The following is a 72,089-nucleotide window of genomic DNA, read 5'->3' as shown; positions in this document are numbered from 1 at the left end:
CTGCCACTCATTAGCTATAACATGTATTGCTTTTGTTTGTGGTGATGGGTCAATTGGGTACAGAGACTGCTACAGCCCATAGAGCCAGAAGTGGTTGTGCTCAGGTTTCATACCCCACCATCAGACAGGAATGGAATCCTGCATGGTCAGCCTTTCCATAGCTCCTGTGCATCCATCCCTTTATTTGGACTTTGCTGGGGACCAGGAATTAGCACTAAGGCATTGATTTATTAGCAGACTATATATAATATATTTATAATTTGTCCTTCTTTTTCATGATTTAAAGTGCATCTTAAATATATGCTTAACTTTACAAACACATGAACAACAAGATCCCTAACCAGGAGTGTGAAGTCCAATTTGGACAAGTATAACAACAATGCCAGTGGAAGAGAGCAAATGGATATAGTTGGCTAGGAGATCAAAGTTGGAAGGTTGTATTTCCTTCTCATACATACGTTGCTTAGACTTTACAGTTCAGTTCAACTAGATACATTTCCCTGTAATACTAATCACTGTTAGTATGAAGGTTATGCTAGAAGTATATATTAGAAACAGCGAAGAAATGGCAAGAAGCTAATTCCAAACTGGCTAACCAAAGTAAGACACAGGATAAACATAACATGCCAAAAGTAGAAATCTATACAAGTTCCGAGGTATGGATTTAACAAGGATTACATCTAGCAGTAACATAAGCAGGAAAACTACATTCATAGCTAAATCAGTGTCTGCATATCTTCCAAAACAAAGGAGTTTATACAAGTTATGATGTCTTTATAGAACATAAAGTTAAGTGATTCACCTTTTACATCCAGAGATCAGCAGTTAGCTCTAGCAGGACAGCTGTTCAGCTTTCATCCCTGGCTACAGAAACTTCCCACACCAATGTTTAATTGAGAACATGACTAAAAGACTATGAAAGCATGTTCAGACAAGTTGGAGGGTTAAACTGCAGTCTGTAAATGCTTCTAACATGCAATAGAATATCTATATTCATTCTACTATTTCACTTGAATAACCTCACAGTCCTTTCATTCTTTTTTTTTTAACTGAAAAATTTAAGATAATAGGGTGTCTTTCAGATTAATTATTATATGATTTCATATATTTAACATTGCTGGGGTGTGATCTTCTGCTGAAATTTTATACTGCTTTGGTTTTGAAACTCTCTATCTCTGCATTACTGTGCTAAAAATCTGCTTAGCACACAGTTGTCCTCTAAAGAAGCTTATTCCTAGTAAATTCCTTTATCAGAACAAGATTAAGGAAAAAAGGAATACACTCAGTATTGAAGAAGAAAAAGACATCTTTTTAGTTTCAATCAGAAATTACTTCTACATATTTTGGGGTTGTTGGTTGTAGCTGTGTTGGTCTAAGAACATAGGCAGGCAAGGTTCTTTGGATAGATGTGATATCTTTTATTAGACCTACTAAATAGTTGGAAAAATTGCTCTTTGGAAGCTTTCAGACACAAATGCCCTTCTGAAGATGTTTGTGCCTGAAAGCAATAGGTGTTATTTGTTTGAAGAAGGGTGTTTGTGCTTGAAAGCTTGCAAAGAACAATTTTACCAAACTATTTAGTTGGTTTAATAAAAGATATCACACTACCCAACTAACCTTGTCTACTATATATTTTAGTCTTTATTACCTGTATCATTGTCTCACTTTTGATTTTCAGCATAACCATAAACAGTTGACATCTGTTGCATAGGCAGTAATCTTGGCATACACAGTAATCCTTCAGGTTTTTTCTGCACCTACTCACGGACCAGAAGCATTTATGAGATCATCAAATTCCATTTGGAGCAGCTCATAGTGTTTCGGTCATTATAAACAGATAACTTTAGCAGTCCCATTTAGTGGAGGCACTTAATCTTAGTGAAAGGCACACTTAATCTTCATATAGGAAAAGAGCACTTACTAGGCCATTTATAGAAATAAAGAACACATGGTTTTAGAGCAAGGAAAAAGCAGTGAAAATACCTTTTGCTTAAGTTTTTTCTTCCTTTCATTTTCTTAAATGAAAGTTTGAGAAGTCACTTCCAGTAAGAATTTCCACAAACTACAGAAAAATCCTTAAGGTTGTAGCTTTCCAGGGAATTCTATTTGATTCCATTGCAAGGTGATTAACAAGATTTACAAGATTGCCTAATGTGACCTGAAGACATACAAAAAACTAGAGTTTTTGGTTCCAAAATGATACCTTTTATTAGACCAACTGGGAAATCACAAGAAAATTGTCCTTTGCTTTTGAAAATCCCATTCTTAGTGAATTTTCTCAGAGATACGTAGGGAGGCTGCTGGAAAGCATAGAATCAAGTCTAGATCTTCAGTGTAGAGCTCTAGTGTATGGTCTTAACTAAAAGACAGTATTTTTCTCCAAAGAATATATCCACATACAGAGACACTGAAATGGAGTAGGAGATGGAGCCTGGTGGGTCACACATTTAAATTGTGTTGACAAGATAAAACGTAAAATTTACTATGATTAAGTGAGATAGAAAGTGGAAGCTGGAAAGTAATAAAACACACAAGTAATCAAATAGGGTCCTGACAGATGTTGCATTTATGGTATGATTAACTTACTAATTACACCACAAATTGCAACATGATCAACCATAAAATGGCAAACCAGCCACAAATATGTTCCACGTATAATACAGAACATCTTTGTGGCTGGTTTCAATTCCTTAAATTGAACATGTGGCATATGTCCCAGACCTAGGATTGCCCCAGCAGATATGGACTATCAGCTGATAGTTGCCATCAGCTCCAGACAGCCCAGGTCCCAGGGCTACTACCTCTGGTCCAATCTGCAGGGATTGGGCTAAGAGTAGCTTCAGGACTTGGGACTTCTTCTGCCTGATCAGGCATACATCGGGATCAGGTACACAACAACTGTTTCCCAAAGTCTGGGAAACAGCTTTCCCCTGCCTGCTTCATTGGATCAGGCTGGGGGCAGCCTCAGGTACTAGTTTAGTGCCAGCAGTCATGCAATTGGTATCTGAAGAATTTTATGCCCCATCCCAAATATTGCATGTCCTGCCAGGAACACCTGGCATGTTTGCCAGCGTGCACAATGTTTGGGATGGGGCATAAAATTCCACAGACCCCAACTGCACCATTACTTTAATGTCTGTTAGGTTGCATAGAGCAAAGAAGAAAAAGTATTTCAGCAGCATAGCTAGTGACCAGGTCTAAAGAACTGTGGCACAGTTGCATCTGTAAACTTATTTGCAGAGAGGAAAAAATGTCCAAATGCTCCTTTTATCCAAATTCCAGTAAAAAAATAAAATACAACCCCTTCCCACAAAATGTAAGCAGCAGTCAGGCAAATTGTATCTAAACACATTCTAAATATTAAGCTTCTAATACCTATATTTGAATAGTGGATGCTAAGAGAAGCAACCATGTTGGTGAGAAAATGTAAACAGGAGTTAACAAGTAAAACTAAAAATAGTTTACAGATTTAATTCAGATACTTAATTCAGTAAAGTATTTGAAATATAACTGACATGACATGGGAACTTTTTTTTAATAAAATGGATATTGATGATGTCAAAAGATTACTGACCTCTCTTTTTGTTCTCATATCAGCACATGTAAGGCCTTTAAAAGGAGGAGGAATACTGGTATATTAGACAGCAACACCATCACTTAAAACCAGAATGAGATTTTAATACCAGAAACCACTTTTCTGTTATAGTTTCATAGTTAGTAGGATCAGAAGAGACCTGAGCAGATCATCAAGTCCGACTTCCTGCCATAGCAGGAAAGGGTACTGGAGTACTGCAGTCATCCATAAAATGTAATGCTGTGGGTTAGACAAATATGGGTCTGACATAGGGATACGTAATTTGGGAGATTTAAGAAAAATAAGATGAGGTGCAAAACTTACCTAGAGGTTTTTGCTTCCTGACCATTAAATACATACTAGAACATAAAGAACCCATTTCAGGACTGCAGTATATTTCAGGGTCTTGTTGAAATGAATATCACACATGGACACTTATACTCAACTTGATGATATTCAGTGATGTAGCTGTTTGGATGCAATGCAACACTTTTGAAAGCTAAATCTAATCAATTCCAGAATTTCAGGGAATGTGTTAGGTGACCATGGGCAGAACCCAGTTGATTTGGGGGTAGGGGAAAAGGGGGGAGAACTGGAAACCTGTAAAGGGAAATGATAGGGAATGCACAAATCCGATCTTCTGCTTAGCAGTGTCACAGCTTTTAGCAGCTGTGCAATTGTCTAGCGATCAAGTAACTGGTTGATGACACCAATTAACACCTTGCAAAATAGCAACAGCCATATGTCATCTCTACCCATCTTCCTGATAGAATTTAACATGCTGACACCCTGAATGATTTATGTCCTAGACAAAATAAAAGAAAATGATGGAAGGTGAGGCCAGTGTGGGGTGGGGGAAATGCAGCACAGAGAGCCTTTGTCATGAGGGGCCCAGAAAAGTGGGATGGAGCACACAAGCCCCAGGCATAGAGAAGGAGAGATCCTGATGCAGAATAAAATGGGGAATGCTGCTATGGATGAGAGGCAGGTATAGAGTTGAACAGAGGAATGGGTCTCTGGCAAGCAAGGGGGCTCTGGGATAGAGGTGAAAGGAAAAGAGGAAAGAATATAAATGGAAGGAGTATGGTAGGGAAAAGGGGCATGGGGAATAGGAGTGTATCTGAGCCCTGTTGGGTCTGATGGATAATGGTCTGGAGGAAAAGTGATTTAAAGTGAGTAACCAAGCCATAGTAGAGGAGATAATGACGGGTACACTGAGCCCTAGAACAAGGCAGAGAGGGGAAATGGGGGCAGCATGCAGGGAAAGAGGGGGAATAGTCAGTACACAGTTGACTTGGGAAGGCAGGCAGTTGCAGTGGCTCCTTGAAATAGATGAGGTGGGAAGGTGGCATGCACACTGCTTAGGCACCAAGTGGATGGCCCTCTAGTTCATATCTAAAATGGAATTATGCCCATCTGTCATCTAAATGAAAGATACAAAGAGAAGAGCCAATGCTAACTAATGTGGCATGAGATGAGATGCTTTCTGATCAATTGCGAACCCATATACACTATTCTCCTTTGACAGAGATGCAATAGGCAAAAATGCTCAGTTGACTCACACAAACAGCTACTCAATCGAGTAAAAAGTGAGCAGGATTTAGCACATTATAAACATGGCTGAGACACCAGCTTGAAATATCCCTTATCTTATTTAACAGCAAGGCAATGGATGTTATAAGCTGGCTGCATGGTCTTTGCTTGCTTTAATGCTATTTTGTATAAACAGTATGGGGCAAAATGGCACAACATATGGTCGGTAAAGCTTAAAAGAATTCAGCTGAGATTATTTATTTATAAGGCAATTGCAAATATAAAATATCCTACATTTTATTTAATTTTTTTAAGCAGAAAATACAAGAGAATGAAACTGATTAAACAAAATATAGAAAGGACTGCCACATTTTGTGGCATAGTATATATAGCATACCTGGCAGTACAAGAAAGGCATGTCACACTGATTTTGATTGAGAAATGTCATAGCTTACATGTCATGTCACAACCAAAGAGCCAGACAGAGGATCATGTGCTTTTCACTTCACAGAGATGCATGCCAGGATATGGAGGGCATGGTAGGCATGGATGGAAACCTAATCAACAGCCAGACCTGTGTAGGAAGATCTGCCAAAGCAAACCCCTCCCTCCCCCCCCAAAAACCCCCCCAACAAAAAACAACATACCGTATGGAGGGTAAATTCTGCTGCCTGTATAACATGTGGCAATTTGACAGTTTATCCACATTTTATCTCTCTTTTTTTGGTCAAAGACAATTATCTACCATGTAGAAAAATAAAAGCTATACCATTTTTGTACCCTTTTATTTCATTAGGTCTGCAATATTTCAGTGTACTTCCAACACCAAAAACAATAGGGGGGGCTGCAAAAATCTCATCATAGCTTTACTATAATAAGTTCAATTTTCATTACACTTGCATTGCTTACTATTGCATATAAATGAAAGCTACAGGGAAAAAAATAACTTGTTTGGGGTTTTTAACTTTAGTCACTTTGTCCACACTACAGGCTTGCTGCATATCGTGATGTACATTTTAACCTAAAACCTTCTGCCTTTCACATATGAAGACTTTATGCATGTATCCCTGTGTATACTGAAAACATGCTGGTATGCTGGTCTGAAGGCATAAGGTACAATGTACATGCTGAACTTCAGTGTAGTTAGAACCTACCCACTTAGCAGTAAGAATGTAGCTAAAGAACACATTGCTGTCACTGGGTGTGTTTGGATAGCCTGCCAACACTATCCTCGAGACCTTTATGTTTCACTGCACCTACATAAACACCTCCCATTACCTTCCTGTGCATCAGAAGACACCTGCTAGGCTACATACAGATGTTTTATGTTTCACTGTATGCAACCTGGCAGGGGGAGGAAGGTAGAATCCTGCCTAGTGCAGGAAAAGGCACCCAGAACCTCAAAATACAAAGGATAAGAATAAGTCCAGGAGCCTCCTGACTACTGCTCCTTCTGTGAAGAGTTCAAAAGGATGCTCACCACTTCCCCCACTACAGAACCCAGGACTGTCTTCTGTGCAGAACCAGAGGCAGAAGAGGCAGGGACAGGACCAGAAGAGTCTGGCAGCTGAGGGGCTAGAGCAGACTCACAAAGAAAGCTGGTGCTAGAACCAGCCCTGAAGCACCACATATGACAGGATGGACTAATGGATATTCTCAGGCCATCTTCCAAAAATTTGCTCAAACAATTGAGAAAGGAAATAGTACTACACCAGGAGCTAGAGCTGTGGCCTAGTTAGTGGCATCCATCACTGTCTTGGAAATCACAGCAAAAGCAGGCAAGATCTCTGGGCTATAACCATTATAAAACTGGCAATATAGGATTTTACATGCAGGAAGCTAGAACTGGCATCTGTGGAAGGTGGAAGCTATCCTATGTTCATAAACACCTGTTGGGGGAGGGGGTCAGCATGGGTATAAAAATGGTAAACCAGGAACTAGCTATTAAGTTTTACTAACTGTACACTCACTACCCCCCGCCCCCACACAGAAAGGATATGAAGAAATTGGAGTGAGTCCAGTGGAAGGCAACAGAAATGGTGAGGGGGCTGGGACACATGATTTCTAAGGAGAAGATGAGGGAACTGAGCTTATTTAGTTTGGAGAAGAGAAGACAGAGGAAATTCAATAGCAACCTTCAACTACCTGAAAGGAGGTTCAAAAGAAGATGGAGCTAGTCTGTGCTCAGTGGTGGCAGATGACAGAACAAGGTCTCAAGTTCCAGCAATGGTCTCAAGTTCCAGCAAGAGAAGTTTAGGTTAGATATTCAGAAAACCTTTATCACTAGGAGGGTAGTCAAATACTGGAATAGGTTGCCCATAGAGGTTGTGGCATCTCCATCCTTGGAGGTTTTTAAGACCTGCCTAGACAAGGCTTTGGCTGGGATGATCTAATTAGGAATGATCTTGCTTTGAGCAGGGCATTGGACTAGATGTCCCCTCCTAAAGTCTCTTCCAACCCTAATTTTCTATGATTCTATGATAGTGAAAAAGGAATCAGGATTTAAGTTTAGCACACAAGAGTGTGTATTTCAATATATGATTAATTCTGTTACACACATTTCTATAGAGTAAGATCCCTGTTATCACTGCTGCAGTCTCCCTGAGATCCAGTGATGCAGAGTAGGTGGAGAATTTTTTGGAGATAGCAGTAAGGACTCCTTCTCCATTCACAATGCATGGGCCTGAGAATTTAGTAAGAAGATGAGGGGCATTACTATTACTAGTCATCCTCCACATTCTTGTTCAGGATTTTGTTAAATATTCACTCAAATTTCCACCCCTGGGTGGTGATATTTGACCCTCTATGGTTTCTCTTATGTCAAATATATTCAGTCAGATTCCCGGGCCAGACAAAAGTTAAATGGTTGTCTCTGGAACTCACTAGTCTTGTCCACTATATGATATGCTGTTCAGCCACCAACTGAAAAATCTGCCTTGCATAGAATTCCTCCACTGGTCCCCTCTCCCATGGCAGAATATCTGGCCTTCATACCTTTCAATACTGCTAGACTGATATTGATAACAGATCTCTCCAGATATAAAATACAAAGAATATAAAATACAAAGAATAAAAATAGGAAGAATTGTATCTTTCTCTGTATTCATAAAAATATCTCCTTACATTTGCTTGAAAGTACCTTACATTTCTATTAGACCACACAATCTACAAAGGAGTCTTGGGATTAGGACTCTCAGCCATCACCAGATATGGAAAAGATCTGGAGATGAGCTGTGGCATAACATTGTGAAAGAAGGTAGGGTAGATATGCACCTTTATAGACCAACTGAAATAAGAACATTGTGGGCAAGTCAGATGAAAAGTTGGTTTCTCAATGGAGTTGGAGATGGACCGTGAAGCTGAGAAGAGAATGATTGTACAGTTTCTTAAATAAGACTGTCAATGGAAAAAAGTAGGACAAAATGCAGCAAGCCTGCAAACCAGCAGTATCCTATGAGAAATTGTCTATCTTCAGCCTCAGAGATACGTGCAGGGAATAACATGGTACCGTAACACAGCTGGCATTGGTAACATTAGCATCCAAGTGGTGCCTTCTCATCTTGTGCTTGCCAAATGCACAAGTCACCACCATCCTGAAACTATTACATTTTTAATTAAAAAACCTTTTCCCAGGCTCCCTGAGGTCAGAATCTGGTTTAATAAGTTATTGTGGAAAGAGATAAGCAGTTTCAGCAAAACTAATGGTGGCATGACACCCCACTGATAACCAGGTATTCAAAAAAATGGAGGTCCTGTTTGTCCCAACAAGTAAGCACCAGATCGTTGCAATATGATCATGTTTATTTCTATACCATACACCATGATCCGGAGGATTGACAGTTACCTACCACTATATTTCTATATGTCTGACATTAGTGTTAATGAATCTAATTCACAGGAGTAGGGGATGATATCATTTACTTACAGTATCCCACCCAATACTAGTAACAAGTTAAGAGGCTGTGACTTGGATGATTATGCAGTCTAGTGGGTGGCAAATTGGCCAGAGGGTTGTACCCAGAGAGTGGTAGTGGATGGGTCGGTATCGACCTGGAAGGGAGTGGGTAGTGGGGTCCCGCAGGGCTCGGTCCTTGGTCTGATAGTCTTCAATGTCTTCATCAGTGACTTGGATGAGGGAGTGAAGTGTACTATGTCCAGGTTTGCGGATGATACAAAACTGTGAGGAGAAGTGGACACACCGGAGGGCAGGGAACAACTACAGGCAGACCTGGACAGGTTGAACAAATGGGCAGAAAACAATAGAATGCAATTTAACAAGGAGAAATGCAAAGTGCTGCACCTAAGTGCTGCTTTCCTAAGGAGGAAAAATGTCCAGCACACCTACTGCCTAGGAAATGACCTGCTTGGTAGCGTGGAAGAGGAAAGGGATTTCGGAGTCCTAGTGGACTCAAAGATGAACATGAGTCATCAGTGCAACAAAGTCATCAGAAAAGCTAACTGCACTTCATCATGCATCAGCAGATGCATGACAAACACAACCAAGGATGCTGGTCAGACTGCAGTTGGAATACTGCATCCAGTTTTGGGTGCCACACTTCAAGAGGGATGTGGATAACCTGGAGAGGGTCCAGAGAAGAGCCACTCGTATGGTTAAGGGCTTGCAAGCCAAGCCCTACGAGGAGAGACTAGGGCACTTGGACCTCTTCAGCCTCTGCAAGAGAAGGTTGAGAGGTGACCTTGTGGCTGCCTATAAATTCATCATGGGGGCACAGAAGGGAATTGATGAGGCTCAACTCACCAAGGTGCCCCTGGGGGTCACAAGAAATAATGGCCATAAGCTAGCAGAGAGCAGATTTAGACTGGACATTAGGAGGAACTTCTTCACAGTTAGAGTGGCCAAGGTCTGGAATGTGCTCCCAAGGGAGGTGGTGCTCTTCCCTACTCTGGGGGTCTTCAAGAGGAGGCTGGATGGGCATCTGGCTAGGATCATCTGAACCCAGCACTTTCCTGTTTATGCATGGGGTTGGACTCGATGATCTATTGAGGTCCCTTCCAACCCTAACATCTGTAAATCTATGAATCTATCTCTATGCTGACACAAGGCTTGTAAAATGATTAGAATAACTATCTTTCTTGTTTCTCCTTGTAGCAGGCCTGAGTGACTCTGGTGGCCTTGACACAGTTTGGGAAGCCCATTCTCTCAAAGCCAGTGATGTCCACAGCCATGGATAAATTATAACAGCAACCCTCACAAACTTCCAGCACAACAGCTGATTTGCAAACACCAATCTGGTTAATTACAAAGGTGTTACAGTCTGGGTAGCCCCAATCTAGGTTACAATAACAACTCACTTCTGGACTAGCATAGCTTCCTTCACTTGTATATTGTGATACTGGGCATCCAGGACAGTCTACTTACACAGATCAGGGAAGATGGCTTTCCTCATGAGGGCATTCTGGAGGCACTGCTGGCCAGTCCAAGTTGTCATGAGAAGATGGCCCCACCATAACGTTCTGGACAGTCTGCCTTAGAAATGCATGCGGAGAATCTGCAGCTATAGCAGCAAGTGTTGGATGTTTTAACTGTGCCACTAGCTGATCTAACTGAACTCACCATCACCTTTCAAAAGACAGATTCTGCCATCAAAATGTCCACAATTATAGAGGAGAGCCACAGTTTGTATCTCGTAACAACAGTGGATCTGTAAACAGGAGAATCTCTCTCACTGGGACTAGCACCATGGCTTCGAAGGAAAAAAAAAATGGTGTGCACAAGAGCTGAACCACTTTAGATACGTTTGTTGACTGGGTTAGAGTACTTTACACAGAAGCTCAGGAATGATAAGATTTCCCCACAATGCACAGCAGGGCCAGCCCACAATTTTTTGGGGCCCTGTGCAAGATATAGTTTTGGGGCCCCGATGCAAAGAAGATGGCAGCGGCAGCACTGGTGGGGGAGTGGCAGGTGGCAAGCAGCCGGATGTGAAGCTAGTGGCAATGGCAATGCGGTGTGGTGGCAACTGCCCGGCCCCCTTCCTGCCTTGCTATGGCACTGATTTGGAGCATTCACAGCCGCAGGGGGCCTCTTAGCATCTGCGGATTCTGCAGGATAGGGTGGGACGGCCCTGATGCATGGCAATATGCCCTGAGATATGCCCCAGAAATGCTAACTCCAAACGTTTGTAATACAGTGTAGTATGACTGCAGCTACATCGGTGTCAGGGGAACAGGTGAACTAGCTAAGTGCACATGCACATGAGGTTCACATGCAGACAAACCTTGATATACGGGTGTGAACACACATGTATTTGGATGTACATTTGGACCCATTTCAAAAGGACAGCAGCTGTTGCATTCTAATAGTTACCCATGAACCAGCCAAGAATACTACAAATGTAACAAAATGATCCAATTTTAACATTGCTTCGTTGGATTGTTTCTGGCTGTTTCACACTTAATGATTACAATGTAACAGATGCTGTTTCTGACACCTTCTCCTTCTGAAACACTTCCAAACCTACATGTCTCTGGACCTTGCAGACATACCTCAAAAGGCAAAATAAAATGGTTTTCCTTGTGAAATCTGATAAAATGAGCATTCCTGTCAATGCTTATATCTAATAAACTGCTTAATCCATATAGGACTTCTTCAGCACACATTTTCTCTCCATTTAAGATTTACCTTCCAAATTTACTACATTGAACTATGTAATTTCTAAGTGAGTGACTATTATGGTTTTGTCATTGCAATTCACTTCGTGGCATGCACACTGAATCCAAATCTCCTTTCAAGAATGAAAATCTGAGCTATCTACTTTTACACAGCTTGGCACAGTATGACTCCAAATAATCCAGGAATGAAAAGCTGACCTAAGCTGTTTGCTTTTATAAGCTCTGGATGTGTATACTCTGAAATTCCAGCAGATTGCTGACTCTCCTCAACCAAGGTAGAGCTTTATCTTTGACCTTGACTTTAAATACTCAAGGCTGACCAGAAAACACAAATGCATGAAAGCCATTGTAACCAAACAGTTAGGTAAGACCAGAAAAAAAAAAAACTAATAAGGTATAAAACCAAAACTTCTGTCCCAGCACACCAATGACATTGTCCAAACTATGAGACAGTCCAGCTTTGCAGAATATCTACTGATACAGCAGTCTGGAAAAGGTAAATATTGCTAAATAAGTGAACTCAAAGCTGGTCAAACAGGGAGATCACCGTGATAAAAATAAAACAAGGTAAAATGAAGTGATACATACTTTCAGGTTCTGCTGTATGTAGTTAAGATTTTGTGGGCCAGATCAAAAATCTGATGCCACCTACTTACCCCACACAGAAACATGTGCCCTAGCTGGAGTAGAGTTTGTTGATCCTGGATAAGCCTCATCAGCCAGCTTCAGGTTCACAGATAAGACAGTCATGGAAGACAGTCATCCTTGACTGAGGGATTGCCAAAGAAAAAGAAGAAGAAGAAGAAGAGAGTTAAGATCTTAGAGAGAAACTGTGATTGATAACTTCTACTTGTTCTCTTCAGACACACCAAGTGTTATGAGGGACAGTCCCATTTCTTTAAGAAAGTCCCAGTATTCCTGTGAGATAAATGGCTCTCAAGAAGCATCCCAGAAGACAGGAGTGTCTCATGTTCCTAATCCATGACAGCACTCCCCCATGAGATACCTCGTGTATGATATTCAGGAGTATTGGTTATTTTCCCTGATCTCCATAAATCATCTTCCTTTGAGCTATCTGAGTAGCACTGACAACCCCTGCTCCAAGACATCCTTATGAAACCAGAAGCGCCGTCATACCCTCATGTCACAATAAACACCTTTCCAAGATCCCATTTTTAGGACATCCCACCCATCTATGTACTCCTACCACAAATCCCCTGTCTTTATCTCTTTCCATACTCTATGGATCTTTTCTAAAGGAAGCAGTGAGATTTAATTGTCTTTTCTTCTGTACATGGGCATTTGTCCCCTGTAAGAAAACAAAAGCTACTACTGAACTGATTTAAGTAAATAAAAGGGGAAAATCAGAATTAGGTCAAATGACTAGCATTTTAATTCTGGTTCCAGTCTTTACATTCAGGGCATGAAGTTTGAGCAGACTTTTACCTGTATTTTTTTTTTAAGTCTACTTCAGAACAGCTTGAAAGAAGATTCAGTACTGTGTGTCAGAGGATCACTTCTAGCCCTGCTTCTCCCCTCCTCTCCCCCCGTCCCCCCGTCCCCCAGCATCAATAGTGTTGGCTAGCTCAAGATTGTTTGACAGTCTGAACCATCCTAGGAATGAAATAAGGATGTGGCAAATTTCCTAGAAGGTGTCAAAGTGTTAAGTGGGTCTCCTTAATCAAGGCATAGTTTCCTGAATAACTTGGAGGTTGAAAGAAATGCAAAACTCAAACTCTTGGTTCAGAGGTGATACCTTTTATTAGACCAACTAAGAAATCACAGACAAAAATAGAAAAATAAAAAAATCTTTAGTCTAATAAAAGGTATCATCTCTGAACCAAGAGTTTTAAAGTTTTGCATTTCTGTTTGTCTCAGACCAACATAGCTACCAAATACATCCCTGAAACTTGGAGGTTGAAAAGCAGTCAAGGAATGTGAAAAGTGGATTGAAATGGTAATGTACTGATAGAAGGCAGGGAAGATATGCACCTTTATAAACTAACCAAGTAGGATATATAAAGAGAGCACAAGCTTTCATGAACCCAAGTTCACTTCATCAGATGCTATGAAAGGAGTGGGGAAAGAAGAGTATAACCATACCTGTCACAAGACAGATTGTTAGAGGGACCAGTCGATTGATCTATCTATGATCCATCTATCACAATACCCCTAACATCCTGTCTCTATATCTAGATATCTATATCTATATAGATAAATATTTTTGCAAAAAAAAATGAAATTAAAAACAGAGTATAAGGAGAGAGAAATTACAATATCTCGCTTTTTATAATCTAATTTCTTTCTCCTTATACTCTACTTTCTGCACATTCTTTCACAGTAGCTGATGAAATGAACTTGGGTTCACAAGAGTTTGCACTCTAGATCATTGGTTTTCAATTTTTTTTCATTTGTGGACCTCTAAAAAATTCTAAGGGTCTGCAAAAATCTCCTTCCACCACTCCTCTTCAAGAGCATCAGCAAAGGGAAGTAGCTTGTATCTCATTTCCGGCTGCAAGCGTCTCAATGCAAATTTCTCTTAGATGCCTACCAGCCGACCGATGGTAAATTTTAGGTATATTTGCATTACTTGCACAAAGAATAAGATTAAAAAATCAAGTAGAATTCCCTCATTTTGTTTATTCTCCAGTGCCTCATTTTATTCTTGTTTATATAATCATTTACTATGTTTTGCTTTACTTCACTGTAAAATGGTAAAATGGATAATCTTATTGTGTTTTTAGCAAAATATATACGTAATAAAAAAGCAACACATTTTTCTTTTGCTAAAACAATACAATAAAATGTAAAAGCTGGAAATAAACTACTACTGTTGCTACGACTACAGTGGTAAAACTTGAAGAACGATAGGCAGAAGGTGTTGTTGATATGCAACACATTACTAGAAGAAATTTGCAACAGACCAAAATTTGGCAACAATGATCATTTGAGAGCCAGGGAAAAGAAGAAAGTTCATTCTCTTTGAACTTATTCTCAAAATACAACTTTGACGTATCAGGCACTCTATACAGACACCTATTTTCAATTATTTTCACTTATTTCTAGGGAAACTCTCTAGCCAGCTATCTAGCTTCAGCTCTCTAGGACAGCTGTGATATGGGAATTGAAATGGGAATACTCACTATCTCAAAATAATGCCTTGTGTTGATGTGCTTTGTGAATCAGACCAAAGTACTAGTATGCTTGCAAAATTAGACTTTTAAATCATAAAATAAAGGTATTATGCACTGTACATGAAATCAGTGAACTAAATCTATAAACTGACTATTTTCTAGTTATTGGTGTGATTTTAAATTTAGTAGGGTCTAAATACCATTGTGGGTCTATTTCAGATTAGAATTTAAAATATTCTCTTCTTTACCACACTTCTTCATAACAATCTGTTATTAAAGCAGACCAACAAGGAAATATGGATAGCCTTGATAAGATTAATTTAAGAAAGCTGAGAGATTTGGGTTTGATGCTGTACTTTGAAGACACAGTGAGTGTCTAGATGAGACGTTTCCTGCAGTTGCCTTATTATCTTTGCAGTAAACATCTTATGTCTACACATGCAGTGCTATCAGGCTGCAGAAAACTAAAAAACTCTGTAGCAGGGTAGTACTCGTAAATACAAGTGCTATCCTACTGCAGAGTTATTTACTGCACAGAAACACATGTGCAGACATTGACTTGGGAGTAAATTGCTCCTGGTCAGCCCAGACAGCAGTGGGCCACACTCCTGCCTGATGCCTAGCCACATGGCTTGGCAGCTGTAGGAGCTTTGTGGCTTAGCCATCTCCTTCCCTACCCAGGCCTGACCCCCACCCTGCCAGCCTGGGGCTGCCCCTTGAACCCTGGGCCACACTGCCCCCAACAGCCAGAGTCTGAGGCTTATCCCCATGCCACCTGCCAGCCTGTGGCTAGTGCACTGACAGCTGTGGCAAGACCCTGGAGCTCCCCCTGGCTGCTGAATGGAGGCAGGGCAGAGCAGGAGCAGCCCTGGCCAGGCAGCCCTGGCCTAAATTGCTCCTCCCCAGCTCAAGGTCAGTTTGCTGCTGTCTCTGGTGCACATGTAGATGCTGCACCTGGGAGTAGTTTACTACAGGGTACATTAATTGAATGTGTAGATGCACCCACAGTGCTGTCCTTTGTTCTGCCTTTGCTGAGTTCTAGATCAAGTAACAGCCTGTCAGGAAAGAGAATCTGAATAAAATGTTATAATCTCAGAATAGATTTCTCATTGGGCATATCTTTGTATTTTTATAGATGTTTTCATTACTATTACTTCAATTGGGCAACTCTCTGTGGGTATGCTATGGGTTACACTATACCCTAAATTTCAGATATACAACCAAAGTCTATTTAATTTTCATAGCCAGGGCAGATCCAGGGGGAAGGCTGTGGGGTGGTACAGTTGCACACACCTTCCTCTTTGAAGTATACAGTGAAGTCTCTCTACCGGCTGACTGGCAAGGGATACCATGAGATATGGGTGGGGGGGAGGGAGGAAGCAGGGGGTTGGCTTGTAGGAGGATCTGACTACTAGCTTAGTTTCTTACCCCATACATCCCTGCCTGTGGGATGGCAGGGGAAACCCAGTGAGGCCAGACTTGGAGCTGGCACAGGAAGGTGGGGAGATACCCACCCACCTCCATTGCTGTCCCTGGCTAACTTGAATATGAGTTGAACCTTAGGACCACTGGTGCCATGCCACAGCTGGGGGATGCAGGGAGCAGTTGAGTGAAGTGTGGGCTTCCCCAGGGACAGCAGCAGCATGCAAGTCCCCCCTCCCTGCACATGTCCCCTGCCCAGTTCCCTCCCAGAATCCCACACTAGCCTGGAGGCTTCAGCAGTGCCTCACTCCCATCTCCCCAGGATCTTAGCTGCAGTGCCAGTCACATCTCCCTCAGCCCCCTTTTCCAAATCCCAGGCTCCTATGTTCATAACTACATAATTAAATCAAATTATAGCAAAGTACTCTCAGACAATAGGGATAGAAAGCATTCTTTCTGTATTTACGCTGGCGTACCTTCCTCTACAGCTGCAATGAAATCAGTGTTTCAGTTGTAGACTTTGCATGCACTGCTGCGCAACAAGACCCATTATTCCAGGGCCAGTAGCATTTGTTTAGCTATAAACCCAGAGATGTGGCTTACCACCTATAGCACTATTGAGACTGAGGGACTCTTATTCCCATGAGCTAACTAGCATACTTAGCTATTAGCTAACCATTTTTCTGGTTAGGAACATCCAGCAATGCAGAAACTAGTGAACAGAAAAACATGCTGAATTTTCCTGTGACAAACCCTTATTTACCTAGCTTTAATTGCTTAATTAATGCAATCGAACAACTCATGAAGTCAATAGGATTTATCGACTTTAAGACTAACTGGGTGCATCTACATGAGATGCTTCAAGTGTAGTAGGCTAATTCTACTGTGTATTAGTGCGGTGGGCAAAACCCATGCTAATGCACTAATGTGCAAAACCCATGCTAATGCACTCATTAGACTGTTTGTTTGTGCTAATGCACCATAGCAATGATTACAGCCCATTCAATACCTGTCATTACAAACTTCTGTGCCATAGTTACGGCACATTAATGAACATGTAGACATGCCCACTTAAAAGCTGACAGTGTGATCCTGCAAGTTCTTCCTCCAGGAGCCTCCGACTGAAGTCAACAGGGATAGAGGTTAATCAGCACTCTGCAGAGTCAGCTAGTGAATAAAGAATTCAGGTCCTAGCTCATTCAAATGCTACTGAGTGCATCTACCTGAGACATGTAGATACACCCACTGAGTATTCAGACACTGGAATTCAGGCTTGAACTCTAGAAGTTCCCACTTCCTTTTCTTATGGTGTGCAATGTGTTGAGAGAAATGACAGCAGGGACCCGCCCTGGCCACTCTTTCCTATCTCAAAAATATATATATTTTTTTATATATATATTGTTCTTGCTAATAGCTTATGTGCACTTTCATGTTAATAGCTTATGTGCACTTTCATTTGGAACTCACTTTGCTTATGTACCTGGTGAACTGGTCTTTGTCTGGAGCTGGAGCTGGCAATGGAAACAATTTGAATCACACCAGGGAGGGAGACTATAGTATTTGTAATCCTAATTCTAACATAAGCTCTTGGGAGGATTTATGGCATCAACATATTGGCTAATAGGTTCTTGCACTTAAATTGTAACTAATGTAACCTGCTGAGCTGCTTGGTCATATTTCAGATAATCTGTATTCTCTGGTGGGGTCTACATTTATTAATTAAAACACAATTAGGTTTTAGACAGTCAGCTGTGTCTGTAGACACAGCCACACAATGAAGAAGGTGCTGAACAGTTGTCTCCCTGGATCCTGTGGCTATATAGTGTTTTCAGACAAAAATGGATGGATTTTTCTAGCAACAGACTGACACTGACTGACAAAAAAAAAAAGACTAGACTAACCACAATGATTTAATGAGGTAACTAACTTTGTTCCTTCTGATACTTTTACCTATCTAATTAGGTATCATATTTAATATAGCAGTGATAATGGACAAATATCCTTTTACTAGTATAACTGTATAGTTGGGAGAACTGTTTGACAAGCTTTCAGGCATCAAGCGGCCCACCTCAGGTCTTAGAGATGCAGATGCATGCTGAACTAAAAATCAGAGGAAACACTCCATGCAAATACAAAAAGTCTGCATGGAGGGAGGATGAATGGGCATATGAGCATGCACCAGATGAGAGAAACTGAAAATATGTTGCTAAAACCTGGGTTTCATGTATTCACTTTTAGAAGAGCCAACCTTGCAGGCTATTGAACAGATATTCTTAAACGTTTTGTTTTAGATCAGTATTTAATAAAAAACTAAATAAAACATAGAAAAATCCACCCCATCTTTGCAGTTCAAGCCTTGCTCTGTCATTTAGAAATGACAGAGAAAATTTCGATATCAAGCAGTTGGCTCCCCCCAGTGGAGTATAGCCACTGAACAGAAGATATAGCAAGCAATTTTACAAAAAGATCTAACAACATACATCATTTAGTAAAGATGTAGCGTTATTATTAAAAAGGAATAGTCAACCCACTATTGTGGATATTAAAATGCATTACAAAGCACATTATGCTCAATGAAGAAAATATTCTGAGAAAATTGAACATTAAATTATCTGAGAGTGGCTATTTATCCAAGCAAAATTAAAGTTGGGACTAAAGTAAGTTATGTAAATAATTCAGTTGTACCATACTGCTATGGTACATTTGCTAATATTCAAAGCAAACTATTTAAATTTTCATGGAGTGAACAAGGTGGCTGTGATTGGAAATGTAACACTTCCAGAAAATTTGGAAGGTAAAGAAAGTTTCCTTCTATAGTTTTTTTTAAATAAATATTAATAAAACTTGAAATATCTGAAGTAGTTACTGGTTTATCATAATTACATGTTATCTACTTCTTTAAGAATGAGCATTATATTATGTATAAGTTAAGTTGCTACATGTAAAGTCCTGGTTAGTATATTTATTAAATAAATGAGTTCTGTACTTTTGAATACAGAAAAACATATATAGTATTAATAATGTGACACACCATTACATTTCCAGAGGGGAAATAAAGCTCAGGAAATGAACATTCCTATATGTATTCATTTCAAGTTAGTTAGCTGAGCACAATTTTAAAAGGGCAACACTAAATATGGGTATATGTCCAAATTTCATTGTAAACTTTATTTTACAGTTGCCAGAACAATAGGCAAAACCAGTTATTCAGTAAAAAAAAAAAAAGGTAGCTTACTTGAGTTAAGTTACTAATGCAATCTGGGAATCAATAAGCATAACAAGTTTTTTCCATGTAACTTCCTTAATCAGAAGATGTGAAACAGATTTACAACTTTTGATTCTGAACTTTTATTGCGATCTTCATATCCTTCATGAAATTATTTACTTGACTTGAAACAAAATTTCCACACTTTCACGTTAGGCTGTATTTTTTTGTTGCATATATGTTTCCAAACACTGACAAGTTTCTTTCTCATACTGCAGAAGATGTAGAAATCTGAAGCAAATAAAGAGCAAGCGAAATAAAGAGCAGAGGCCCCATTATTTTAAGGTTTTGCCTGCACTGTGGGAACAACATACTTAACAGATTCCAGATTGCATCCCAAGATCAACCATTTAAAGAAATTCTCTAGTCTGCAGTGTTTTCCAGCATCGCTGTGTTGCTTGTTCAGTATTTCAGTCAATAGTCAGCTACAACTATCATGATCATTAAGATTAGTAGGATAATAGGAAACCAGGACTGGAATGGATTTCATGTGTCCAGTCCCCTGCTGGCAGTATGATCATCCCTGACTAGACCATTCCATCCAAGTACCTGTTTAACTTACTCTTGAAAACTTCCAAGGATGGAGATTCCATAATTATCGAGGTAGACTGGCCCAAGGCTTGGCTACCCTCATAGCAGAACATTCCTCCTAATCCCCAACCTAAGTTTCCCTCTGGAAGCTTGAGGTCATTGTTCTTAGTCCTGTCCCTTACAGCTAGAATGGAGATTGGCTTTTTTTGTTTCTCCGATCACCCTTTAGGTATTTGAAGACTGTTATCAAATTCCCTCTTGGTCTTCTCTTCTCGCAACTAAATAACCCTAGTTCCGTCAACCTTCCCTCAAAGTCTTGCTTCCCAGGCCTATACATTTTTCCTGCTCTACTCTGGAGCCTTTCCAATCTGTCTACATTCTTCTTGAAGTGTGGGGCCCAAGACTTAGTACTTAGTACTCGAGAGGAGCTCTCACCAGTGCTGAATAGGGCAAAAGAATCACTTCCCTTGCCTTGCAAGTGATATTCCAGTTTATTCAGCCCAGCACGCTGTTGGTTTTTTTGTTTTGTTTTTTGTAACAAAAGGACATTTTTTGGCTCATATTCATCTCATGGTCCACAGAAACCCCTTCTCTTCAGTACTGGAGCCTAGCTAGTCATTTCCTAATCTTTTTCCTTTTTTTTTTGCATACAATTATTTTGTCTCAAGTGCTGGACTTTGCACTTGTCCTTGTTGAATTTTGTACCATTTTTTCCAGTCTATCTAGGTCATTCTGGATCCTAGCACTACCCTCCAGAGTGTCTGCAACTCCACTCAACTTGGTGCCATCTGCAAATTTGCTAAGCGTGGACTCGATCCCATTGTCAAAATCGTTAATGAAGGTAATAAATAAGGTCAGATCTAGGACAGACCCCTGGGAAACCTCATTTGATACCTCCTCCCAACTAGACATTGAACTATTGATGACAACTTGTTGAGCACAATGATTCAACCAATTATGTATCCACCTTATAGTACTTTCATCTAGTCTGTATTTCCTTAGCTGGTTAATGAGAATGTCATGGAAGAGAATGGCAAAAGTCTTGCTAAATTCAAGGATGTAGGTTGTAGCCATGTTGGTCTAAGGACACAGGTAGACAAGATTATTTGGGTGAATCTGATATCTATTATTAGACTAACTTAAATAGATGGAAAAAAATTTTTTAGCAAAGTTTCAGGTTTAAAAACCCTTTGTCAGGCTGAGGACATCTCTGCAGTTGGCGTGTGTTCTTCCTGGATGGAATGAATAGTAAAGAAGCCAGAGGCTGAGCTGGTATGCATACAAGACAGACAATCAGTGAAGATGTAAATTGAAGAGTCAATGGGTGAGAGACAGGCTGGGTGTGGGGTGAGAAGGGGGGTGAATGTAGCAGTTAAATAGGTACCTGGAGAGTCAGCTGTCAGGCAGGTTATAATGTGTCATAATCTAATGTCTATATTTAGTCCATGATTTTAGTATCCAGGAGGTTGATGAAGTGAAGTTCATAGGCTCATCTCTGAGAAGTGTTTTGTAAGTTACCTTTGAGGGTTAGAACTGAGAGATTGGAAAGAGAGTGATTTTCTTGTGAGAAATGTGCCCCCACAGGTAACCAGGTATTCCTGTCTTTGATAGATTTCCGGTGTGCATTCATTCTGGTGCACAGTTGTTGTTTGGTCGCTCCTACGTATTTTCCATCAGGGCATTTGGTGCACTGCATGAGATATATTACATTTCTGGAGGTGCAGCTGTAAGATGTAGGGATGCTGATCATGGGGTAGTAATCATGGGGTGGTGGAGATGTGTTGGCAGGTTTTGCCTTTCTTGTCATGGCATGGTTTGGATCCATTTGGTGTGTTCTGGGCCTGAGGAAGTTTGCTTCTGGTGATGAGGTTAGCAAGGTTCAATGCTCTTTTGAAGGCTAGGATGGGTGGTTCCGGGAAGATCTCTTTAACAATAGGGTCTCTTTCTAGTACAGATTGCAATTGTTTAAGGATTTTCCATTAGGCTCAAGGGAGTTGAATTGCTAAATTCAAGGTATATCAATCTACTGCTCTGCTTCCATCCACAGTGATTGTTACGTTATCATAGAAGGAAATCAGGCTGGTCAGGCACGACTTGCTCTTGGTGAATCCATGCTGGTGTCTCCTGATCACCTTGTTCTTCTCTATGTGCTTTACAATAAATGCCTTAAGGGCCTTCTCCAGGGTCTTTCCTGGTGTCAAGGTGAGGCTCACCAGTATGTAGTTCCTCTGACCCTCCTGCTTTCTTTTCTTAAAGATGGGCATTATATTTGCCCTTCATCAGTCACTCAGGACCTCATCTGACCTCCATGAGTTCTCAAAGAGGATAGATAATGGCTCTGAAATTACTTCAGCCAATTCCTTCAGTACCCTAAGGTGCATCCCATCTGGTTCTGCTTGCTTGAAAGAATCTAGCTTCTCTAGTGAACTCTCACCTCTTCTTCTACTACTCTAAGCTGCTTGTCTCCTTCCATATCTTTGCTGCCAACTGCACTCATCATTCTAATGCTTGCTGCTCTCCCCCACTAACTCATCCTTGTGTCTGCCCCTCTAACAGCCTTGGGCCTCCACTACCCCAACTCCCCTGCTTCCCTGTCTCTCCCCTACAGCCTTGGGCCCCCACTTCCCTTCTCCTGTCTTTCACTCACAACCTCTTTCTCCCCTCCATGCCAATAACCCTCCTGACTCCATTTTTCCTTGCTCCATGCTGGCAGACTCCACTCCCACTGCTGCCTGGGGCACAAAGCACTGCCTCAACTTGGCTTGTGCTAGCTCCTGAGGGTGCAGACCAGAACCAGAGCTGCAGCAGCCATCTGATCCCCTTTCACTTTGTATTTGGAGCTCCAAGATGAAGGTCTCCACCCCATGGTAAATGTGGAAAAATCCTCATCTTGGAGCTGAGTAAATATTGTAGATTGCTTATGGTTTCTCTGGTCTTCCTCTTTCATTTGATATATTTGTAGAAACCCTTTTTATTATCTTATATATTCCTTGCCAACTTCATCTCAAATTGTGCCTTGCCCTTCCTAATTTTCTCCCTGCATGCCTGTGTAATGCTTATAAATTTACCTAGTCCTATGACCAAGTTAGCCCTGTTTATAAGATTCCTTTGTGAGTTGCAACTCACTGAAGAGACTGTTCTCTAGCCATGCTGGTTTCCTGATTCACTTCCCATTCTTCCATTGCATCAGGATAGCTTTCGCCTGCACCCTTAAAAAGGTCTCCTTTAAAATACTACCAGCTCTCCTTGACTCCTTTTCCTTGCTAGACCTGCCTCCCTATGGATCCTTATCACCAGTCCCCCATTTTTGCTGAAATCTACTTTTCTGAAGTCCAATGTCCTTATTCTGCTTCTCACCTTCTTTTACATCTTTAGGATCTTGAACTCATTTCACAGTCATCGGGCACATCTACACGTTGCCGTATCACAAAGTTATTACTACACCATGCTTTAGTACTTCTTTCTGGAAATACTAAAGCACTGCACAACAACCACCTGTATTGTGTTGTACAGGCAGTGCATACTTAAATTTCCCTGCTACATCACCATAGTGATCATGTGTAGACCCATGTGACCACTACATTGCCATACCACGCCATACAGTGACATAGTGTGTTGCTACATCACAGTAGGGCAATGTGTGGATGTGCCCACTGTCACAAAATTACCTTCTACCTTCATTTTCTCAACTACTTCTTCCTAGTTTGTGAGCACCAAATAAGAACTTCCCATCTATCTGGCCTCTTTATTGTCTGTGTCAAAAAGTTTTATTATATTACCTTTGAACCTTCCCGGATGTTTGCAGCAGCATGGCAAAATTATTTCTGTGAACCAAGTGCTTCATTTTTACTTCTTTCTCATTTTTTAATGAAGATACATTTATATTTTCAACAAGAGATGACTTTAGCCAACTTACCTTCACCGTAAGTTAAGGGTATCTTACTCTTCTGACAGCTTCACTGAATTATTAACCAGATATCCTGACTTGTGGGAAGTCAGAATATCTAGGGCACCCAGAAGGTAATGGAAATTTACACTTCTAATCACCAGGAAATACCAAATGAAGACACGTCACCCCTTCATATAGAGGGGGAAGCTGCCCATCTTGGCAAGGGCAAATAATGTATGAACTAGGAGCATTGCCAAAGAGGGGTGAAAAGAGGCCAGGAACTCAGCTAGCTGAGGGAAGGAGATGGGTTATGTATGACTCATGGTACATAATCAGGGTGGGTGAGAGATGTACAATTCAAACTACATAACTAAGGAAACATACACAGTACATGTACACAACTGTAAATGCTGTCACACAGTAATTGTGGCACACCTGGGCCCCAAATGCAGTCAGGGTATGATTTTGAAACATCCCCAGGATGCTTCCACACCTTTGGGGTGATGCCCTTCTGCCCCAAACCCCTCTCTGCTGCTTGACCACTGGGAACCAGCTGAAATGTGCCTGAGGTCAACTCCTTGGTCTCAGCCCTAGCCAACCTTGCTAGCAGAGGTGATTTTGTCAGTAAAATGTGTATCGTTGTCCAGGTCACATGCGCAGAAGTGACAGATCCATGTTTCTGTAGAATGGGCAGGCCTGTATGCTCAAATACTCCGGAATCATAAATAGTCAGTGACAAGTGGCTGGTAAAAAGAGAACAGAAAGGTTTATTATGAAAACAAGAAAAAGCACAAGAAATCAGTAACCATCTGTTGTGAGATACAGAGATATCAGAATAAATTAACACACAAAAGATAATATCAGAACAAGAACTTGTTCTTACCCTACACCTGGAATCCAAGTCCCTAGCCATTATCAACAGGTTGAAAAGCAGACCCTGCCTCTGATCTTTCTGTCAAGGGCTTGTAAAAGTTCTTCTGGGAGGGTTTCTCCATGAGAAACACACTCATGTCAGATGTCAGTATGGTCTGGAAATTGTCACAATAAAAAACTCAACACGTACTTAACAATGTGCTGAGACTTATAACAGGCTGTACAACTTACATACAGATGTACTCCCTGAACTCTTAGGCATTAGACCAAGTGATACAAGACACACCCTAAATTACTACTAGCAATAGAAGAAAGAGACAATATAAATCATTTGCTTCATCAACTGTTACCTGAAGATCTGAATAGTGCTAGTACTGTGGAGTAAATTAATTTGTCTGCCAGTCAGTCAGTTTGCAGATTCTGTTTGAAGCTGAGTAGGGTAAGAACAGAAACCTTGAAGCTTCAAGTATGAAGACTGCTCTCTGCCTTTGCTTGCGGCTGAGGGGATGGAGCATTAAGACCAGAGTCTAAAAGAGGGGGCAGTGTTAACAGACTGCTAGCAGCAGAGCTAATTTAGGCAGTGCAGATTTTGCCACAGACAAGGAGAGGAAATATCAGTAATAGTGGTAGGTAGCACAGTATGAGAAAAAGGATGTAAATAGGTGGAGCAGGGCTACAAAACTGTCCAAATAAAAGCTGAAACTAGCGACTGAACATTTTTCCATTAGCTGTACAAAGGTAACTCAAAGACAACTGAATATCCTGGATATCAATGAAGAGATTCCCACTGAGCAATGCAGAATGAATGTGTAGCACACCTCATTACCTGGACCTTCTATGGTTTAAACCAATCAATATAGCTCATACAAACTGTATAGTGATTCACTTCTATTCCTAATAGAAAATAATGTGCACAAGACACAAAACTGCAGTTTTTGTGTACCCTCCACCCCACTTTTTTTTACGCCAGCTATCAGACTCTAAACTATTCTTTTTTGTATTGTGTTTTGCATATCCCACTGATCTGCATAAAAGCACACCTCTGGAATAGGATGTTCTCTTAAAACTTGTTCTAAACAAAACATTTTTTTAGCTCTAACACAATTGGCTGTACAATTATTTTGAGTAGAACAATATATACATTTTAATAATTAACATACTCTTGTTTTGTGGGGGAAAAGATCATTTAAAGTTTCAAAAGCTCTTCACTAACAAATCAATACATAAACAAGTAAAAAAAAAGCTTAGAATTCATCTGGGGAAAAACAAATCTGCTTGAGGGAATATTTTTGGTAGTTCTGCAACTCATATTTTGCTTCCAGGGGCAAACTGCCAGTTTCAACTAAAGACAGGATGCATTATTTTGCCAAAAAATCACAGTCCATTCTATCAAATCCTTTTTAATATATACTTATAATTCAGAATATGACATTCACCACCTCTAAAGGACTCTCTTGTTAGGTCTTTCTTTTGCACTTTGCAAGACAGAAGCACAGCATAATCAGGCCTGTGTTTTTACGGCTGTATTGAGACTTTGTCTGAACTGTGGCCTGTAAGACATCAGCTGGGGGAATAATGCTTTTTTATCTGATTAAACATAGCATTAGTTTGCAAATGAGTCTAATGCTTTGGTTTTTTACTCTGAGTAACCTTTAAGTCAAGGAGCATATAGAAAATATGTGTTTCAAGGCTTGCCATGCCAAGTAAAAGTTCACTTGAATCACTGCTAGAAATTAAAATAGTACACTCACTATCTGAAGTAATACTGTCAAATTAGCATACAATATTGTTTCCCTGCTTGGGTAATTTATAAATGATTGACAGTATTCCTGGCTTGGTGGGGAATGCCAGTCATGGGAGAAGGCAGAGAAGGAGAATATGCTTTCCTGCCGCTGCCGCAGTCCTGGGCTTAGCCTAGCCCCGATGCAGCCCAACTAGAGAGGACAGGAGCTCCCCTCACCCCCAGGACAGTATGGACAGCAGCAGGAGCAGGCTGGGAAGTGGGAGGGGAAGAAACATGGTTCCAAGCACAGAACCATGAAGGTAGCTCTTACCTTCTTCAGGACTTTCCCCAGCTGCTATTACTGCAACCATGCTGCTGCACCTACTCTGGCCCTGCTCTGTGGTAGCACCACATGACTAGGGACCTATTCATAGCAAGGGCAGGACAGGTGAGCACAGCAACTGCTTTAAGTTTCCAGAGCCAAGGGTACTTACCAAGGAGAGTTTTGCTTTTCCAAGTCAGTATTAACTCCTCTGGCACCACATTAGCTTGTAGAGAGAATCATAGGTTTGGAAGGTACCAGGGCTGGACCCAGGGGGGATGTAGTATCATAGTATACACCCTTTGATTCCTGCTGCCTATTCCTTGGCTTCTCACTGGCATGGTGAGAGCAGAGGTGTCTGTGAGGGAACTACTGTAGTTCCCCCAGCTCTCTCCAACTCAATACTAGCCCTAGATAACTATTTCCACTCCTTGGGCAGAGAAGCCTCCTGGGGAGTAGAGGACAGGGGGAAAAGTACTCTGAAATCAAGGTATGGGGAACCTGCTTCCCAGCCAGACCTCACATCCACTCCAAAGCAGTAGCCACAAGGGGAGCTCAAGCCATGTCAGGTAATACCTCTGCCTCTGTAGTTAGAGCATCAACACACTGTTGGAAGCCCTATGCTAGCAAGGGATGCCCAGGACAGCCAGGCAGGGAGAGGGTACATAAAGAATAAACCCACCTGATTCTGAGAATGTCCCCAGCTGATTTACGGTGGTAGAGGGGGTTGGGGGGAGCACAACTCCAGCTCTGCTCCAGCTGGAGGCTGTGGAGAGTAGATGGGCAGGGTGTCAGACTCATCTGCCACACTCCCCTTCTCCAAATCCTGGCTCTGCTCATGGAGTGGACTAAGGGTTATCTGTTCCAACCCCTGGTATAACTACATTTCCTTAAAGAGAGAGCCAGTGCAAGATGGTGTGGGAGTCAGACATATAATAGAATAACACAAATTACAGGTAGGGTTTTCACCTGCTGCATTAAGTTTTCCATGTGTTTGCAACCAGAGCTCTGATGCAACAGCATGATAGGATTCTTCTCTCCCTATTCTGTCTCCCTCAGGCAGTGGAGGAGAGAATGCAATGTGTGGTAATGCAAAGCGAAGATGTTGTCTTTTATTGATTTGTATAAGGGGTTCTGATTTTAGGACACTGAACTCTGAAGAGTACACGCTCTGCTGGTACATGCTTTATAACTTTATAAAAATTTTCCTGGAGGAAGAGAATACAAAAATGTAATTTCATTTTCAGAAGATATTAAGATTATAATACCAATTGGTAGGAAATTCAGAGGCTTTTCTTCTCCACAATATCATTAATCAGATTATTCTTAAAAGATTATCTTTGCTTGTATTGACTTGTGTCCCACCCTCACACAGTTACAAGTTTTCTTTTACACTTACTCAGATATATTTTGGAATTCACATTGTGGAAAAAATGACTGTGCACTAACCTAATATACCTCCAGGTCAGGGTGTTAGGATAGGAGAATGCATTTTACATTAGCACTAATAATGGAAGTTCCAGGGATCCAGAGGGCTTAATTTGGACCTCTCTGACCAACCTGGCTTTTCTACAGGCTCACAGGACTCTGTTACCTGACTTTATAGCAGCCTCTTGGGAATCTATTACTTGATTTTACTTCCACTTCACAGGACTCTTGTTGCCTGATCAAATATTGTTCTGTGTCCTAAGGGAAATGAAGCTATTAACTCCATTAAGAAGCTAGCCTTGTTTGGTATAAAACAAAAAGGTGAAGCTATGGTTAAAAAAAAATCTGAGTAATCCAGTAACTCCACTGGTTGTAGCATGCATTTCCTTGCTGGAAACTAGACTTCATGAGCAAGTTAAAGTTGAGCCAAAGCAGCTCAGGAAACATCAAGTAAAATACATATGATCATACAAGGTAAGCTGAACCAAGGATAGTTCATTTCCAAGCTAGACACTGTAAGTATTGTTAAGATTGTGCTTTTTTATCCTACTCCCTTGCCAAAAAAGTGACAATGTCTTGTATAAACAAACTAAAGGCATGGGTACTGGACTTGTCATCTATCCTTAAGATATACAGTGGATGCATTATGGTGACAGGTATTACCAGTGACAGGTATTTTGGTTAAATTCTGGTCTTATGTGTTTTTATGTCAGCCATCATTAGAAATGAAAGCAAAAACACCATTTCTTCTGTAAATGTATTTATTAGTGTTGGTTCTCTTAAGGAAGAGAAGGAAGGAAATACTATTACTATACACCCATACAATCCTGAGACAACTTTAGTCAGACAAGAGACAAGAACATCACAGCCAATTGATGATAATAAGAGTCAAAATTTTGTCTTAGATTCTTGCTCACAAATCTTTTTAACATTAGGATCAATTGCAAACATAAGCAAGAGTAGAATTTGGCTTTGAGAAATGTAAGAGAAATGGTAGAGTAAGAAAATGGAGGTGAAAATTCTTATGATTCTAAAAAGCCTTCCACAGAAACTAACCATTTTCTGCTAGTGACAAATCCTGAAGATTTGGGAAATCAAAGAAAATGCTGGAGCTTCTCAAAACTGATGTAATTGCAAATGCTGTGACATAAAAATGAAAGTTGATCAGAGTAAGTCAATTGTTAAAATAATTACAAGTGTTTCCCAAATTCAATACTCATAGTTTGAGCTAAATTGATTTCAGTTCTCCAAAACAAAACTGTCCACCGCTAATCTTCCCTTATGTTGAAATCAAAACTTGCTCATCAGTGACTTTCTTTGTACCTTCTCTGTGCCAGAGAAACATAAAGAACAAAACTCTGCCTTGAATGCCTCCCAAGAATTATATCAATTTAAAAAAATAGGAGATTTTTGACTCATCTTGCCCAATTTAAATACAACTGCTAAATATATCTTTTAGCTGGAAATATCATTTGTCTGGAAGAGGCAACCATTGAAGAACCTACAAAGAATGGATTAAAGTCTTCTCTTGCCAGATGTAATGGTACCTTGATGAAACAAGCAGATCTCATTTGCACGGGCAACACACAAGGTACAGAGATAATTTTGGGCTGTTTTGGGTCAAAATTGTCTTGTCTTGGATGAAAAATTAACAAAGTATTGGAACTTTAGGACAGAACAGTATGCTGAATACAAGTGAAGGGCAAATTGTCACTTCAGTTTCCTACTGCTGCAAGATGCGTCTTTATAGAAGCCAGACACAAAGATTTTTTAGGGTAATATCTTTTATTGGACCAACTCATAGTTGGCCCCGTAAAAAATATCACTCTAAGAAATCCTTGCTGCTTGCTTATTTTCTGGATCATCATAGCTACAGCTTACTCTCTGAATACTAGGAAACTCTTCGAACGCTGGGAAAGACAGCACTCTTTCCCACCTACAAAAGTGGGAGGTGCATTTTCTAAAGGCAGCTCTTGATTCTTTGTTTGAATCTCTGACAACAAACTGCAAGTGAGAGGCAGCAGAGGAAGGGGAAAGCAGTGTGTTAAAAGAACATTTATTCATTAGATACTATTTGGAGTCACAATTTATATTGCACTCCTCCCCTAATTAAATTCCCATTGTTCTGTACAGACACTGAAAGCTAGCAAGGAGGGAAATATTGTCTATTAGGATATCTAGCAGAGGTGTTCTGTTTTCTCAATTTTCTGTGTAAAGACTTAAAATGATTATGCTTTTTAATATGAAGACACCTCTAGATATCTAGGTATTGAACCTAGCTCATTTTACTCCCAACAGCTCTTGGCAGAAAGGGCCCGTTTAAAGCTAAAGCTGTTGTTATGAGCCCAACAGAGACTCCACATTTCCATATTAACCTTTAAAAATTACCCAAGCCAAATTTTCTCTGCTAAAAATCAGAGTCAGTGATCCACCATATTTCATTACTCAGACTTTCAGCCTTTGGCCAGTCCAGGGGGAGAGCAGCAGAGAGTACATTGCTACCTAGGCTTTGGCAGCTGGGAATTCTCACTCCAAAGGCACCCAATTTCAATAGAAATTTATTTGAAGGAGGTTCTCACAATCCTGCCCTTCAGAGGCTGTAGAGGACGCCAGTTATCCACCAGGGGGCGAAAAGGTTCATTCTCACTGTTCATGGAAAGGCTCCGCAGCTTTGCCATCTACAAAGACCCATAATAAAAAGGTCAGCAAGCTGAGGAATTGGTATGTACACCATAATCAATTCAAAATTGACAAAAAGCCATGCCTGTGGATAGATGAATCTCTAGGTTCAGTTTACCTGGTCTGGGCTGACAACAATAGGCTCCCTTAGAAGAATCCAGGTGACGCACTCTTCACAAGGAGGTGTAGTGAAGGAGCCCTCATAGGTCCAGTAGTCCCGAGACTTGGGGAAAAGGATTGATGGATCAAAGTGTAGAAAAGGACTCTCTTTCCCCTTAACCAGACAAAACAAAATGCTATTCAGTAAGCAATTTTAATACACATCTTGTTTAAAGGGAGACTCAAGTTGCAACAGAAAACTTAATGAAAGGTGTTCATGTAAGAGTAAAATCCTCCTTTCAAACATTTGTTCAGTAAATTTCCTTTCTAAAATAATAACAACCAGCATATATTTTATTTACATCGCCTGTATAAATACATTAAAAGTGTACTATATCAAACTGTCCATCACTTTTAGTATGGTTGTAACTTCCTTCACCACAATGTACTTTACCAAACTATTTCAAGTAGTCACAGTTTTATCTATAATTTAACTATACCATTCTGCAAGAGCAAAAACAAGTAGCCTTGTTTAGATTTATATCTTGCAAAGTAAAAAACATAAGTATGCAAAAATAAAAGACAATGATTTTGGGGGTTGATGTCTAGCTCATTTTCTTATTTTTCCTTCTTTCTTGAGCTGTTTCTTTTTCAAAATGGTTGTAGATTAATTTTGTATTTCTGAGAGTAGTAATAAGTTTCTGCTACATAAAAGTGAACATTTATCCCTCCACTCCCCCATGCATCCCTTTTCTTTTTAAATCAAGACCAAGTTGAAAAATCTGATAGTTAAACAAAGTCTCAGATGTCAGGCAGTGGGGTTGATATCACTGCTTTTCAACATATCTACAAATGTTTTGTTTGTTAACTTTCTCAAGAAATCTTGGTTATAGTGACAGGTATTCAGGTTGCAGGTGGCATGCAAAAAGCAAGGCAATGTCTAAGTAGGGCAAGTGATGACTGGGGTGTTGAAATGAATGTCATGAGAAGACCAGAGGGGGGAAGAGAAGCAAATGAGGTCAGCTTGTCTACCATAGGAAGAAGTGGAATAATGTCAATATAGGAATACAAGTCAAAGACAGTTCTATATGTGGTGGAAGTGAATAAAGACTCGGAAGAGAGATTTGAGGACTTAACCATACAACTTAACAGCACTACTAGTGCCGTTAAGGACAACCCAAGTATTAAAGGTTTGCTGGATTGAGGCAAGTCTTCAAATAGTTGAGCGGCATGATGAATTACCAACGTAGAATGTGGAGACAGCTAGAAAGGATCCTGATGTTGGTAATAGAATAATATTTTTAGGAAATCCTAAATTGTTAAAATTTACTTTTCTGTTCAATAAGACTAGGTCTGATAACAATTCTGTAGAAGTTCTGCCTATGTGAAAAAATACAGAACTACATTCTTATACTGCATTCATTTGAAAAAACATTTTAGGGCATGGAGTTCAGTGCTATTTGTGCCCATATCTGTAAAGACTATTTAGCAACTTATGTCCAAATCCTATTAAAGCCAACCTAACAGAATTGAGAAGGAGAATTACATTTCTTCTTATAGAAAAGAAAATATTCTGAGTCATGTTCATCAGTACACACAGGATGTTGATGTATGGCCAAGAGTACAGCCAGAATAGATTGTCATACCTGGCCTCTAATGTTCATTTCTGCTGATGCTCTGTTAACCTAATAAAATGCAAACTCTTTTATTACCTTGGTCTTGATAGATTCTATTTCTTCAAGAATTCTTTTCATCTCTCGTTTAAGAGTTTTCCCAACCTGTAATGCAGAAAGCATGAGCTGTACAAGTAGTTTTGTCAGATGATATATTTGTTCACCATATCTTACAACTGCATTAAAAATGAACGCAAACCATATCTCTTGTAAGTTTAATTAGCAACGTTCTCAGAACATCTTGTACGAAGAAACAAAAGTATATCTGATACTGTGGAAAACATCCTGAATAATATTAAAAGTGAATTAATTTAATTCTAATAGTATTTGCTAAATCTTCATATAAGACTCACATATGCTACAACATGACACCCATGGGCTTCAGTGGGAGAAAGGGATTCTACATTGTATTATAAATAGGATATAGAAGAAAAAATGTGATTATTTACAAAAAATGTACTTTATTTCTCTCAATTTTTTCTTAGGAAAGATAGAAAATGTATGGTTTGTTTAGCATGCATCTGTGCCATTAAATGGTAGCATTCCTTCAAATACTTTGGCCCTTATACAGTGGCCTCATTTTATGACTGGTGTCCAGAGCGGATATAAGCAGACAGTCGATAGCTTAGCAAAGGATATCTTCTCAGGAAAGCAAAAAAGGAGAAGAGCAAAGGAGGATGTTATCACAACTGTATACAGTACAAAAGAAGGTCCTTAGCAACAGCATCTAAAAATAAGATAGCTGCTCACTAAGGTTGTGCAAAGGTCCCTGATTCGGTGGCCAAATCTCCAAATCCAAATCAAATCAGAGGACCCTTTAATCTCTCCAAATTGAAATCGAAACCCTCTGAACCGATTCAGAAAGATTTGGAAAGAGTCGACGATTCTGACATAAACGCAGTTTTAAAAGTTTTTTCTGCATACCTCAAGGTAGCAGGTGGCTCATGAATGCTGCAATGCTGGGGCAGGTGGAATGTCCCACAGAAGTGTAGGGGGCTCCCCAGTACACTTGGCAGTGTGACGGGCTAGCTAGTAGTGACTTAGTCCAGGGATTTTGAAGGGTAAAAGATGATTGGAGGACTTGGGATTCCCTTTCCTCACTCACCAATCAGGCCCCAGAGACTCACCCTCCATGTCTCCTGATTGTCCTCTTGAGTCACCTGGAAGGGGATAAAAGGCGCAGTGCAGCTGACTCAGGGGAGACCAGTGAGGGACCACAAGGAAGGAGCTTCAAAGAGTTGGCAAGAGCGGGGTCAGCGGGATGGGAGCAGTGCCCCAGAAGCACCTGAAGGACCGGGACCTGCAGGCAGCAGTTGGACCCTCAGCAGCACGGCATGAAGCCAGCAGGAGAGGCTTCCTGCTGGTCTCCAGGATCCCCTACGAGAGGCTGTGGCCAGCAGGAGAGGCTCCCCAGCTCCAGCAAGGATCTGAGCAGTGACCCGAGAGGTTCCCAGCTCTGCTTCCAGTTCCTCCCGTAAGAGGCCAGGCAGCTTGGGACTCCTGGAAGACCAAGACACCTAGCAGCTTGGCTTAGCATCAACACTGGTGGCTGTGTGGTTGTGTTTTTACTTTCCATGTAGGAGATCTGAGTTCAAGTCCCAGCTTGGGTGAGTGAAGAAACAGGGGTCATTGTGTTCTCCCCCTCCGGGTACCTAGGCCCTATATTCCTTGTTATTTGACCTTTTTGTATTTTTGGGCCTTTTATATTTCACCAACGAGTATTGCTTATTCTGCTGTTTGTGTTTTATATTTTGTTAACCCTGTCTTTTGTCAACTGGATGAATATGTCTATGATTGATAACCTTTGTTGAATCCTGCCCCCTCGGGGCATTGTAGTGTCCCCTATACCCCCTGGTTTATACTGGTTATGTTCCCAGTACTGTTCTCTCATTAAAAGGTATATGGTTAAGTCCCCATTGGTGGTCTGGCTCTGCTCTATAGGAGGAGGAGAGTCCCAACACCTCCTACAGCGGTTGTGCACCTGCTTTGATCCCTTCAGTTGGAGAGGGGGTACCTCTTGAAGTACCGCCCAGGTTATACCAGCAAACCCGGAAGTGGACCAGAAGCACTTCCAATCCATTTCTGGGTCTGCTGGAGAGTGCACTGAGGTCCCCCCTTCCCCACCCCGTGACCTCCCAACTCAGCGACTGGTGCCTCCTGGGTCTGGGGGGGCACCCGAGGCCCCCCGCAGCCAATCACATCTCCAAATCAGCATCGAATCTTCAGATTCAGATTTGGCCAAATAGTATCGGGGACAGTGATCCAAATCAACGGACTGAACTGCTGTCCCCAATTCTGGCCAAACCCAAATCCGAATCGAATAGGGCCCCCGTTTTGCACACCTACCACTCACCTCTGGGAGAATGGGTTGAAATTTGATTCAAGTTATCAATAATGCAAATTTTGCCTCATCAAGCTACCTCATTCTTGACATCATCCTACACTCCATAAACCAACCATCCACTGAAGTTTGGCTTAGGAGAAAACTACAATCCTAGGGTGTGTATAGATGAAACAGGGGCCCTAAATTGAAGTGGTGAGTTGAAAAACCCACTGCTTCAATTTAGACACCTTAAAACTCCTGTGTCATGCACTTACCTCCCTCTCTGATGGGGGAGGGGAGGGCAAGCTGCCAGTGGGCAGAGAGGTCCCTGGGCGGAGTGGTATCAGTGGCAGCCCCCATCTAGGCAGCACCCACCCACAGGAACCTGGTTTAGGAAGTCCCAGAGGGCACCGTAGCCTCGGAGGGAAGCACCAGGTCCCTATACTCATGCAGGTAGGCAGGCAGGCTCTGGGGTGGGGGAGGGGTTGAAAATCAGGCTCACTGCTTTTCTTGGGCAAAGCCTGCCTTCCCAGGCTGTTCCCAGGCTGCCTGCAGGGCTTCCTGAAGGGCTTCCTGCAGGCCCCCTGAGCTGCACAGAGCCCAGTGCTTCACTCCATGGCTGTAGAAGCAGCAAACTAAAACTCCTTGGAGTTTATTTTGCTGCACCCCAAGTCATTTAAGGCACATTATGCCGCTGAATATCCTACAGCGGCTGGAATTAATGCACAATATGGTGCCAAGGTGTGCAAACACTGACACGATTACAGTGGTGTAAAAGCATTTAGCCTACTTTAAAGTGTCGTGCACACACGCCCCTCATTTCATCTACACATAGCCCTAGGTTTCTTCTCACAAGCCCAGGACAAGATCTGGCTGGTTAATGTTCAGAAGCGTCTCAGCACTCTCATATGGTTGTTGGTTGCACTCAAAATGTATTTTCAAAGACATGCAGAGAGAAAGGTTAACATTGTCTGCTTCTGTTATATCTGCTAGTAGGCTATGCTCTCAATGTTATGTTCTCACTTGAATTTTAGTGCCCCCAAATGAGAGAGAAAAAAAATGACAGAAGGTAATACTACAGGGATTTTCACTGTACAATTACTATAGGAACCACTGAATTTTGCCTTAATAAAGTTGAACAACTCAGTAAGGATTTTGTGTTTATGTTCATTATCATGGGCCTAGATCAAAACCTGGGATCCAATTCCCGAATCTGGAGGAAGCTACAAAGCTCATGCTTTGAATCCATTTCTATCACAGTCTTGGATCTAAACCCTGAGCAAGTTTTTATTACTATCCATATATAAACTTCTGAGCTCAGCTCCATTTAATAACCACTGCCTGTTTTGCTAGGGTTGGATGAAAAGCTAAAAAGCTCTCCAAAGAGTGGTAACTGTAAGGCACAAATAGTGGAAGTTGTGACCTCTCTAGTCTTCTTTTTTATATATCACCACCATGCCAGGCAGCCTGATCACAGCCTGTTCTGCCCACTGAGCCACCCTGCTGCCGCGAGCATCCAGCCCAGACTTACAGCTCCCCCCTGCCACTTTGTTCTGCCACAGTCTCTGTGCTTTCCCGGGATCAGCGTTTCTCAACCTACAGCTCGTGAGCCTCTGAAATCTTCTTGAGACCCACTTTTGGGTTGTGATCCACGGGTTGAGAAATGCTGCTCTAAAGTGACGTTTGTTAACATGTTACTAAATACTGGAGATGAGGCACACAGGGATGAGTGCGTTTTAAGGGTCTCTCTACATACAATAAATTATAAGGGAACCAGGCCTCATAAAAATCTTCAGCCTATGCTATGTTTTCCTATAATGCAAAGCAATGCAAGGCCATACAACAGAAACAGCTTTCCCCCAAACGGGCTACAGTATATGTACAGTACTACCAAAAATAAACTTACTTGCAGAAAAGCACCCACTACAGCCACTCCATCACGTTGTTTCAAAGCTGGAGCAAAATTACCATGTTTTGGATTCCAGTGCACCATGTGAAGCTGAGAACAAAAAGAAGCTGGATTTTATCAATGCTGTTATGCAATATAAAGCAGGGTAGAGCCACAATGACGCATGCATTTCTCATGCACCCCATTGAAACCTGAGTGCACAGAGAATGCAGAAAATATGAATAAAGTATGCCCAATCCCTGCTACAGTTTTTTCTTATGCTTCCTGTAAGTCGTATGTTACAAAATTTACTTTTTAAATGTAACAAAAAATTGACCATGGAGCAATGCAGAGAATAATAGAAAATTTGCTTAAAATTAGACATATAATGCAACAGAGAAAATATTACAGATGCATGTAATATTCATACATGTAACATTGGAGTTTCCTATTGACATGTTTTTTCTCAGCCAGATTTTCAGGTTAGAGAAATTCCAACCAAAGACTCTTGATTAAGCAGTGCCTTATAAAATACTGTGCTATAGCTCCTGATTCTACTCCATCCCAAATGGCAGGGAATGAACAAGATACCAATTCCCTCTCATCTCTGCTCAGGACATTTTTGAGCACATTTGTATTTTTTCTTCTAGAGCAGAGGTTCTCAACCTTTTTTTGTACCAGGACCCACTTGTAAACACTGATGGCCAGTCCTGACCCAGTAAATAGTTTAAGTAGAAAACAGCTCCCTGGCCCTGCCAGTGCCCCTCACTCCCAACCTGCTGCCCCCCATCCCAAGCAGCGAGACTCACTGCTGCTGCCACCACTGCCTAGACCCGTGTCAGCTGCACCATCAGCAGCTTGAGGGGTAACAGATGCAGGAACGGGGACCATGCTGCCCTCACTTCCTCCTGCCACCAGCTGCTTGGGCACAGGGCCATAACTCTACCCTGCTCCCATCACCACTCCTCAGGCCACCTGTGCTGCCTGCCATGCCAGCTCCTCTCTGGGATAAAGCTGTGTCCTGAGGGGTGTGGCAGCAGCGGCTGGGCCATGGAGACAGGGTAGAGCCACAGCCCAGCATATGAGCAGCTGGCATTGGGAGGAGGTGAGGGCAGCATGGGCCCTCTCTCCTACCCAATCCATTTCTCCTCATGCTGCTAGTGGTGCAGTTGGTGCAGGGTCCTGCCGATGGCAGGATTGAGTCTTGCTACCCTGCTCTGCCCTCCCACACTGGGTCCTGCCCGCTGGGCAGCAGAGGCAGATCCTACCCGTGTCAGTCTGGCCAGGCTGCAGACCCATGCACGCACATGTCTTCCCCCCATACCCCTGCAACACCTTGCCTGTGAGCCCCCCATCCTGATGATGCTTTGTCTATGCCCCGCACCTCTCTCCACTCCACAGACTTACCTGGAGCTGCTCTCCAAGCTGCCTGGCTGCCACATGCACGTGGCATCTCTTGCCTGATCACCCTCCTCTCACTCCCCCAGCCCCAAGCAGTTCCTTGGAGGCTAGAACTCTGCCAGCCTGCAAGGGGAAACCCATTGTTTCCCACATGTTCCTCCTTTAAAGGACAAGCTGTTTTTTAAGTTTGTTCGTGACCCTTTCATTATATTCTTGCGACCCACTTTTGGGTCGCAACCTACAGGTTAAGAAATGCTGTTCTAGAGGACCTGTCTAATGATTAATACAACAACAAGTGTCCCTGGGAAATACCTGAACATATGTGGAATTTGTACATATTTACATGGACTATTAGCATGGTATTATTGTATTTAGACTGCAATCTTGCAGGAGACTCTCCAATAGTTTAATTCAATTTAGTTAGTGTAACCATTATCATAAAGTAATGAAAAAAGGCCCAACTTTCTCCCTAAATACGCAACATAGAATACTGCTTTTTGTCTATTTTTGTCAGTGCCAAGCTACATGACACTGTTAAGGATAAAAGCAGCCTAGCCTCAGATCTCCAACTGCATTTAAAAAAAGTCATACATTCCATGCGTTCTCTCTTCTGTACAGAAGACAAGGGCCAAGTCTTATTTCTGCAAGTAAAGGTCAAAGAAAAAGACTCTCACTGATGGCAACACGGAGATATTTGGGGAAACTGAATTAATTGGTTCAAGCAGAAAATAGGAAGTAGGTTGATACTTTCAGAATGACTATGGTTGATACTTTCACACAGGGGAGCAGAGAGGAAATCATTCACAGCCCTTTCCACAACATTTTATAAACCAACCTGAAACTTGGGCAGTTTGCCCAGCTGCACCACACTTAAATTTGCATTATATCTTGAGAGAAGAATAAAAAGGGCCCTACCTCTGCTGCATATTTCACTCCATCCACAATGTGCTCTGAGCCATAATCATCAGAAGAACCCCAGTGAAAATGAAGTTGTCGCAGCCTGTAGGCTCCTTGAATCGGTCCACCTCTCAAAACTGCAAATGATAACATACCTGAATGGTAGGCCTTTTTCAAGAAGCTTTGCATGCATTTCCTGCATCTTCAGGCCTCCCAAACCTGAAAAGGTATTGAAAACCTTCTACAAATTCAAATGAATTCAGTGAGAGTTGAGGGCACTTTGCAAATCTAGTAGGATTTGGCCTGTATGGTCCTACACATAAGGATGATGCAGTAAATAAGGATTAGATTCTATAGGTCACAAATACAGTCAAACCACAGAATTAGTTACTGGCTGAAGAACAGGTCAGATTTCTCTAACAGTAGCACATAAAGCTTGTGGAGGACAGGTGCTCATTATTCTTCAACAATCATCATGTCATGAAATTCTAATGAAGACATAAAAGGAGTATGTCTAAAATCAGCCTAAAAGGTTTGTAAAGTACTAAAAGCTATGGGCCTCATCCAACTTATTTATTAGGTAAGAACCTGCATTCTGAATAGATAGGGAATAAGTCTACTTTCATCTTTTTTGCTGAAATAGTTAAAACAAAGTATTGGAAAGATGCCTATTTTAATGCATTTTTAGGGACATATAATACAGGGTATTTCTAAACTATAATAACAATAGCTGTTAAGGCCATTAATTTGCCATTAAAATAAATAGACAGACCAAGTAATACTTTTCTAACACTTCATTTTCACTTATGGGCTACTACAACTTATTTAAAATCTGTCATGAGGTGAGGCTAGAAGGTCTCAAGTACAAACAATCATGTTTCTCTCATCTATAAATATGGCTTGACTTGTTCAACATAAAAAACTAAAAGTATCTGTAAAATGTAGAAAGATCTTCCAACTGGATTCCTCCCATCATCTTGGTTTTGTTTAGAAAGCATGGTCCAAGACATACACATGTATACTGTGAGCGTACAGAAACTCTGAAGGCAAGTGATACAACTTTCTATGCTCTCATTGGGAAAATATTAAAGTCTACTTATTTCGCAGCCCAAATTCCAAGGATAAAACAAAGGGTCCAGAACAATCTACAAAGTAGACCTGGCTGAAAAGTAGCGAAGACGGACCCTTATTTTGTTTCTGCTTGTGACTGAATCCAAGGTCTTTGAAGCAGTTTTCTATTATTTGAGGTAAAAATGAAAGGAAGGAAGCTCAGTTTTATTATGAGTAAAGACTAGTGATCAATGGTTGCAAAAGAACCATATGTAACATGTCCCTTGATATTGGATGTAAGGAAGAGAATGATCAGTTTTTAAAATCCAGTGTAGCCTGTTTTTATACATTTTATAGATTTCATAGATTTCATAAACATTAGGGCTGGAAGGGACCTCGGGAGATCATCGAGTCCAGCCCCCTGCCCAAGGGGCAGGAAGTCAGCTGGGGTTATAGGATCCCAGCAAGATAAGCATCCAATTTACTCTTGAACGTGTTCAATGCAGGTGCTTGAACCACCTCCGATGGCAGACTGTTCCAGACCTTGGGGGCTTGGACAGTAAAGAAATTCTTCCTTATGTCCAGCCTGAAACGGTCTTGCAGGAGTTTGTGACCGTTCGACCTCGTCATCCCTTGGAGCACTCTGCTGAACAGACGTTCCCCCAGATCCTGGTGGTCACCCCTGATAAACTTATAGGTGGCCATCAGATCACCCCTGAGCCTATGCTTTTCCAGGCTAAAGAGTCCCATAGTTCTCAGCCTGTCATCGTAAGATCTGTTTTCCTGACCTCTGATCATGCGCGTGGCTCTCCTCTGGACTCTCTCAAGCTTCTCCACATCCTTTTTGAATTGTGGAGCCCAAAACTGGACGCAGTACTCCAGCTGCGGCTTCACCAAGGCCGAGTACAAGGGGAGAATGACATCCCGGGATTTGCTCGAGAAGCATCTATGGATGCAAGCCAGCGTTTTGGTCGCTTTACTAGCCGCAGCATTGCATTGCAGGCTCATGTTCATCTTGTGGTCAATGATGACCCCCAAGTCTCTTTCTTCTGTAGTGCTATCCAACGTAGCACTGCCGAGCCTATAAGGAAGCTGCAGGTTTTTCCTCCCAAGGTGGAGAACCTTGCATTTTTTGGTGTTAAACACCATGAGGTTCTCGTCTGCCCATTTGCTGAGCTTGTCCAGGTCAGCCTGGATCATCCGCCTATCTTCTGGCGTGGATGCTTTGTCCCAAAATTTGGTGTCATCGGCAAACTTGGCCAGTCCACTCCTGACTCCAATGTCCACATCATTAATGAAGATGTTGAACAGGATGGGTCCAAGGACAGAGCCTTGAGGGACCCCACTGGTCACAGGGCACCACGATGAGTGACTGCCATCAATTACAACCCTCTGGGTCCAACCACGGAGCCAGTTTCCCAGCCAGCGGATCGTGGTGGAGCCAAGGCCACAACTGACCAGTTTGGCCAAGAGGTGATCATGGGATACCAGATCAAAAGCTTTTTTGAAGTCAAGATATATGACATCAATCTCTTCCCCCTCGTCTAGGTGATAGGTCACCTGGTTGTAGAAGGAAATGAGATTGGTCAAACAAGACCTACCCGCAACAAACCCATGCTGGCTGTCCCTTAGAATGTTAGCCTGGGCCAGTCCATCAAGGATGGCCTCCTTAATAAACTTTTCTAAGATCTTCCCCAGGATAGAAGTCAGGCTAATGGGCCTGTAGTTAGCCGGATCCACTCTCCTCCCTTTCTTGAAGATCGGCACCACATTGGCCTTCTTCCAGTCTTCGGGCACTACACCAGAGCGCCAGGAGTTTTCAAAGATCCGTGCCAGGGGCTGGGCTATGCTGCTCGCCAGCTCCTTGAGTACCCTGGGGTGCAGATTGTCAGGGCTGGCTGACCTGAAGGTATCCAGCTTCTCAAGGTGTTCCTTCACGAGGTCAGCATTTATGGATGGTAGGGGATCCCCATCACCCGGATCTCCCTGTCCCATAGCAGGCATGGGCGTCCCATGGGACTGATGAAAGACTGACGCAAAGTACCTATTTAATAGGTTGGCTTTTTCCTGGGCGTCAGTTGTCAGTTGCCCTATCTGGTTTAGCAGGGGTCCAACATTGCCCTTGCTTTTTCTCCGGCTCCCCACATATCTGAAAAAGGACTTTTTGTTGTCCTTGATGCTTGAAGCTAGTTGGAGTTCAGTTGCAGCCTTGGCTTTCCTGGTTTGCTCCCTGTAGGACCGGACCAGCGCAGAATAATCCTCCTTGGAGGTGAATCCCGTCCTCCAACCTTTGTAGGCTTTCCTTTTTAGCCGGAGGAGGTCCGCTAGGTCCCTGGAGAGCCAGGGGGGCTGCTGTGCCTTCTTGCTGCCTTTCCTTCGTGTTGGAATAGATTTAGCTTGTGCACTGAGGATTGCTTCCTTGAGAAGCAACCACTCTTCTTGAACTCCCATCTCCCTGGGGTCATGGTCCCTGAGGGCCTGACCGACAAGCATATTTATACTCAAGGCCTCCAAGCTATATTTGTCTACACGCAGCAGTCCTGTCAAATATGTGGGTTATAACATCTCCACTATGTCAAAGGCTGTGTTTAAGTCTACATAAATTAGATCATTGCCCTTGTGTAGGAAGTAAGTTATACTTCATAGGAGGATATTAGATTGGTCTGATATAATCTTTCTTGGATTAATTTATCTTGTGTTTTCTCCCATTATCTTGTTATTCTGGGATGCATATTATCCAATTCTGCAGCAACAGCAAACTAAGATTTACTTTTACTTCAGATATAGCAGACTCTTTTCCACCCTACCCACATGCCACTTAATTACACTCAACTAGAAGCCATGGCAGGAAAGCTCCTGAGTAGCAAATGCTTCTAGCAGACTCTCAAAAAAAATAAAATAAAAACCAGTGATTTCTATACCATCAGAGGCCACAAAATACATATTACCACCATGCAGACACAACGCCAAACACACAAATTCACTGATCCTGTGTGAACAGGAGCTGCTCCTCTACCACCAAAACACTCCAAATCAAATTTCTCTGTTAACTGTCTTGTTTGCTAGCTCACACTAGTTCTTGGCTTCCAGTGGTTCCTAGCTTTCTTTTAAGCTGGAGGGGATACAGGGCATGTCTACATGTGCACTTTACTGTGCAGTAGCCTATTCTACTGTGCATTAAAGCAGTGCATAAAAAACAATGCTAATATGCTAATGTGCAGTAGAATAGTCAACTGCGCATTAAGCATTACCTAAAAAGCATGCACTTGCGCTACTACACATTAGCACAACCTAATGCGTATTTATTTAGTACCTCATAGTATCTCATATTGGAGGTACTAAATGTAATGCACATTAATAAAAGTGCATCAATGCATGTGTAGACACACCCAGTGACTTCTTTGTTCTGTCATCTATAAACCAAAGAATAGAACAAGACTGAAATCTATTTGTGAAACTCCAAAACAGAAGCATTTCACCCACTTTGGCCTTCTCTTTCTCCACAGTTCCTTCCTTTTAAATACTTAGGTCTAATATTCTGGTGGCTCAACAAAGGGCTAAGGAAGATGCTAGTGTTTCTGGTATTAGAGGGAAACTAGATTTCAGCTGTATGGATTTGGTTGGAGAGGTCAGCCTATGCCAAGTTCCCTGGTCTTAGTTGTCCCAGGAAAACAGAGACAGAAAAGTATATTTTGGATAGGGGTGATCCTGCCTGAGGCAGGATATTTGGCTAGATGACCTATGGAAGTCCCTTCCAGCCTTACTTCTCTATGATTCTATGATTATGGCCTTCGTGTTTCCCCCTGACATTTTCCACCTAGAGAGACACCCCTTTCTGCAAATAATTTTTCCTGATGCTAGCTACTGAGGAAGCCCTCTTTTGTCCCTCTCAAGTACACTCTTAAAATGACAAACCTGGCACCTTCTTCTCTTTCTGGTTGAAAACACTTGCCCAGCTACTCCAATAATAAAAAGGGCTGCAGCCCAGATTTCCAAATCTATAAACCAGGGATGTCAAACTCATCTGGCTCCAAAAGCCGAATGAGTGGTACACAGGTGGTCCACAGGCTGAACTGGACCCATGGATCCCATCCCCACCTCAGGATACCTGATCCAACAGCTGTTCCAGCTTGTCTGGGACCTGTGGTGTTTGCAATGTGGATACCGGAGTGGCTGGAATGGGCACCAAGCACAGCGCAGTCTGGCCAGTGGTAGGCACTGCACACAGTGGCCACCCAGCAGCTCTGGGACAACACCACACAGGACCCCTGCTCCAGCCAGTGCTTTGGCCTTCCTGATTTAATCCCTGCTGTGAGCAATACTCTTATACTCCTCCCTAGTTGCTTGTTCAAGTTTCCACTTCTTGTAAGCTTCCTTTTTGTGTTTTAGCTCATTGAAGAGTTCCCTGCTAAGCCAAGCCAAGATAGTCTTTTGCCATACTTGCTAGTCATTCTGTGCACTGGGATAGTTTGTTCCTGCACAGGACCAAGCTGAGTTTGTTCTATGAAAGTGATTTCTTCCAGGAGTCTGTGACACTGGCTGCGACAGGCTTCTTTACACACAAAATATTTTTTTTATTTTGCCCAAAAGGAACAAATACACAGAGCAGAGGGGGAAAGCCACAAATAATCCTCTAGGTCTACTTCCCCATCCCGGGTCCTTCATCTTTTCTAACGAACAATTATAAACTCCTTTCCACTGAGAAAAACCCCTATTCCTGGCTCAGAGAAACTGACTACTGTTTGCAGCAGAATCTCTCTGCATCTCTCTTGCATGCCTGTCAAAACTAACTTATCCCCTCTGATTCTAGACTTAGCCTTGGAAAGAGTAATTCATTCTTAGGCTGGAAAGCTAAGTCACAGGTATTCCCAATCTTCCCTATTGTTTCCTGAAGGATTCCTGTTTGTGTCAGTGTGGCTTTTCCCACTTGACTCTTAACAATCTCTTTGGTCCCTGGCAGATGTTGCACTTCAGACTCAATCGACCTATTGTCTTAAATAGTAACATAGCTACACATTCAGGCAAGTAATGGCACAACAAAATGGAAAGCCAGCCACAATATTATTCCACAAAATGTGTAATATTTTTGTGGTTGATTTTCATTGTGCCTTAAACTGAATATGTGGAAGGGTCCTCACCATGCCTGGTCCTCACATCCACTGCATGGTGAGGCTTGGGTGACAGCTCCTCATGCTGGCAGGCTGACAGCCATGGCATGCAGCCCTGCATGGGGCTGTACCCTGCTGTTTTCAGCCATGGCTCCCTGCAATCAGGGAAGTTGACTGCCTTGCTCCACAGCTCCCAGGGGCATACATCCTAGCCACAGGAATCCTGGGATCATGGAGGGTTCTCATCCACTGAGATCTTAAAAAACTGCATATGCAGCAGGGCTGCAGATGAGGTTTTCTGACATCCAGGCAAACGGGCTCTGAGATGAGCCCCAGTGCAGTCACAGGGCTTGGACCCACAATCACCTGATTGTGGGTCCCAGCCCCAAAACTGCACTGGAGTATCCCGCCAGCTCCAGTGTAGCTAAAACTATTAAGCAAATGATTCTTAGTCCCAGCCCTGGGACAGCAATAGTTCACACCAGGCTGTGGACACCCAGCTTTCATCTTACCAGTACAGGGGGAGGCATAATTATGTCCCCAGGCTCTCCCTGCACTGGCAAATGCAGGGTACTGTTGTGACCTGTCTCCATTCCTGAAGTCATGCTTCCTGCAATGTATGCGACAATGGCAGGAGGTACAAGTTGTTGAGACTGGCAATCAGATCACAGTGCCATTAACAGAACATGTGCCAAGGGTCTTTAATGTTTTAGCTCTTCGCATTCACACAACAGAATATCATACAAGATAACTTGAGGAGCATTAAAGGTAAAAAAATTCTACACCCAACTCTATAATTCTCCCCATTTTCTGTGTCTGATTTTTCCCACAAAACAAAATTCCTGTTGAAAACAACTAAACCAGCCTTTAATCAACTTGAAACCAAGAGTTTGACAGCATGTAGCTGGAGTCCTATAGAGACATTGTGTGGCCAAAATATTTAGCTGGAAGGACAGTAGACTTGCCATAAATCAGTATAGCATGTAAGGACCAGACTATGAATATACCTCGACAGGAATGAAAGAAACTATGTGCATATATTTGTTTTCTTTGGCAAATCCCTCCCCCCAATTCTGGGCCTTTGGACTACAGGCTACTATCAGCCAAGCTCTCAAATTCACTTTCATTTGTGACCCAAGGCAGAAATGAAACCTATGTCTCTAGGCAGAAAGTTAACAATCCACTCCAAAAGTACAGCCCCAGAGGCTTGCTCTGAATACCATGCAAGTTTTAAACATCAACAACAGCATGGAAGTTCAAAGTTAACATTAATACAGTTCTTAAATCCTCCTGTGCCTAAGGATTGCTGGTCCTAAATTAATGCTTGAGATCATGCATACTGGATTATCCAGGGATAAAAGACGCACTAAACCCAGAGTGGAAGGCTTAACTTTGTTGTTTCTATCTTTAGTTGACATGTGTCATTGCCATAGGGAACATTAGCAAAAATGTACTGGGTTTTAATTGTGGAATTGTTGAAACTGTAAGTGACTTTATTAATAAATTAATCAGCATAAATAATGTAGTTATATAATTTTCTAACAAAAGCCTCTTAAAAAGTGACACACAAAGGTAGATAAATATTTTCATAAGTTCCATTTAATTTTTCTTATAGGGAAACTCAGGAAGAAAAACTAAAATATCTCAATGCCTTTGATGACCTGGGTGTAAGGAACTTACTGAAAATATAACAAACCAAATAAATGGGAGAGTTGGAAAATCTACTGGCACTGTTTCCTAACTAATACAGCTGGACCATGCCACTAATGTGAGTTGTGAGAGCAGGTTAAATAGCAGGAGTTTAAAGGATACTTTTTTAATGATTTGGGATTTATCCAATATAAAAATTAATTTATTTTAACACTCAAAACCTAATGGAGGAGTAGACCAAAATGAAAGCTTTTGGTTAAGTTTGGTTTCTCTTCCCAAAGAAGAGTTGTTACTATTATTTTTTCCCTTGGACAACAGAAACATGTACAATTAAACATTTGCTTAAGCTTTTAGGTACATGCTACTTCCAAAAAAGAACACTGCTGCAAAAAGTTTTGGTGAGGCAGTCTAAGATCCTACAGGAAGAAAGAGGGAGACTTACAGGAAATGTATCTGCACTGTGGAGATCCAAACTCCTATCCTATGTAGCCGTCAAAGCCAATGACAGGGGGGTGGGACGTACAACTGGCAAGAGAATTTCCACCTGGGATATCAGGGGAGAAACCAGAGGTGACTGCTGGAGCGACGGCATTACAAAGGGGTGCCTACACAGGGCAATGCCAAGCTTGGCAAAATCAGGATCTCTGATCATGTGAATTCCAGTGGGCATCTTTATAAGCTGCTTTTATTCAACAGTTTGGTGGTTTAGTTCAGAAGGGCGCACCTCAGATCAGGAATGTAAGGGAAGGGTGGGAAAAAAAATCTAAATCTTCTACCCATTTCCAGAGCTCTCTTATTGGCTGAGCCACAGTGGGTGCATCTACATGTGTGTTTTACTGCACAGTTGACTCACAGCAAAATATCACAGTCTACATGTGTACTTTGTTAGGGCACAGTAAATTAAGTCCTCCGTAGGATAGTACTGTCTGGGACAATACTATCTTACAGCAGAGTAAGTTACTCCACCAAAACGCACATGGTGACTGGGGCTGGCTGGGGCACAAGGGTACTACAGTGCTAGGGCTGCCTGCCACCTAGCCCCACACTGTAGCTCCCTCATGCCCCAGCCAGCCCCTCTGCCCCTTGATGCCACCACGCGGAGCCCGGGGATGATCCCCCAAGCTCCCTTGCTAGCCTGGGGCCGCTCCACCCTGGCTCCAAGTGCTGCGGTACTGGGCACATGTGCAGACATTACACCCAGGAGCAGCTGAGTCCAGGGCGAATGGCACGCGTTGCCTTAATAGCACATGTACATGCACCCAGACAGATTCCTTCATCCCAACCCTTCCCTCACCATCCTTGCCACCAAAGCCTGTTGATTGGTAATTGAAACATTACAGAAAATCAATAGCTTATTTAACTTACTAATGCTACAATGACATCTCATCTCACGTAAAAACTATATGGACCTATAGATTCAAGCCTTTCTTGTAAATCCAGTAGGGCTGTGTGAAACAGCACCATTTTGTTCAGCTTCCATTTTGCCATTTTGAAGGGACAGTGTTTTGTTTCACTGTTTTGAAGCACTGTTCTGCTTTGTTGCGTCAAAACTGTTTTGCTGTTTCAACGTTTCATCCACAGGCTATAATGGGGAATCATGAAAATGCCTATAACTTTGTCATTTCTTTCTTGATTAGAATGAAAACAACAGGGTGGTAGCCTCTGCTGAGGCTACAAAGCCTGTCAAGTTTCAAGGGGCAGGTGTGGGGGTTTTGGTGAAACTGCTCCTCAGGCTACTGACAAGCAAAACTCATGTCACGTGTGTGTATTAAGGCAGAGCAGGATGAAAACAGCAGGCATAGTAGCACCTGCTGAGGCCATGAAACCTGCCAGGTTTCAAGGAGATAGGCGCAGTGGTTTCAAAAAGATAGGTGAATAGGTTGCTGATGCTGCTGAGCTGCCGGAAGACACAGCTCAATAAGCTGACTCCAAGGCACAAAGAACCTCAGTTCAAACAATGCTTTTTATGCTGTTTTTCTCTCTCTCCCCCAGAGCACTGGGATTGGAAGGGACCTCAAGGAAGGATGACAGTCACTGGCCAGCCACACAGTCTATGTCAGAGCAGTCCTACCCCGCTGCTTCCCCTCTCCCTCTCCCTCTCCTTAGTTTCTGTTTAGCTGCAGTCAAGCCCAGCTTTAAGTGCCCTCATTTAGTTTTGAAGCTGTTTCAAAGTCTTTCGTTTCATTTCTTTTTCACTGTTTCAAGCTCGAAACATGTGGAAACAGCTTCAAAATGAAACACCCATTGAAGTTTCACCTAGGTTTAATATCCAGTAGCACAGTGGTTACAATTGGCTATCAAAACGGACAAATTTCATACAGTTCATAAAATGACTTATCTAAGTTCAGCCCCTACTTCAGATACGTAGAGAGAATATAGTGAAATTATATAAAATAGGAACAGGTACTTTTTTTGTCAGCTCTGGATTTTGTAATTGAAAGAATGCAATTGTCAAGGCAACGTTTTCATCAACATGAAAACTGCTTTTCCTCTTGAATGCAATGCTCGACTGGACTGCAGCAGAGACAGCACAACTGACCTTTAGTTTCTCTTATTTCTACATTTCACACTTGTCATCCATGTCATTATGCTGTCACCTTATAATTGTTCAGAAAATCGTACATATCCTAAACCCTATTGTTTATCACCTATAAACCAGGGGTGGGCAAAATGAGGCCCGCAGGCTGGATGTGGCCCACCAGGCCATTCTATCCGGCCTATGGAGCACCTAAAAAATTTAGAAAATCAGTATTTATCTGCCCCTGGCTGCCTGTCATGTGGCCCTTGATGGCTTGCCAAAACTCAGTCAGCAGCCCTCCACCTGAAATAATTGCCCACCCCTGCTATAAACTTTAAGGCTCTTGTCTTCAGGAATGCTCCAAAAACTGGATCTGGTTTATCCAGAACCCCTCCTCTTCCCTTTCCCCCCTACCCTCCCCCCCCCCCCCAAAACCTAGGGGTTTTTTTTATTATTATTATGTTTATTCATTTGCTCAACAACATTAATGACTTACTGATACTTATTTTATCATCACTTTTTCAGGTGGCACAATGACTACTTTGCTGTCACATTTGCAAATTGAAGGAAATGGGTACTATTTAAAAACTGTAAAAATATTCAGTTTGTTGTGATAAATAAAGTGCCTCTGAGATATCAAATCTATCATAAACATTAAGGGCTTATAGCTTACTCCAAATAATTCATCAGGTATTTTCATTAACAGCTGTAAATTTCCTGCAAAACAAAATCCAAAATTCAAGGATTTGAATGAAACCTTCTGCTGAAAGTCAAAATTTAAGAGTTGATTATTAAAGACTGCTTTGAAAGATACAAATACATGTAGGTGTTTGCATGCCTAACAGTTTTAATATTATGTGGCACCCTACAGCATGCTTTAAAGTATCTCATGGCACCCCAGGGTGCTACAGAACCACGGTTGAGTATTGTTGGTTAACACCATTTTCACGAGACGGCAGGATATCCCTGAACCTGTCCTACCCATCCACTCCTGCTAGCATTCACCAAATCTGGAAATACAGTAGTGAAGCCACTCCTGTGGTGTCTTTCACAGATGCTCTTAACTTTTATATGCACTGTACTTGAGAGCACCTCATAGGGGTGGCTTCCCTACTGCATTTGTGCACGTGCAAGTGGAAGGCAATGGACAGTGCTTTGGTTCTTGAAGGAACCACAGAGCATAGGAACAAAGACACGAGCCACTGGGGAACCTTGGAAAGAATCCTCAGTAATTTGGAAGAGATTCAAAGGATCTTGTCAGATTTTTTTGAATGGATATGGCAATCTGTCTATTGAAGAAAAAGGGCTGTTGCAAGTTACGGTATCATCCAAAATCTTGTTCTTATCTGACATTATAGAAATGAAAGGCTTTTCTTCCATGAACAGCTACCTTCAAAAGGAATAATGCACATTGCTGAAGGAGCTGAACTGACTGTTGATACTTGCAGTGAGCTTTGACAAGAGAGAAGCTTTAAGATATTTTTTTTTCAGAGATTTTATTTAAGTACCCTGTTCTGAAAGATTTATGTGAGGAAGCATCAACGGTATGATGTGCCACCTGAAGAGCCAAGGTAATACCCCAGAATTTCAAGATCCCATAGTCACTGAACACTTACCATGTAAGTGAACATCACTGATCCCAGATTTATCCCTATGAATCAATAAAACTAGTGATGAATTACAACAGAGATTTTTCTAAAAACTCCAACTTGTACAAAAGCTTGGCAGAAATCTCTTTCACTAGTTCTTCAGACTTCTTGAAATAGGAATCTCTGCATACTTTTACTTGTTGGAATTAGACATTGAGAAAGAAAACTGAAATGACTGCCTTTCATTGAATACATTGAATATCACTGATACATTGAAACTGCAAAGAATCCAAAGAAATTATTGGTGCTGCCATGAAATGAAAGGGGTCTTCCCCACATTTTTTAAAATGTCTCTTGTGGTCTTGTTGTTTGTAACATTAACTGCAATTTAGGAGATTTTTTTCCCTCTTGACATCAAAAGATGAGCATGACCTCCTGAAAAAAAGGTAACCTCATTCACCTGTCACATGAAAGTGATTTTATTTCAAAATTGAACCTAAGTGACTTTATAGAAGTTTTTAGAGGACATTACTAAGAAGGTTCCAGCTGTAGTTGCAAAAAATGTCCTTACATTAGGCAATACTATCCTGTTAAAATCTCTAGTTTTATACTTCAAGGTCTTGCAATTAAAAAAACACCAACTTGATATTTGTTAATTGAACAAATCACAAACATGTATATTTCATTTTTTCTTATTTCATAAAAATAAAAATTAAAATGACTTCTCGTCAAGACTACATTTTCATTAAGTGCCTCCAAAATATAAGCACAACTACTCAATTTCTGTGTTAACATCTTAGCTATGGACATGGTAAAGAGGAATCCAAGATTCATAAAGTGTGAGAGAATTAATTTATATTCCAGGTCTGAAACTACCCCTGTGAAAATGAAATATCCTAGGCTCCAGCTCCTGCTTAATGGACAACTAGTTTATGCATTTTGCCTTAAAGGAACCATTAGATAAAATGTATAAAGAGTTTTGGGAGCAGAAATTATAATCCAGCCTTCCTTTCTTCCAGGTGAATTCCTCCATGGCTGGACAAAACAGTATAAATCTTTCTTTCATGTTCCACAAGTCCAGCATTTTGTTGCACAATGGCACAGCTTCAAGAAGAAGGATACAGACTACAGCCTCACCAGACCACACTCGCCTCTCTCATTATACTTAGGGTACTGGGAAACACAGGTCTGAACGCCCTCAGGGTGAGGAGGGCCTTGAACCTAGATTCCCTCCTTCCATAGATAGGCGCTCTTGATGCTAGCCCAGTGGTTCTCAGACATTTTTATACTCAAGGAACACCTATCATAGTATCACAGTATCATAGTAGCTAGAGTCGGAAGGGACCTAGGTAGATCATCTAGTCCGACCCCCTGCCTTGGCAGGAAAGAGCACCGGGGTCAGATGACCCCGGCAAGGTGCTTATCTAACTTCCTTTTAAAAATCCCCAGGCTAGGAGCCTGCACCACTTCCCCTGGAAGCCGGTTCCAGGCCCTAGCCGCCCTGACTGTGAAGTAGCGCCTCCTAATATCTAATCTAAACTTACCCTCCGCCAGCTTGTGACCGTTATTCCTGGTCACTCCTGGCAGCGCACGGGGGAACAGGGACTCCCCCAATACCCGCTGATCCCCCCTGACCAGTTTGTAGCAGGCCACAAGGTCCCCCCTTAACCTTCTCTTGTGGAGGCTAAACAGGTTCAGGTCCCGTAGCCTCTCCTCATAAGGCCTGCCCTGCTGACCCCTGATCATACGAGTGGCCCTCCTCTGGACTCTTTCCATATCGTCCACGTCCCTCTTGAAGTGTGGCGCCCAGAACTGGACGCAGTACTCCAGCTGCGGCCTGACCAGTGCCGCATAGAGGGGGAGGATCACCTCCCTGGACCTGCTCGAGATGCATCTGTGGATGCATGACAGGGTACGGTTGGCCTTCTTGACTGCCTCCCCACACTGCCGGCCCATGTTCATCGTGGAGTCAATGACGACTCCAAGATCCTTTTCCGTCTCCGTGCTGGCAAGAGGGGAGTTCCCCAACCTGTAAGTGTGGTGCCGGTTCTTCCTCCCCATGTGCAACACCTTGCACTTATCAGTGTTAAACCCCATCCTATTCTCATCCGCCCACCGTTGCAACCTGTCAAGGTCAGCTTGTAGCCTATTGCACCCTTCTAGTGCACCCACATCCCCCCACATCTTAGTGTCATCAGCAAACTTGAACAGGGTGCTTTCTACCCCCTCATCCAAGTCACTGATGAAGATGTTGAACAGTGCGGGCCCGAGGACCGAGCCCTGCGGAACCCCACTGCCCACATCCTTCCAGGTCGAGAAGAACCCATCCACTACCACCCTCTGGGTGCGGCCCTCCACCCAGTTGGCGACCCATTTGACCGTGTGGGCATCGACACCACAGTCTCCCAGCTTTTTGATGAGGACAGGGTGAGAGACAGTGTCGAAAGCCTTCCGGAAGTCCAGAAAGACTACATCCACAGCAACCCCTGCGTCTAATGATTTGGTGACCTGATCGTAAAAGGCCACCAGGTTGGTCTGACAAGACCTGCCACTGATGAACCCATGTTGGTTGCCCCTGAGCATGCATTCCCCCGCAAGGCCTTCCTGGATGTGTGCCAGGATAATTTTTTCAAAGAGCTTACCCGGGATTGAGGTAAGACTAACTGGCCTGTAATTTCCCGGGTCCTCTTTTTTTCCCTTTTTGAAGATAGGGACCACATTGGCCCTCTTCCAGTCCTCCGGCACCTCGCCAGAGCACCACGAGTGCTCATAGAGCCGCGCCAGGGGTCCCGCAATGACCTCGGCCAGTTCCTGTAGAACCCTAGGGTGAAGATTGTCCAGACCAGCGGATTTGAACACGTCCAGCCTCTCCAGAAGTACCCTAACTAACTCCTCGCTAACCCCTGGCCCAGGCGTGTCTCTCCCGGGGCCCGAGGGGGGCCCAGCAGGGAGGTGGCTGAACTGGTCCCTACTTAGGAAGACAGAGGCAAAGAAATCGTTAAATATGTTAGCTTTGTCATCTGGCGTGATGACTAAGTTGCCCATCGTGTCCTGCAGGGGCCCCACATTACCCGGGACCCTCTTTTTACCCCCTATGTATTTGAAGAAATGCCAGCTCGTAGTTTTGACTTGTCTTTCAACTACAGAAAAATAAAACAAATCTTCTATTGCAAAGAACTCAGAAAGACCCCCAACAGGTTAGCAATCTTTTTAATACCATTGATTCTTATTTGAAATATCTGGATTTATCATGTGAATCATTGTCACAGGAGCACTGAGGTGTCCTGTGCCTTAGATAAATGAAAGTAACAGAGCTGTCAATCAAGAGGGCAGTGCAGCTGCGGGTTGCTATGGCAACCTGCCATCAGGTGACCGGAAGGGGGCAGGGCCAGGCCCTTTATAACAGCTCAGGCCTGGGCCCAGGAGTAGTTCCCCTTTGGCAGTTGCAGTTCTGTGGGAGAGCTGAGCAGCAGGGTCAATGATGGTGGTTTGGCTGGCTGCAATGATATGAGGGGAGAGAGAGAGAGAGTCTGGACAGCAGTACGACTGAGAGTCAGCACTGTGTGGAGGTTGGATTATAAACCGGTAGGCCTTTTGTTACGTTGTAGCCAGCTGGCTGACTGTCCGGTTTATTTACGGTTAGAACCGGAGGACCGGGTGAGGCTGTAGGGGCGTGAGGAGGCCTCACAGGAGCGCCCCAGTGGCTTGGGGGCTCTTGGTGCCCAGCGGGGGGACACGGAGTGCGTGACACCGTCGGCACTGCGGTTTGCACCGAGAGGCGCGGCACAGGCCCCAGAGTGGGGCAGCGGGTGCAAGAGGCGCAGCACAGGCTCCACAGAGGGCGAGGAGCGGGATAAACCAGAGAGACAGGCCCTGTGGGGCGAGGCCTGGGCACGGCAAGCCCAGAGGTGCTGGTAGCAGGGTGCAGGTCGCAGCAGTGGCCCAGGGGTGCCGGTATCAGGGGTGCAGGTTGCCTAACTGGCCCCAGGGGCGCCGGTAAAAGGGCGACAGGCGCGTGACTGGCCCAGAGGTGCCGGTAGAGGGGCGCCAGTGGTGTGGTAGGCCCAGGTGGATTGGAGAGAGGGGCCGGGGAGTAACAAACCCCAGGGGTGCCAGGTGGGCGACAAGCCTGGGGGTGCCAGAGAGGGGCACCAGGGCAGGATGAGCCTGCCAGAGAAGGGCACCAGGGCAGGATGAGCCCAAAGGGGCGCCGAAGAGGGCGCCAAGGGGCAAGGGACCCAAACAATGTCCAGAGAACAGCTGCGAGGCTTGGGGTGTGCTGAAGGGGAGGTAGGAGGCACGCACTGCCCTTAAGGCAGGGGTGCGCTGAGGTACTCCATACCGAGTAGGGGTAGTAACACTCACACCGTTCACCAGGGGATAAAGGCAGCCTCCCTTTTGAATTAATTGTCAAAGATGTGGCGGGCGAGAACCAGAGGGTGCTGAATCACCTTGAGTGACGGTAGGGGGCGCTAGGGAGTACACGGCCACTCCTAGGCCCCATGCCCTCACAATCATGTTTGCACATCTAATAATGCTAAACATTGTATAACACCCTGCAGCATGCTTGAAAGGATCTCAAGGCATCTCAGGGTGCCATAACACCTTGGCTGAGAATTGCTGTATTTGACTACAGGTTTCCCTTGATTTATGTGGTACACGCGGTCCTGGAGAACGACACATAAATCAAATTCACATAAAGAAAACCCACTTTACAGTGTAATAAATAGGGATCCCATGGTGATGAGGAAGGGGGAGCGGGAGTGAGGCTGGGACTAGGGAAGGGGTGCTGCTCCTGGGACTGCACAAGGCAGCAAACCAGAGGGAACAGAGCAGTGCTCACCCCAGCCCCAGCAGCAGCAGCCCTGGGAACAGCCAACTCCAGATGCCTGTAGTAGCTGGGCTGTACTGTGCCCCAAATCCCCTGGGGCTCTGCCAGTCCCCACTCACCTCAGCCTGTGCTGGAACAGCTCTGGGAGCAGCCAACACCAGCTGGCTTCACCTGGGCAGATTGTAGCCCAGCTGCTGCAGGCAGCTGGTGTCGGCTACTCCTGGGGCTGGGGTGAGTGCTGTGCCCTGCGCCACCAGTGCTTTGCTTGTCTGCACTCGCCTCAGCCCATGCTGGAGTGGACCCATGAGCAGCAGGCACGAGGGCACGGTGCAGCCCAGTTGCTGCAGGCAGCTGGTGTCCGCCACTCCCCAGGCCGCTCCAGCACAGGAAGGGGTGAGTGGGAACTGACCAGCAGAGGCCTGGGGCATCTGTGATGATCGCATAACAGCGAATTTACCTTGTGTATAACAAATGATGGGTCTAAATATGCTCATTGCATAAGAGCAAATTTGCATATAAAGAACCCGCATAAATCAAGGGAAACTTGTATTATATAAAAGCAGATGCAATGCTGACAACCTTTTCTGAATGAAAGATCCTATGCTTTGTGTTAAAAATAATAATAATCAGTGCTCTCACTGTTAAGTGTGCTCAGGGCCAGATCAGGCCTTTGTGGGCTTGTGGTGCTGGGATATCTAATTTAGGAACCCCAACCTGTGAGACTGACACCAAGATGACAGTGGATTTGGGGTATGTCAATGCAGCCACTTCCCTGTGTCAGAAATAATAAGTTTGCAGCTTTCAAAAGAGATACTCATTTTACATGTGTCGTGGGACACAGCGCCAGGGGCTTTAATTAGTAACCTATGCTAAAAGCACTTGTGCATCAGTGTCCCTGCACATCCCTGTGAGGAAAAAGTGGCGGTGGGGTGCTTTGAACTAAAACTCATTGAGCGCGTTTTATTTCAAAGCACCCTGTGTGAGAGAGTGCTTATGCTAAGCAAGGCCTAGCATTAAAAAAAAAAAAAATGCACTAAAACTCCCAGAATGCTTCAAGGAGGTTGAGGAGTCAGCAATTGACATTCTGGTAATCACTTTCTGACCCTTACATGAAAATACTGAACTTCTGACCTTTAAACAATGATAAAAATAGCAGACATGCTGCTTACATTGTTAAGAATAGGAAACTGCATGTGGCTAAACCGCAATGACGAAAAAACAACCGCATATTATGTCAGTTTTGACATTTTAACCCTGCAAAAACCAGCAAAACATATAGATGAATAATGTATTTAGCTTATAGAAAATTAGCATAAGAAATATAAAGGTCATTAAGAATTAACATAAGAAGCGTAATGATTATAATACAAAGCGTATCACCTGATATTATAATATAGATAAGTTAACTAAATAACCAATAGAAGTAAGAATTAGAAATGCATATGTGTAAGTGTTATCATATATAACTAATAGTAAAGTTATGTTAGATGCCTCACTTCCACCATGGGGACAGTTTTGTATCTTTTGCCTAAAAAAAGATAAGGGACTCCTTTTTAAATGAGCTATTGACCAGTTCTGAGACTACTGAATCAGGCAGCCGCACCTAGCCTCCGGGTTAGAGAGCAAGGGCTTGATTTGGGAACCTCGTGAACCAACAGACCTCCTTTAGTTTATGACTTTGTGAAACAATAAAAGTTTTAAATTGAACAGGTCTGAGCCTGTGCTTAATTCAGTCCTATATAATTCGGCATCCAGCTCACACACCCTGCCTCCATTTTTTCAGCATGGAGACCCTCTGGGATGCTGATACACATGACATGGGAGGCAGCTGGAGCGCATCTATTTCTGTACTACAGCAGACTCTATTAATTGAGTCTGCTCCAATATGCTGGATTTCCAGCATGTCAAAGCAGGCTCCGCACACGTATATAGGAGCTTATGCTTGTACAGCTGTTCTAGCTGTGCACCTCAAGGCCCAGTGCATGAAAATTTCTTCTCATGTAAACAGCCTGAGGATTTTGGCTCAGTGTGCACGCTGTGTGCCGGAGGAAGTAAAAACCCACTCCCAACTCGGATCTGGGATTCCTTTGCTGCTCGCCCACCCCGACATTCCCTACCCACCGGAAGGACATCGGCATTGACTGTTCATCCCCCGCTCTGCCTTCTCGTCTGCTTAGGACAGTATTTCTCAAAAACCTTTGCTACCCACATCATGCTTTTGTTCTGGATTCAAGCTGCCGGCACACTTCACTCTTACACTGCAAAGGGGTGTGTGCCCACACGCGTACAAGTCTTGCACGGCGGTGCCCAATTTCTGTGGCCGCACGTGGCTGAAGAGTGGTGCCAGGCAGGTCTGCAGTCTGGGGGAAGTGTGTGGGCCCAACCCTGGCCCCGGGGCTGGCCCAGCTGGGGCCCGGTCCCTCTGCCAGGGGCTGGCACAGCCAGAGCCTGCCCTGGCCGCGGGAAGTGTGGCCATTTGGCAAGGTGGGAAACCATGTCGGTGTGGGTGGCCACCCCTCCCCGCTGCCGGGCTGCCAACAAGGCAGCCTCTCACTTCCCGTGCGGGGTGCAGGAGTGGGCAGGTGGGCCCCGGCCCCGGCCCCAGTCGACCTGAGCGGTCGAAGGTGTCGTCGAAGACCATGCGGCAGGTGCAGCTGTTGTTGAGGATGCTCTTGACCGCGCTACGAGATCTTTTAGGTGAGAGTCACTTGTCTCCTACAAAGCCTGAAAAGTGTGGCCTTCAAGCATAAGAAAGCAGGGTGTGGGTGCCATATGGGCCCTTCTACACATTCAGATTCAAGTTGGATACAGATCAGCTATGGAGTGGTCAGTTTCCAGCACTAACTTAAAAAAACAAAAAAAGGAGAACTGTTTTGTGTTCCAAGTCAAATTGAGTCCAAATCTGTAAGTCAGTCCTGAACTGTAAGTGGCCCTACCAGAGTCTTCAGATATTTCCAGAGTCTTTTGGAGGGCCAAGCTTGGGGTTTGGATGCCCCCCAAATGTCTCCTGCCCTCAGCCATATGACCCAAGGAACAAGCTAGGCAGAAGCTTCTCATTTCCATGAAGTGGGCATTAAGCCTAAACACCTCAGCAGGTATTAAACCATGCCAAAAGAAGTTATCCCCAGGGGCTTAAGGAAGACTGCCTTCTTGGACCCAGATTCATGGCATTTCCCCTGCCAGGTAAGTATTTTTTGGACAGAAAGAACTAGAGCCCCACTCCGCAGCAGGCTGGCTCTTACAGCTGGGGTCACCCTGGCCCAGTGATGCCTACAGGGCAAAGGTGGGTGCTGCCAGCGCCCTGCACCACTTGCTAGGTCGCCATGTGCAAAGGACGTGGCCCCTCCACTTGTCGGCGCAAGGGCCCAGTGCATTGTGGGATGGATGTGGCGCGTGTAGCACGGGCCTGCGCCCTCCCAGCCCCTCTCCCCGCACCGATACCCGGCGGTTCATGCCCCGGCCCCGGCCGACCTGAGCGGTCGAAGGTGTCGTCGAAGACCACGCGGCAGGTGCGGCCGTTGTTGAGGATGCTCTTGGCCGCGCCCGGGTCGTAGCTGGCGAACCAGGGCGGCAGCGCGGGGTCGTGCTGCGCCTCCTCGCTGCGGATCTCCACCGGGGACTGCCGCTCGCCGCGGGCCACCGGGTACTGCTCGTGCCAGCGCGCCGGGCCTGTGGGGCGGGACGGGGCGGTCAGCGCCCGCGGCAGCGCCCCGCGCCCCCCCCCTGCACTTTGCCGCCCCCAGCCGCGCTCACCGTTGTGGCTCTCGTAGCCCCAGGGGAAGGACGGCTGCGCCATGGCCTCGGGCAGCGGCGATTCTCGCAGGCACAACACTGCCCCGGCCTCAGCCCACGCACCCGCCCTTTTGTAGCCCCGCGGCGGGGCGGGGCGGGGCGGGTCCGGTCCCGCGGCCTCTCCAGGCTCCGCAGCGTCGCGCCGCCGGTCCCGCTCCGCGCCCGCGCCCTGCCCGAGCGCCGCTCTGCTGCGGAAGCGCCCGGTGTGTTAATGCCTGCAATAAAATCCGGGCTGAATGATGCCCCGCACCCTCTGCGCCCCCTTTTCGAAATCCTTGCTCTGCCCAGGCAGCAGAGCCGTCAGAAGTGCCCTGGGACACGGCTGTGCTCTGCACGGCCTCCTGGCAGGCAGGCAGACACAAGTTACAGAAGACACCGGGTTTTGAAACATCTTCATCTGATCAGCCACAAGGGCGGGTCCATCAGCGCCGCGGGGAGGCTGCACGTGGAGGCACGTGCACCCCTGACCGAAGCAGCTGCGGGGGGGAGGGGTGGCGGCTTGCCCCGCTGCCCCTCAGCGCCGCCACTTGTGGGCAGTTGCGGATCGCCACTGGCCACCACCACCACTACTGGCAGCGTCTGCAGGTGGTCACCAACTGCTGGGCAGCGCTCACCACCGCCCAGCACCACCACGCCCCGCTTGCCACTGCTGACACCTGCACCGCTGTGCCACCCCCAGCTTCCAGCCGCACACATCATTCATGAAGCGGTCTGCAGCAATGAACCTGTGTTTTGTCACAGCTATAAATTGGTTTCTGTGGCCAGATCAGGCAAAAACTGTCACTTCTGTCTGCACCCGGGGGTGTTTAGCATGGTAAGAAACTCCAAGCTTCCCTGTCTGGCTGGGAATGGGACAGAGGACGGCTACAGTCCTTCCCAGAGGTTAGATTACATTTTTTAAAGGGCTGCCCAAGCTCACTTAGTTCGCCCAGATGTGGACCTTACACTTAGGATGCAGAGGAAGTGCTGCTCCCAGCTGTAACTCAGAACACACTTTGCAGAAAAGTGTCTGAGTTACATCCTTACTGCAGACCCCATAGCAGTGGCCAGGCCTCTCTGCCAGTGCTCCTTGTTTTCAGACCCGCAGTGGGGAAAGGCAGCAGAGCCCATCACTGGGGCTCCCCAGCTGGTGCTGAAGGATGGGGTGGGTGAACTGGAGCTCTCCCCACACCTAGGGGGTTCCAATACACCCATCCCACTCTCTAGTGCGAGGGACTAAAAAAGTTCCAGACTGAACTCCTTCCGTTCCCTTCCCCCCCTCCCACTCTGAAAATAGTGACAGGCTTGGAGCTCCCCACACACAAGTTGCAGAACATGCTACATTTTGAAATGTCATTTTCTGATACCTCATGCAATAAGGGGTCACCCCATGTCCCATTTTTGAAGCTGTTTGCAGCCATGCACTTGTGTCTGGTCACAGCTATAGACTGCTTTCTATGCCCACACCAGGCAAAACTTGTCACTTCTGTGTGCACCTGAAGATCCCTAGTTAGGTGCATCTCAGTATTAACTGTACAGCAGTTCAGGAAGGTTAGATCAGCCTAAAAATGGCTGACTGAACCTAAGTTAATTGTACTTTGGAGGTAGTCTAACTTAGATCAGCTCTGGCAAGATCAATCTAACTGAACTTCTGTACAGCTCCCAGCTCAGTCCTAGAACTGGGAAAACCTAGTCCCCAGTCCTGGGGCCAGGCTTTTACTACTATCCCCCCCCCGGCTATTTATAGCCCCCTGTCCCTGCACCACACCCCCCAAAGAGCTCCCCTGTGGACCAGCCACCCCCTCCTAGCTCACCAACCCCCCATTCTGCAAGCCACTCCCAGTGCCAGTTTTACCAGTGTTTGCCAGTGCTGGGAGCCAAGGAAGTAAGTCAGGAGGGACAAGTTGGATTTGGGGGTTGGTTTGCTGGGGGTTTCTAAAAATAGACCATAGTCCTGGGGGGTGAAGAAAAAAGAGAGCTCCTGCATCCTCCCAAACTCTACTGAAGACCCTGCTAGCTCCTCTGATCCCTCCCAACTTCCCCATTAACCCCACTTGCCCTCCCAATCCTCACCAACCCCCTCCCCGCCGCAGACCCTACTAGCACCCTGAGCCACCCAAGCCCCCTCCTAGGCCCCCCATCCCAACTTATCTTAGATTGAGTAGTCATTTTTAACTCAATCTAACGTCCCTGAATATCTGTATGTACCCAGAGCCATTACCAAAGGTACTAGCCAGAAGCTGAACCTCACTGTTCCATGAAAGGATTACGTGAAGAGATTTGTGCCTACCAAAAATTGTATTAGTAACATTCAATATGCTTTCCAACAAATGAATGAAGATGTGCAATAAAAAAACTCCCTCAAAGCTCTCCAATCTAAAGACAAAATGGTGAAACACTGCAGAAGGTGGGAGGTCTTCACAGCGAAAATGTTTTGCAGGGCAGGTGAATTTTCATAAGCTTATGAAGGACCACAGCATAAAGACCAGCGGAGAAGCTTGGTGACATGAATTGGTCACCTTTTTAGTTCACTGAAGAGCAGGCAAACCCTTCAGTAAGACAGAAGTCCTTAACTTTGGGAAGGCTGACTTTTGCAAACTGACAGAATTGGTCAGTCAGGCAATTAGAAGCCATACCCTGCCAGAAAAGGGAGTACATGAGGAATGGTCATCTGTCAAAAACATAATTCTTGAAGCACAGAGGATAGCCATACCATCTCACAAGAAATGCAGGAACCCCCCATGGCTGAATAAGGAACTGTTGGACCTCATTAAGGTCAAAAGCATAGCTTATACCAGCTGGAAAACAGGAAGCATTACCAAAGAGGATTACTCTGCACTCACCCGCACCTGTAAAGAGTAGTCAAGAAAAGCCAAGGCACAAACCAAACTCAGGCTAGCAATGGGAATCAAGGACAACAAAAAGTTCTTCTTCAGTTATGTGGGAAGTTAGAAAAAGAACAAAAATAGCATTTCGCCCCTGCAAGATCCAATGGGACAACTGATATCAGACGCCCAAGAAAGGGACAATCTCCTAAATGACTTCTTTGCATTGGTTTTTCACCCTCCCAGGAGGATCACACTGTCAGGAATGGCATTAACTAATCTGGGAGTGGGTGACGGGCCTAAAATCAATGTGGATCAGGTGAGGGAACACCTTGAGAAACTGGATATTCACAAGTCCGCAGGCCCAGATGGAATGCACCCGAGAGTCTTGAAGGAGCTGGCAGACATCATTGCATCCCCCTTGGCAAACATATTTGAAAATTCGTGGCGCTCGGGCGAGGTCCTAGATAACTGGAAAAGAACCAATGTGGTCCCTATCTACAAGAAAGGGGGGAGGGATGACCCGGAGAACTATAGACCAATTAATCTAACATCTGTCCCTGGAAAAATCCTAGAGAAAATTGTCAAGGGGTCCATCAACATTGGATTGACAGAAGGCAAGCTTCTGAATGCCAGCCAACATGGCTTTGTGACTAGCAGGTCTTGCCTGACCAACCTTATCTCCTTCTATGACCAGGTAACATGTGCCCTGGACAAGGGAGATGATGTGGTCATATCCGGATTTCAGGAAAGCCTTTGACCTAATTCCCCACGATGTCCTTGTGGTTAAGCTGGGGAACTGCAGCCTTGATCATCATATGGTTCGATGGCTAGGCAGTTGGCTATGGGGTCAGACCCATAGAGTACTAGTTGAAAGGAGTAAATCAACATGGTGCAGGGTGATCAGTGGAGTCCCTCAGGGCTGGGCCAGTACTCTTTAACATCCTCATCAATGATCTGGATTTGGGAGTCAGATGTGAACTGGCCAAGTTCACGGAAGATATCAAATTATGGGGGAGGGTGGTCACACCACAGGACAAGATATGAAGACAGGCCGACTTGGAAACACTCTCAAGGTGGGCTGACCAAAACCTGGTGGCTTTCAATGTAGAGAAGTGTAAGGTGCTGCACCTCAATAGGAAGAACCCCCAGCATACTTACAGGCTCAGCAGTGCTTTGCTCACTAGCACCACAACCGAAAGGAACTTGCAGGTCTTGACTGACCACAAGATGAATATGAGACACCAATGTGATGTGGTGGTGGGCAAAGCTAACCAAATTCTGGCATGCATCCACCGATGCATCTCAAGCAAAACCAGGCAAGTCATCCTCCCACTTCACTTGGCCCTGGTGAGACTGCAGCTAGAGTACTGCATTCAGTATTGGGGCCCCCACTTCAGGAAGGACGTGGAGAAGCTTGAGAGAGTCCAGAGGAAAACCACTTGTATGATCCAAGGCCTGGAGGCACGGCTGTATGAGGAGAAGCTGGAGGGACTTGGGACTTTTCAGTTTGGAGAAGAGAAGGCTCAGGGGAGACAGTGGCAGCCTACAACTACATAAGAGGGTTACATCAGGATCTGGGAGAACAGCTGTTCACCAGAGCTCCCAAAGGGATACCAAGGTCTAAGTGCCATAGACTCCAGGAAGGCCAATTTAAACTAGATATAAGAAAAAAGTTCTTTACAGTGCATGTGTCCAGGGTCTGGAACAAACTCCCCCCTGAGGTGGTGCAAGCACATACTCTGGACTCTTTCAAAAAACAGTGGATATATTTCTTGCTGGGGTCACTTGATCCCAGCTGACTTCCCACCTATGGCAGGGGGCTGGACCCAATGATGTCATGAGGTCCCTTCCAGTCCCTAATGTCTATGCAATCTATGAAATTGACAGGCCATCTTTAGGAGCATAAGTAGTGTTAGTAGTACAGTATAGAATTGGGAATAAATATTAAAAGCACTTGAAGTCAGAGAGACTTAACTATTTCTCAGTCAATCCTGAACATGAGAACAGTTTACTGGACATAATTAAATGCCTAGTGAGGTTTTCAAAAGTGCCTAAGATATTTGGGATAACTAAGGCCATAACAGGCACATGACTGCACTGGTGGCACTGACAACCAGAAGTTACCCCTACCTTGGACACCCAGCTGCCCTGGTTAGGCATTTTTATAAATCCTAGTAAGCACCAATTTGCACTTCAGACACACAAATACGATCACGTTTAAGCACTTAGGGAAATTCTATCAACAATGGGAAAGAAGCGGAAAGGCGCTCTAGGCCATTGGGAATGGTTCCTCCCTAGCAGACAGCTGGACTGGCCAGTTCAAAAAAGCCACAGGATAGAAACAAAAATAAAAATAGATGTCTGTAAGCATGGATTTGAGAGTGATAATATATGGCCACAATATACAGAAATTCTATCACAGTCAGATCTGTACGTGCATGACTCCTAAAATAACCAAAAGAATGTGTAGATTATGCTGACCTCTAAAAGCATACAGATACATTTAATATTCCATGTTATTCACCTTTTTTTCAGAGAGGTCAGAAGCAAGTCCTAGCAGAACAGCTGCTCAGACCCTTTCATCTTGACCACAGAAACTTCCCACACCATTCCCAGACTGCAGCCTATGAGTTTGACAAGGGACAATGGGGCTACAGAAATGTATTTCTCTATCTCACTTGGATTATACAAGAACATTTTAACTACGCATTGCCATTTTCTTTTTCATTGAAAAGTAAAGGTTGCATGCCCTTGTGATACAAATGCATCAATACCATCACTTCAATATATTCCACATTGCTGGAGTTTAGTCCTCTACTAAAAAGTATATTGCTTAGGTGTTTACTATTTTGAAAACATAAAACAACAAATATTAAATCCTCTTAACATTCCTTATATGCTCCTTTTGAGAGAATGAAAAAATAAGACCACCAAGATCAAGATAAATAGGCAATGATTGAAAAAACTCTGTATTGCAAAGAAATACATTGCTTCTAGTTTGAAACTAAAGACCTTGTATTATTATACAACTTCTTGTACATCATTGAAGACTTAAATGATACGCAGTATTATTTCACTTTTGTGTTTTAGCACATTCATATAAAATTGACACCTCTTGCAATTTTAATTAATAAATCTTAGCACAAGAATGAATCCCTCAGGTGTAGTCATAATAATAAAATACTAGCTGTAAATAAAAATATAAAATACCTTCAGTAGAAAGAGAAGAGAGAAGGAAGCACAACAGGGTACAGAATAAAGTACTGAGATTACAAAATGCTGTAGTATTTCTGTAGTCCAGGGGACATATCATAACCAAAAACTTGATGCTTGTAGGATATAAAAAGCATAGTAGACATGGCACAGAAATTCCATCAATGCCCAGATCCTTTCAGGAAGATTTGACAGAACAAAAAGCTCAGTATATACCAGTAAGTTTTGCTGTTTCACAACATACTGATTTACCACATTTTCTTTATTGGACATAAGAGCAGAATCCAGTGTGGGAGCTGGGGCACCAGCTCTAAGGGAGCACTAGGATGCCCCTCACATCCATGCCATGAGAAGTACAAAGTCTGGCCATAGCAGCTGGACAGGTGCAGCCTCACACCCAGCAATGTTTCTGGGGGATAGGAGGGTGAGTGAGGCGAGCGAAATGGCACTCCCCCCAGGGAGTCTTTGCCACAGCATTCACAGCCCTGTGTCCAACAGCATAACTGGGGAGCGTGGGGAAGAAACAAACAGGGCAGCTCCCGGGGAGCCTGCATTGCAAAGCTGCTGCAGTCAGCCCATGCTGCTACAACTGCAGTTGCCTTCGGAGTATGGAGAGGTGTGCAGGCAAGACACCACAGGGCCCTCCCTCTCCGTTTCCCTCCTTCCGGTGGTTGGCATACTACCCTTCCCCATGGGTGCTGAAATCCTCATCCAAAAGCAAAGCTACAATATACCTTTTTACAATTTTTTTGTTTCATTAGAAGTACAGTACAGCAACACACCTTCAGCAGCGCACACAGCAAATGACTTGCAAAATCCCATTGCAGTTATGCTGTAGGTCAAAATTTTAGGCCACTATTTTCATTACTTAATATCTAGGATATTGCGTAGTTTGGTAATCAATTCTATAGAGCTTCTGCAGCACAAGTTTTCTGTCTTTTTAAAACACAGCTTTCAGATACAATAATAGATTGAACTGCCTGATCTCTGTGAATAGGTGACTATTAAACTTTTGTCATGGGGATTTCCTTCTACGACATGCACATTGTAATCTAAATCTCTATTTAGTGGTGAAAATCTAGCTGGGCTATCTGCTTTAATACATTCTGGCACACTCTGACTCTGAATAATCCAAGAATGAGAGGCTGATCTAAGCTGTTTGCTTTTATAAGCTCCGGATGTGACTGCTCTGAAATTCCAGCAGATTGGCAACTCTTCTCTACCAAGGTACAGCTTTATGTCTGACCTTGATCCAGTGTGTTGGAGGCTGACAAGAATACAGTGTACTGTATTCTTAAAACAGAATGCATATCCTCAGGACCACCCCTCCTTCCCTCCCCCCCTCAAAAAAAACAAAAACAAAACCTATTACATGTACTTGTAGATACTTTTTCCAGTTTCAGCAATGCTCATACAGTATACACTGCAGTGAGATTAGCAGCCCCCAAACTGATAGTTCCAACAGTTTTCAAGTACTTTTGGAAACCTTGAAAATGAGATGAACTGGTCAATTTCTGGTCTGCTCTTTGAAGTCTTGACAATGGAGGAATGGGGATAAGCAGTCAAGATACACCCTGTTTCCTATCATTTCCAGGCTTTGAGAGTGGTCCTTTGACAGCTGCTTGCACTTCACGATTTCTGACAAGGTTAGAGAATACAACTAAGTCACAAAATAGACATTGGGTTTATGCATTTAAACAATATGCAGTTAACTGGAGTTTGTTACAAAATAAGCAATAGGGACTGTCTGTGTGTTATACAGTTAAATGGATTATATACATGTGCGACATATACATGGAGTGTACAGTTTTCAAACACTTGACTGCTATTCTAACCAACTAGACATACTAGATAAGGCCAGAAAGACTAAAAAGATATGAATCCAGAGCTTCTTACAAAACAGGGAGAAGTATACTTTGCAGCGTATTCACTAAGGCGACAGATTAGAAACTTTCTATTTTCACAATACCTAAACAAACTCAAGTTACATCAGACAAGGAAAATGTCACAATAAAACATCATGTGAGGTGACGCCCACCACCATATTCTCCTCTTGTAAGATTTTTTCTGGGGAGAGAGTTGGAGCTTGATTCTCCCCAAGCTCTCTAGAAATTAGTACATGCAAAAGGGAAGGTCAATGGTGCTCCTCTACCCACTCTTTCTATGAATGACACTCCCTATTCATTCTTCCTGCAAGACAAAATGCAGCCCCAAATTCAGAACTGTCTACATGGAAAACTTACTAGGCATGTCTACACGTGAATATTATTGCAATGCAATAAACTCCAGCACAGTTTGTGCCCAAGTTGATTGCTCCCAGGTGCAGTGTTTACATATGTGCCTTAGACCACAGCATGTTGAGTTGGGGCGAAGCAGCCCTGGCTGGCAAGGAGTCTCGGGTGTCAGCCTAGGACTGCTCCCTCCCAGCTCAACAAACTGCAGAGGGGCTGGCTGGGGCACAGGGGTGCTTCAGTGTAGGGCTAGCCAGCAGATAGCCCTCGCACTGAAGCACCCTAGCACCCCAGCCAGCTGGATCAGTGTCTATACATGCATTGTGGTGGAGCAAATAACTGCTGGCAGTTTTATCTGGCAGTTCTGACCTATAGCAGAGTTAATTAGTTTGCTCTGGTCTAATAGCTCCACACATGCAGACTGGCAATGCTTAACTGCAAAGCTAATTAAGCAACTGTAGTTAGTGTCTGATGTAGATACACCCACTATGTCCTACAGTGTCTTCAAAACACACTTCTCAACTACAAACAGTACAGCTGCTTCCATGTGGCAATATAAATAGATCAATTACCATGGGGTGGGCTAATTGGCACTGTCACGCCATAGAGATAACTAGCCTTCTTGCAGTGTTTGGCATACATGGCTATGTTGTTTCTGCTACTGACATTGCCCTGCATGCCATAGCCACTGAGTGTGCTCAAGTATTTCATATGCCTCTGCCCTATCTGAACATGCCCTAGCTATCCACTGGTAGGCCAGGGTCCCCTCCCATTTGCCTTGACATGACTTAATTAGACCAGATCCTGGTCCCTCTTACTAAACCAGACAGACTGAAAGATAAAGAGATTCAGGGGGCTGGCAGTTCATAAAGGACATCATAGTACTGGAAGCGCAACAAGAACCTGTTCCAACATAATGGAAACAAAAAATATCAGGAGGCCAAAACAGCCACACAAGGATCTTCTCGGTGACTCAAAATCAAAAGGAAAATATGTAGAGGCAATGAACGGAATGGTGAGTCACTAAGGAAGCATATGAGAAAACAGCTAAACTTAAAAGGGAGAAAGTCAGGAAGGCAAATGTAAAAAAAAAAGAAAAAAAAAATGAATTGCACCTGGTGAAGGAAGTTAAAGACAACAAGAAGGAATTCCTATAACTGTGCTGGACAGAAAAGAAGGAACAAAGAAGCTCTGGGTCCACTACTAAATAGCCAGGATAAACTATTAGCAGAAGACTCAAAGAAGGCAGAGCGGTTAACTGCTACTTTGCTTTGGACCTAGCCAAAAAAAAAATGCTGCAACAAAACAGCTAACAAAAGTGATACAAACAAAGAGGAATGATTGAGGTTCATGACAACTAAATACAATGTCCAAGAGCTTTTGATTAATTTTAATAAATTTTAGCTTGATTAAGGTTAAGTTCATCCCAGGGTGCTGAAGGAACTGGCAAAAGGGATCTTGGAGCCTTTGTCAATTATATTTATGAAGTAGTGGGAGACAGGTGAGGTTCCGGAGGATGGGAAGAGGGCCAGCATGGTGCCCAGCTTCAAAAAAGTCTAGGAGGACCTAGGGAATTTATATACTAGTCAGCCTGATTTGAATACCTGGGAAGTTACTGGAGCAATAATAAATAAGTCAATGTAAACCTCTGGAGCAGCACTGTAAAACTTGCAGTCTATGGGTCATGTGTGGCCTGCAAGGGCTCCATGGGCTCTCCAGCCTCTAGCTAGCTCAGCAGTACCCTACTGTCCTGGTCCTCCAGGAAGTGCTACATTCAAAATAAAAATTCTACCCTTTCTGAGAAAGCCAAGCAACTGCTTTGGATACCCCATCAACTGAGATGCACACCAAGCACCAATATGGTATGCGTTAGTACAGAGGTGTACAAAGTAGGTTCACTCCACAGCAGGAGCATGCCCATTGTGGTGACAGCTGCTTTTGAACCCTCCCACAAAGGTATTTATATACTTACAGCTGCACAGTTCCAATGTGTCCAAGTCCAATCTCATTCTGTTCTCCAACACTAGAATAAGATGGGCTCAGAATTGGGGAGTCCTTCTGCATGGGCTCAGCTGTTCCACTGGCTCTATCCTGACCTAAGGCCCTTCTCCCCTTTCCCCTCATCCATCATAAACACACACCAAACAAAATGATGGTATAACATTAGTCTCTGCTTTCTAGTTACACCCTCCCACTAGCTTATTTACTCATGATCTCACAGGTGATATACAACCAATCCCGTATCTTTGTTTGGGAATGGTGTGTCCTCTGTACCAATGTGACTCATTCTTCCTGCCCTCTGGAGGGATGGTTACTACTGCAATGAGGGTCAGGAATGCCATAGGTAATAGCTCACAGCCACCCTAACTCCATGTTTGTTTTAAACTGAAATGGGAGCTCTGAAGGAGATTTATTATCAAAAGCATTAGTGACCATGGACCAAGGTCAGTAGGTTGTACCCAGGTTATCTTATGTGCTGGTTTTGTGAACTCCTGTGGGATGTTCTCTCCATAAAGAGCAAAGATAAAATGTTTAGGGAAAACCATTTTTAGGAAATAAGGTCAAATGGCTAGGCGCTAAGATTGAATTATTTCATGAAGCAAACACTGGAATGGAAGCCTCAATTTCAATTTCAGAGAAAATGAAACTATACTAAGGCTGCTAATCTGAATAAATTGAGAGTAATGAGATGCTCCTCACTGAATTGAGTGGAAGTGAAAATTTTCCTATAGTAGAAACAACATTATTCCAGATAAGTTGTATTGAAAGCAGAAAGTGAAGAGTTACAGAAAAATCTCACAAAATTGAGTGGGCAATAAATTGATAATTGAAATTCAGCATAAATGCAAAGTAATGCATGTGAGGAAAAATAAGTCTAAATATATAAATACCGTGCTGTCAGTTAGCTATTCCTTTTCAGGAAAGAACTCTCAATCCACTTCTGGGTCTGCTGCTGAATTCACTGGGGACCCCTTTGCGCTCCCGTGGGACGCTCCATCTGCACCACCATCTCAGCATTCACCAGCCCCTACCACCTAGAGGTATATAGAAAAAACATTTAAAGCTGTCTCTATGTCTGAATCTGTGAATTGATTGGAGGGTTCTGATTTGATTCAGAGAGATTAAAGCGTCCTCTGATTTGATTCAGATTCGGAGATTAGGCCGCTGCATTGGGCCAAATCTTTACTGAATCAAATCAGGGACTGAAACTTCACACAGCTTTTAATTATGAATAGCATGAGAAAAGTGAATAAGGAACTATTACTCACTGGGCACGTCTACATGTGTGCTTTAATGTGTTTTTACTGTGCGGTAAAGCGTCATGTAAAAAACCCCCATGCAATTATGCTAATGAACAATAAAATAAGCTACTACACATTCAGGTACTAAATTTAATGCACATTAGGAGAAGTATCATAGTATCATAGTAGCTAGAGTCGGAAGAGACCTAGGTAGATCATCTAGTCCGACCCCCTGCCTTGGCAGGAAAGAGCACCGGGGTCAGATGACCCCGGCAAGGTGCTTATCTAACTTCCTTTTAAAAATCCCCAGGCTAGGAGCCTGCACCACTTCCCCTGGAAGCCGGTTCCAGGCCCTAGCCGCCCTGACTGTGAAGTAGCGCCTCCTAATATCTAATCTAAACTTACCCTCCGCCAGCTTGTGACCGTTATTCCTGGTCACTCCTGGCAGCGCACGGGGGAACAGGGACTCCCCCAATACCCGCTGATCCCCCCTGACCAGTTTGTAGCAGGCCACAAGGTCCCCCCTTAACCTTCTCTTGTGGAGGCTAAACAGGTTCAGGTCCCGTAGCCTCTCCTCATAAGGCCTGCCCTGCTGACCCCTGATCATACGAGTGGCCCTCCTCTGGACTCTTTCCATATCGTCCACGTCCCTCTTGAAGTGTGGCGCCCAGAACTGGACGCAGTACTCCAGCTGACCAGTGCCGCATAGAGGGGGAGGATCACCTCCCTGGACCTGCCCACTGTGTTTTATAATGCAAGAACTAGAAGGCA

At 43.7% G+C, this 72,089-nt stretch overlaps 1 protein-coding gene across 1 annotated transcript; it reads right to left on the bottom strand.

The window, feature by feature from the left end:
- Window positions 1–29,077: 29,077 nt before the first annotated feature.
- Window positions 29,078–60,050, bottom strand: LOC149869414 (carbonic anhydrase 3-like). The gene is made up of 7 exons (XM_090037353.1): window positions 59,787–60,050; window positions 59,505–59,702; window positions 39,306–39,424; window positions 37,008–37,100; window positions 32,818–32,883; window positions 31,125–31,280; window positions 29,078–31,005 (listed from the first exon to the last, which is right to left on the bottom strand). The coding sequence occupies exons 1-7, from the start codon at window positions 59,827–59,829 to the stop codon at window positions 30,886–30,888; spliced, it is 795 nt and encodes a 264-aa protein (XP_089893479.1). The 5' UTR covers window positions 59,830–60,050; the 3' UTR covers window positions 29,078–30,885.
- Between the last annotated feature and the right edge of the window lie 12,039 nt (window positions 60,051–72,089).

The sequence above is a fragment of the Crocodylus siamensis genome, chromosome 3 (genome assembly GCF_052110815.1).
Source record: "Crocodylus siamensis isolate JL-2025a chromosome 3, ASM5211081v1, whole genome shotgun sequence".
Lineage (NCBI taxonomy): Eukaryota > Metazoa > Chordata > Crocodylia > Crocodylidae > Crocodylus > Crocodylus siamensis.
Note: the sequence above shows the minus strand (reverse complement) of the source record. Positions and strands in the feature narration are given on the sequence as shown.

Bases quoted from the DNA above. Each gene is read 5' to 3' on its own strand.
- LOC149869414 (XM_090037353.1), bottom strand. From the start codon at position 59,829: ATGGCGCAGCCGTCCTTCCCCTGGGGCTACGAGAGCCACAACG. The intron at 31,281-32,817 runs GTAATAAAAGAG...TGTCTGGTTAAG, and splicing joins TAGAATCTATCAAGACCAAG to GGGAAAGAGAGTCCTTTTCT. The intron at 31,006-31,124 runs GTAAACTGAACC...GGGTCTTTGTAG, and splicing joins TTGTTGTCAGCCCAGACCAG to ATGGCAAAGCTGCGGAGCCT.